The sequence below is a fragment of the Bos taurus genome, chromosome 7 (assembly GCF_002263795.3).
Source record: "Bos taurus isolate L1 Dominette 01449 registration number 42190680 breed Hereford chromosome 7, ARS-UCD2.0, whole genome shotgun sequence".
Lineage (NCBI taxonomy): Eukaryota > Metazoa > Chordata > Mammalia > Artiodactyla > Bovidae > Bos > Bos taurus.
In genome coordinates this window covers 66383840-66455928 of record NC_037334.1, presented here as the reverse complement: position 1 = coordinate 66455928, position 72089 = coordinate 66383840, and the positions used below count along the sequence as shown (strand labels likewise).

Here is a 72089-nt window from a genome sequence, read left to right as displayed (position 1 = left end):
GGGAAACTCCTCAAAAAAAAAGGCAGGGTCTACACTAAAACAGGCCTTAACTCAGGCACCTGCCTTGAGGTTGCCAGACCCACAAAAAGCATTCCAACTTTATGTCCATAAAAGAGAGGAAATAGCCTGGGGGGTGTTAACTCAGAGGTTGGGATCTGAGCCCCAGCCTGTAGCTTACTTATCCAAGAGGCTCGATCCAACCACCTGAGGCTGGCCCCACTGCCTTCAAAATCTTACAGCTATTGCAATCATGATAGAAGATGCTTTAAAACTCTCCTTTGGGGACAAACTAACTATTTTTACCAGCCACCAAGTAAAACAACTCCTAAATGGGAGAGGCCATTTATAGATGTCTGATCAAAAAATCCTCAGATATCAAGTAATGCTGATGGAAAATCCAGGCCTCACTATATCCCCTTGTGAGGTTCTTAACCCAGCCACCCTCCTGCCTATCCTTGAGGGCTCTCTCCCCTTTCACTCTTGTCTAGAAGAGTGGACCACTGGACAAAACCCCGAGAGGGATTGTCAAAATATCCTTTGACCAATCCTGAGGAAATCTGGTACACTGATGGAAACAGCTTTGTCTTGGATGGAAAAAGAAGAGCCAGGTATATAGTAGTCTCCAATTTTGAGACCATAGAGGCTAAGCCTCTGCCACCAGGTACTTCAACCCAATTAGCTGAACTCATAGCCCTGACTTGAGCTTTAGAGCTGAAAAAAGGAAAAAAAAAAAAAAAGCCATTTACACTGACTCCAAGTATGCCTTTCTGGTGCTACATACACATGTGGCTATTTGAAAAAAGGGGGGCCACTTGACCACCCGAGAGTCCCCAATCAAATATGGTGATCAGATTCTTAGACTCTTGGAGACAGTCCATCTGCCCACTGAGGTTTCAGTCTCCCACTGTAAAGGACACCAAAAAGGGAACACAGAAGTGACATGAGGAAACCAAACAGCTGATCAGACAGCTAAGAGAACAATATTACAAAACCATGACCTAATAGGGGTTGCCACCTTAGTTCCACAGACTAATTTACCAAAAACTCCTTCATGTACTAAAGGTGAGACTCTTAAAGCTAAAAGCGAGGGCTTTCAAGAAGATCATATGGGGTGGTTCCAAAAAGAGGGACTCCTTTTTCTGCCTGGAAACCTCCAATAGAAGTTGGTTAACTCCTTACATGCCACTACTCATTTAGGAGAAAACGCCCTCCACAGATTACTAGAAAGGTCCTTCAGAGGAACAGGCTTCCAAACAACTATAAGACAGGTGGTCTCCTCTTGTCTCACTTGCCAATTAAATAACTCCCAAAGAGCTCAAAGACCCCAGCTGGCCCAGCCCATCCAACGACGTGGGGCCTACCCAGGAGAGGACTGGCAGATGGACTTCACCCAGATGCCAGTTTCTCAAGGGTATAAATACTTATTAGTCATGATAGATACAATCACAGGATAGATTAAAGGCTTTCCCATCCAGACTGAAAAGGCTGAGGAGGTGGTAAAAAAACTGCTCCATAAAATCATTCCAAGATTTGGTCTGCCCAGGTCATTACAAAGTGACAATGGGACATCATTTACTTCTAAGGTCACCCAAGGGGTCTCAAGAACATTGGACATTACTTATTATCTCCATTGTGCCTGGAGGCCTCAATCTTCAGAAAAAGTAAAAAGAGTCAATCAATTCTTAAAATCAGCAATAAAAAAGATAACCCAAGAGACCTCCCTGGGATAAAAAGAGACTTTACCAATAACTCTCCTCCACACCTATATTATCCCTAAAGAACAGGTTGGTCTTAGTCCTTATGAGATGCTATATGGGAGACCTTTTGTTTATGTCAATGACCTCTTCCTAGATCCAGAGGTTCAGACCCTCCAGTCTTATACTATGGCCACTGGGCAATTCCAACAGGATATATGCTTGTGGGGTATAAACCAGGACCCAAATGATTCTAAAGAGTCACCACTATATGCTCCAGGGACTCAAGTCCTCATTAAAGTCTAAAAAGATGGGTCCCCAAAGGCTCAAATCCAGCCCGCATAAAAGGGCCCCTACCCTGTAATACTTTCTACCCCCACAGCAGTCAAGGTACCAAGACATGACTCCTAGATTCACTACTCACAAGTCAAGCCATAAGAAAAAACAGAAAAAGACACTCAATACACCTGTGAGCCCCTGGGAGCTCTCAGATACCTATTCGGGACTACAAATGAGTGCCATTCTAACGAACACCCCCAAAATCTGGTTTCTGGAGATAAGGTTTCTCAAGATAGCTCTAAAGAGCCAACACAGCTTGACAGAGATTATACTCCAAAATAGACAGGAGATAGAGCTGATCCCTAAACAAAGAGGGACTTGAGCCATCCTGGGGTTGTAAATTTAAAATTGACTAATGCCCCTGCTAATCCTTGTTATGCTATATTGATGATGCTTATGATTATTCCATGTACTGTCAATTGTCTAACCTGTTTTGTCTCTGCCCAGGTCAACAAGCTATACAGTGCCAGTTCAACAAAGATATAAAACTACAGCCGACCACAAAAAAATATCACACACCCTTAGATAGACACTGCTATAAAGACTCTGAGGCTTGAGACTAACAAGAGGGAGAGGCCCAATACCCCTCACTGTCCCAGTTTAGCAGGAAATAGCCAGAAAGACCTCGACACTCCTATTCCCAAAGAATTGGGCCTCCCATCTCTTGAGGGGGGAATGTTAGGTAGGTAGAATAGGGAAAAGGAGTCCAAAATGGCGGTGGCTAAAAGACAAAGAAAGGGAAAAGCCTGGGAAAATAGAACAAAAGAAGGTCCGAGGACCTCAGGTAAAACAAACAACACTCCTGGCTGGCCCAATTTACATAGGACAGGCCCAGGGAGAGATAAACATATAAAAAGAGGAGCCAAAGCTAGCGCGCGCTCTCTCTCTCTCCCCCACGCGCTGGGGCGCTCTTCTCTTCACATCTTTGGATCGACGTTCCCTCAAGCCTCAGAGATGGATTTTCCTGCTATTTTCTAAATAAAATAGAGCTGTAACACTGAGCTGTAACACTGATTTGTCTAAAAGCTATAACATGGTCCTTTCGAGACCTGAGAGCTATAACACAGTCTATCCAAGACCTGAGAGCTGTGACACGCCGAGGGGGCTTTAATGTCCATCACTCCAAATCTTTGTTGTGATGAGACAAAGAACCGAGAAACATACACTCGCGTGACAGATATAAACTACTATGTATAAGACAGATAAGCAACCAGGTCCTACTATATAGCATAGGGAACTATATTTAATACCTTATAACAAACCATAACAAAAAATGTGGAGAAGAAGATATTATATATATGTACAACTGAACCCCTTTGCTGTACACCAGAAACTAACACAACACTGTAACTCAACTATACTTCATTTGAAAAAAATTAACATTAAAAAAAAATGGTAACAGGACTGTGACAGAGCGTGTGGGAAGAAACAAGAACCCTGAATAATGAAGACTAATGTCATGTACTCTGCCCAAGAGTAGCAGGACAACTGCTTTAAGATCACTACTCTGGCGAGGAGAAGCAGCTTCCAGATGGGTAAATGAGACCTCCCCCATGCTGAGTCAAAGTGTCTGCAGGCCTGAAGCATCTCAGGTTTGCCTGAGGTAGACAAATGTTCCCATCTTATCAGTGGATTTCTTTTCTAATTAAAATGCATGAACTCCTGTAAGCTCCAGGTGCCCAGAGGAAGTGAGGCAGGATGGGAGGAGGTAAGCAGTGAGCCACAAAACCGTCTCCCTTGTTTAAAATCCAACCAGCAAAATGATCATTGCCTAACAGTATGAGCAAAGATCCTGAATAAGAGAGCAGGAGAGATCTCTATTAGGAGGGAAGAAGGCAGGTAAGAATGGATGTCCCAGAGGTGCTTCCTCCAGGAGGTGGAGGTGCACTGTCTGGGGCAGCTGGCACCCAATTTCTGTCTGTCTCAGATGGTATTTTCCACAGGATAACCTGATTGGGAGCCAAGGAGAAATGCCCATGAAATAGTAATAGACGTTTACTGTGTGCTTCCTTGGTGTTAGCAATTTGCATTCATCATCTCATTTATCTCTTGTTGTTGTTTGCTATTTAGTTGCTAAGTCGTGTCCGACTCTTTTTTGACCCAGTAGACTGTAACCCACCAGGCTCCTCTGTCCATGGAATTTCCCAGGCAAGAATTCTGGAGTGTATTGACATTTCCTTCTCCAGGGGATCTACCTGACCCAAGAATCAGACTCACATCTCCTGCATTGGCAGGTGGATTCTATACCACTGAGCCATCAGGAAAGTCCCATTTATCTCTTACAAAATCTTTTACTTTGACATTATTATTATCCCTGTTTCATGGGTGAGGAACCTGAGGCCTCAAGGTTACTTTTCCAGGTCTTATAGGTAATAGATGGTGAAGATGGAATTCAAATCCTAGTAGCTCAATAATAATCATTAATATTCATTGAGCACTTACCAAACATTAAACACTGTGCTAAACCCTTAACCACACTATTTATTTTATCCCTTTGACAACCCTAAGCGGTGGCCACTGTCAAGACACTCATCTTATAGATGAGTAAACAGAGGTTCAGAAAAGTTGGGTGACTCACTCAAGGTTATCCAGCTAGTAAGTAGAGGAAACAGGATACAAATCCAAATCTACCCTGTCAAAAACTGTGCTCTTCACACTACACTGACCAAATTGCTGAGCACAAAGAGAACACAGGGTGTTATAACCTGGATATCATGTGCTCTGGAATGGGACCCTGGAAACTGCATTTCTGACAAGTTCCCAGGAGATACAGATGCTGCTGGTCAGAGATCAGACCTTTGAGAACATTTGACCCAGAAAGAGTTGCCTGAAGGATGAACGTGGAGTGGGTGGAAGATGAAACACGTTGGAGAAAAACAGAAAAGGATGGGATGCTGAGAGACCAGCTGCCATGTAGCACACACTCCCTAAGACATTCTACAAGGCAGATGGACGCTCTGACCATCACCCTTTGATTAGGTGAAGCACTTTGTGACCCAGCACCTGTCCTCTGACCTTCCATCCTGTGGGATCCCAGGTTGGAGGTCATGAGTTCTAGGAACCTTCTTCCCCAACTCCTCCTCAACACTGAGTTAGATGTACTCTGAAAAGTATTCGATCTCTACTGAATCAGCATTACTCTCCATTGCAAAGGCATGTTTCAAGCGTCTCTCTTCCACCATGAAGTGGTTGTTGTTCAGTCACTCGGTCATGTCCAACTCTTTGTGACCCCATGGACTGCAGCACATCAGGCTTCCCTGTCCTTCATCATCTCCCAGAGTGTGCTCAAACTCATGTCCATTGAGTCAGTGATGCCATCCAACCATCTCATCCTCAGCCACCCCTTTCTCCTCCTACTTTCAATCTTTCCCAGCATCAGGGTCTTTTCCAATGAGTCGGGTCTTCACATCAGGGGGCCAAAGTATTGGAGCTTCAGCTTCAGCACCAGTCCTTCCAATGAATATTCAAGGTTGATTTCCTTTAGGATTAACTGGTTTGATCTCCTTATTGTCCAAGGGACTATCAAGAGTCTTATCCAGCACCACAGTTGGAAGGCATCAGTTCTTCTGCACTCAGCCTTTTTTATTGTCCAACTCTCACATCTATACATGACTACTGGAAAAACCATAGCTTTGACTACATGGACCTTTGTAGGCAAAGTAATGCCTCTGCTTTTTAATACGCTGTCTAGCTTTGTCATTGCTTTTCTTCCAAGGAGCAAGCATCTTTTCGTTTCATGGTGGTCACCATCCACAGTGATTTTGGAGCCCAAGAAAATAGTCTGTCACTTACCACCATGAGGAGTAAGGCCTAAAATTAAGATCTAATACAACATGCTGTCTTGACATCTGAAACAGGGAGGGCTCCAGATGGCTTACTCACAAGTCCCCCTCCCAATTCTGCTTCCATGGATAATGGCCCCCTTGATAAGACAGTTCCTGCTCATCTCTGAGAAGCAGGTTTTGTTTCTCTGCCAGTGCATGGAATTACTCAAACAAGCCAATCATACCCTTCCATGGCACCAAGGGGTCACCTCACCATCTTGATACTACAGAGCTTGCCTCCTACAGCAGCTGGTTGTTTGCTCCGTTCTAGTTGCAATTCTCATGTGACCTGTGCAGTGTCCTCTTCCCCTTTGCTGTGAGCACACACAACTAATGAACTGCAGGCCATCTCACTCATCCAATGTCGGGTGTCATGTATTCAGCTGCCCCCATGACCTTCACTTGAATCCGTCCCTCATCAGCAGAGTGAAGAGAAGGAACTTAAAACATACTAGATGCCAAGTTCCTTGAGAGGAGACACTTCTCATCTTACCATTGTCCCTTCCACAGCCTTGAATGGGACCAGGGCAATGAAAGACAGATGGGATTGAAATGTTTAAAACCTCATAAATCTTAGAAGCCCATCTCTTTTTGACAAATACAGAAGCTAAGTCTTGAGCATTAATGTGACCACCAGGCATGCGCCCTGCCAACCCACAGCAGAGGACATAGATCTGCCCTTATTGGTAAGCAGATACATGGGGACAGACTCATCCATTCTGTGGGCCATCTGCTGGATCAATCAGGGCCCAGCTCAGGGGCTCAGAGACTGCAGGGAGCTGCCCTGAACAATTTCAAGTCTCTTTCCTTTTCTGTCTGTGAAAGTATGAGAAGTTGGGCTTGATGCACTAGCATGAGCCACTCTTAGAAGCCCCGTTCAGGGCACATGGCCTTTGTGTGTATTCCAGTTGATCAGAAGTAATACAGTTTGTCCTAAGAGGGCCAACTGATGTACAAAAGCATCAGAATGGGAGTGCTTTGAATCGGAGGCACCTGACTGTGTACCAGAGGTGATGTGGGGGAATTAGAGGTCCACTCAGCTCTTACAAAACTCTTGTCATAAAAATAACACAACCACAACTCTCACATCCTGCAGCAGGCTTGTCATGTACCATTGTTGCTGTTCAGTCACTAAGTCATGTCCAACTCCTTACAACCCCATGGACTGTAGTGTGCCAGGCTTCCCTGTCCTTCACTATATCCCACAGTTTGCTCAAACTCATGTCCATTGAGTCAGTGATGCCACCCAACCATCTCATCCTCTGTCACCTGCTTCTCCTCGTGCCCTCAATCTTTCCCAGCATAATGGTCTTTTCCAATGAGCTGGCTCTTTGCATCAAGTGGCCAAAGTATTGGAGCTTCAGCATCAGTCCTTCCAATGAATATTCAAGGTTGATTTCCTTTAGGATGACTGGTTTGATCTCCACACAGTCCAAGGGACTCTCCAGAGTCTTCTCCAGGACCACAATTAGAAAGCATCAATTCTTCAGCACTCGGCCTTCTTTATGGTCCAACTCTCACATCCATACATGACTACTGGGAAAATCATAGCTTTGATATATGGACCTTTGTCAGCCAAGTGATGTCTCTGCTTTTTAATACGCTGTCGGGGTTTGTCATAGCTTTTCTTCCAAGGAGCAAGTGTCTTTTAATTTCATGGGTTCAGTCACTGTCCACAGTGATTTTGGAGCCCAGGAAAATCTGTCACTGTTTCCACCTTTTCCCCATCTACTTTCCATGAAGTGATGGGACCGGATGCCATGATCTTAGTTTTTTGAACGCTGCTATTTAAGCCAGATTCTTCACTTGCTCTTTCACCCTCATCAAGAGGCTTTTTCATTCCTCTTCACTTTCTGCCATAAAAGTGGTGTCATAGTCCTCATGGAAGAGCTGAGAACAGGGCACTTTTGCTCCCATGTCACAGATAAGTACAGTAAGGCCAGGAGGCCACAGAGCACCGTGGGTGGCAGAGCCCAGGTCTGAGCCCCAGACCTCGTGGCTCCAAAATCTCTGCTACTAATGTTGCCTCCACATCCTGGGTGTGATGGAGAAGGAACAAAAATGAAAGATGGCACAGTTCTTGTCCTCTGAGAACGTACAACGTACTTGGGGAAGAGAATGTACACAAGGAAAAAGAACTTAAGAGCTTTTATAAAGCAACATATGAAGAGATCTGGCTTGATAGCATCGATAGCATCAAAGGTGGGCTGGAAGTTACCATTCCCACTCTGGAAATGCCACATAACCTCAGGCCAGGTGACTTCTCTTGGAGAGAAAAATAGTATGAGACTTAAAGGCTCATTTAAAATAACATTAAGAGCAGCTAACATATAAGTAGAGTTTTTCCTATATATCCCATACTATTGTTTATACATAACGTTGAAGATCCATTTGGAATAACGTTTTCTTCCATTTATCAACTGCTCTATTATGTACCAGGAATTGTCCAAAAGACTTACCTATAAGATTTTATGTATGTTGTCAAAGTGGTGTTGAGATCCTGATAGTATTTGTTCCTTTTCACGGATGAGAGAGCTGAGGCACAGAGAGGTTAAGTCTGGATTTTCAAATGGGTTTGTGATCCCTAGTGTGAAGTTAATTTTATAGGTCATGACAAACTTTGTATTAAATGAACAGAAAAAAAAAGAGGGGAGAGGAGGGAGGAGAAGACATGGAACAGAAGATATCAGAATGTAAATTGTGTGGTATTATTTCATTATTTTTCTTTCAGTATGTGTGTTTGTGTGTGTACAACAAAAAGTACCATAAAACATGATTTTACATGAGGATTTTTACAATGAGAATATCGAAATGGGTCTCTGTGGAAGGTTTGGAAGCCACTGGGTTAAGTGACTTTCCTGAGGTCATACAGCTATGATTTGTGGAGCCACAGTTCAAATCCACATATCTTGTGTCTCCAGGGCCCACACTCTTGACCTCTAAACTGTGCTATCCAATAGAAATATAGTCAACCACACATGTAATTCAAATTTTTCTAGTAGCTACATTTAAAAATAGAAAAAAAAAAACACTGAAAAGTTATTAAAATTAATATAATACATTTTATGCAACCCAATATATCAAAAAATTAACATTTCAACATGTAAAAGTTGGTTTCAAAATTCAATCAATTATTGAGGCTTGTGTCATTTGGGGATTTTTTTTTTTAACTTTTTTGGTACTAACTCCAGGAAATCTGGTGTCTATGTTACACTTCCAGCCCATCTCAGTTAAGACTAGCTTGACTTCAAGAGCTCAAAACAACATGGGCAGTGGCTGCCTGAGGAAACGGCACAGCCCTGAACAATACCACCTCCAAAACGCCTTGGGACAGCAGGCCTTCATTCTCAAACTTCACCACAAAAGAGAAATTCTCGTCATGCTGCGTCACCACTTTTACCTTTCCATGGGTCCCTTCACACTGTTTCCAGAACACCTAAACCCAACCCCACATCTGTGGCTGTTTGTGCCTCTTCACCTTATCTTCTTTTAGATCTCACATCCTTGCTAGGCCTTGGGGGAGAAGAACTGGCAGGAAAAAGACTCTGCGGCTGAGACAAGCTAAAGCAGGGTGAGGACCAAAGCCCTGGACAAGAGGAACCCGTGTGGACGGTGACCCAAGCAGACTGCATGCAAAGCGGCAGGCTCACTGGCGGCTGAGCTGTAGCTTCAGAAGCATATCCCATTCGGTTTTGCAGAGATGCACTGAATCTCTCACACTCAGCCCTGACAGAAGTCAGCTGACCCCATTTCCATGTCTTTGCCAAAATAAGCAGACCGTGGAACTGCAGAAAGATGGGTGTCTAGAGAGCTGTTAGAAGACAAGACAACTGCTATTTTGTGACTTCAGAGTGACTTCAGAGCTGCCCATTAAATAATCTGATAAATACTACACATAAATATTCTGTAACCATGGCTGGTAGGCTGGGAGCCCCAGGTAGCCATTACAGCAGCTGTGCTCTGGGCTCCTGTAAGCTGAAAGGGAGGTTTCCACACGGACAAAAGGGAAGGCAAGGCTCACTGCCCAGCAGCAGACAGGCCCAGGAAGCTGGAGGAGACAGGCTCCTGCTCCCAGCTCCTTGCATCATCCCCAGGACCCCATTTGCCTGGGTACTCAGGAAGAGTACCTTTCAGTCCATCGATTTGGTTTCCAAAGTACTGAGAGTGCTGACCAGGGAAGGGAACTTACTGTGGGGGTCACAGAAAAATAAAGAGAAAACCATCAGGCACTTTTTCCTGGATGACGTGTCAGCACTCCTAAGACTAAGGAATGGAATTGTAAGTCTGCAGAATGTTTGTTCATGGCAGCAGAAAAGATTAAGAGCCCTTCCATTATGTACTGGCTTCTTATTAAATGAGCAACTGCCACGTGCCAGTCACCCCAGCTGGGTCCTGGGTACTCAGAAAGGCATTGCCTGCCCACCTTACGTCTGGGAGCATGCATGCCAGCCAACAGACTAGACTACAGAGAACACAGCCCTGTAGGGGCTATAATAGAGGTGTAAGCAAAAGATGGTGGGGACCTGGAGAAAGGGATCGTTCTGTGCCTGCTCTGGCCCCCACATCAGAGTCTGTCTCACAGCCTCAGCCCAGGAGGGCAGCTGCCCGATGACCAAACCTATCCAAGTCCCTTCTCTCAGAACTTGGAAATAATACCAAATACTTGTTTTACTCTCCATGGGCTACCTGGACTCAGAGGTTATGTAGGGTCACCAGAGAGTTATTTCCCCACACGTTCATAGAGAAGCAAAATTCAATAGTCTATTCATAAGAGCAAAACGACCTCAACGGGGAGGAAACAAACCAAATGTCCATCAGTTGATAAACAGATAAACAAAACATGGTGTATGTGTGATGTATATAGACATATCTGTATATATCAGCTATATTACATACAACGGAATATCAGTCAGCCATGAGAAGGAGTGAAGTACTGATACCCGGTGCAACATGACTGAGCCTTGAAAACATTATGCCAAACAGAGTAAGCCAAACACAAAAGCCATATACTCCATGAGTCCACTTATATGAAATGCCCAGAAAAGGTAAATCCGATAGACACAAAAGTAGATTCGTGGTTACCTGGGGCTGAGGAGAGGAAAGAATAAGAAATGACTACTTTGTGAGCAAGGCATTTGGAGATGGGGGTGATGAAAAAACTTGATATTGGTGACAGCTGAAAAATTCTGTGGATGTACTGGAAGCCACTGAATTATATACTTTGAAATCATTGAAATGGTGAATTTTATATTATTAGAATTTTACCTCAGGAAAAGAGAAAGGTCTATGTTGGGCTTCCCCAGTGGCTCGGTGGTAAAGAATCCACCTGCCAATGCAGGAGACTCGAGTTGGATCCCTGGCTAAGGAAGATCCCCTGGAGAAGAAAATGGCAACCCATTCTAGTATTCCTGCCTGGGAAATCTCATGGACCAGAGGAGCCCTGCTGACAACAATCCACGGGGTCGCAAAAGAATCGGACATGACTTAGTGACTAAACAACAACATATGCTACCCTTTTGAAAGGAATATGTTTCAGTATGTCTGTGTCCATCACAACTGAAAATCACTGGCTCCAACTGCAGTGCCTGTGCTGCGTGTCTTGTCCACAGCATACAACTCTCGGATGCCAGGAGTTACACTCAGCCTGTTCTGTTCAACTGCTGACCTAGCTCCTCCTCCTCCACACTGTGCCCTCAATTAATATGGAGAAGAAAAAGGCTTTTGCATCTCTTCAACAGACAGCTGGCCACTTCCCCAAAACTGACAATAGGTGGTGAGCATCCATCCAAGTGTATTTATTTGGGTTCTGTCAGCAGAAACCAGGCTTTATTAAGAGGATGTTAACAAACCTCTTTGCTTCCCTGCTTTTGGGAGAATTCTTAATGGCTCCAATGCTCAGGTGTCATTTCTCAGCAAAATCTAATATTTATGTCATTTCCAGACAAGGAACATTGAGGCTCTCGTAATGTATCACTCTTCGTTTTGCTCCACAGCACAGGCTGGACAAATCACTCAGCCATTTGTCACCACATCCTTCCTCAGCCACATCCCAGGTGCAGGGTTTTCAGTTCAGTCACTCAGTCGTGTCCGACTCTTTGTGACCCCATGGACTGCAGCACGCCAGGCTTCCCTGTCCATTACCAACCCCAGAGTTTGTTCAAACTCATGTCCATTGAGTCAGTAATGCCATCCAACCGTCTCATCCTTTGTCGTCCCCTTCTCCTCCCGCCTTCAATCTTTCCCAGCATCAGGGTCTTTAGGTGGCCAAAGTATTTGGAGTTTCAGCTTCAGCATCAGTCCTTCCAATGAATATGCAGCACTGATTTCCTTTAGGATCGACTGGTTGGATCTCCTTGCAATCCAAGGGACTCTCAAGAGTCTTCTCCAACATTGCAGTTCAAAAGCATCAATTCCTCGGTACTCAGCTTTCCTAATAGTCCAACTCTCACACCCATACATGACTACTGGAAAAATTATAGCTTTGACTAGACGGACCTTTGTCGGCAAAGTAATGTCTCTGCTTTTTAGTATGCTATCTAGGTTTGTCATAGCTTTTCTTCCAAGGAGCAAGCGTCTTTTACTTGCATAGATGCAGTCACCATCTGCAGTGATTTTGGAGCCCAAGAAAATAAAGTCTGTCACTGTTTCCATTGTTTCCCCATCTATTTGCCATGAAGTGATGGGACTGGATGCCATGATCTTAGTTTTTTGAATGTTGAGTTTTAAGCCAACTTTTTCACTCTCCTCTTCTACCTTCATCAAGAGGCTCTTTAGCTCTTCTTCACTTTCTGCCATAAGGGTGGTGTCATCTGCATATCTGAGGTTATTGATATTTCTCCTGGCAATCTTGATTCCAGCTTGTGCTTCATCCAGCCCGGCATTTCTCATGATGTAATCTGCATATAAGCTAAATAAGCAGAGTGACAATATACAGCCTTGACATACTTCTTTCCCAGTTTGGAACCAGTCTGTTGTTCCATGTCAAATTCTAAACTGTTGCTTCTTGACCTGCATAGAGGTTTCTCAGGAGACAGGTAAGATAGTCTGGTATTCCCATCTCTTTAAGAATTTTCTACAGTTTGTTGTGCAGGGTTAGGTACAGCATTAGCAGAGGCAGGAAGGGGAGTGAGGTGCCAGGACAAAAACTTAAACCAAAGAAGCAGAAACTTTACATGGTTGTGTCTGCTAGAATTTCTGGTCTAGAAAAGACCTTGACACACTAAAATGTCACAGAACTTTTGTCTTAAAAAGAAAACACAAAGCTTTGATTTCTCTATGAAGTTTGAATACTCTGTTTCTTTACAAGCCAGTGATTCTTGTAGTACGGGTTAAATAATAATATAAACAAACTCCAAGGAAGCAAAGATGGCAGGGTGGGTATGCATTCCTTACTTTCAAATTGTTTATAAGAAGATACAGTGCATGTGCCAGTATGTGACACTTACTTGGTTCACATTTCACATGCATGATCTTGAGTTGCGGGCACTTTTGCACTCCCTTACAGATGAAGGAACTGATGCTCAGAAGTCTCTCTGATCTTCATCAGGTTCACAAGTGAACATTAAATTAGTGGTAAAGGCAGGTTTGAACTCAGTCGCCTTATTCTAAACCACCATGTTATACCAGAATGATTACATAATCATGAATATTTTAGAGTCACATATTGCGTGGAAGACAGTGCTTTGCAGCACTTTATAGTATTCAAAAATGTTTCACAGTCGGTGCCTTACTGGACAGAGGGTGATAGCATTTCTCAGAGCAGGAAGATGTTAAAAGTGCAGATTCCATAGATGCAGTAGGCTTTGAAGGATAAAGTTGTGTTTTAATAATTAACAAGAAAATGAGGAGATCAACATGAGGTGAGAAGAGCAAAGGAAAAAGTCTGGGAGGGTGATAAATAGCTGGCTGGGGTGAATTCCCAGTATGGAATGCAGTCGCTGATTAAGCATCACACAGGAACTTGCTTTAGGGTTCCTTGCTGGTGGACAAACAGTAACAGCAACAGTGCAGCAGTTAACATCTACTAGGCAGGTTGTAGAACAGCCACTCGCAGTGCTAACCATTATCGGTGACTAACTGCCTTTGGTAACCAACCACAATCCCCCTCTGGGTAATTACACGCACACATTTTCAGGCCATATGGTTCTTTCAGCTCTCAGGTAAGCCATGAAACCCAGGCCTACAGCAACTGAAACATCATGTGTGAATCAAGATTGACCTCAGTACTGGTTCAGAGGTGGACATGATGACCAGTCGGAGTCAATGATAAGACTTTCTCTGTGAAATGGTATAAAGGGTGAAAATACTGTTAGTCATCTTGCTGAAGAGATGTAATGTTCTGATGATACTGTGGGTCCTGGATCCAGTCTTGCTCCTGGACTTCTGTGTCGGTGAGCAATAAACTGCCTTCTGGCTCTGGCTTTGGGTCAACTTTTGGTCACTTTCAGTGGAAGAAGCCCTAATTAACATAAGCACATAAATGCAACTCACTGAACTTCACAACACCACACGAGGTGTGCATTTTGAACAGGGACTGCTCCTCCCTTTTTGAGATAAGGAATGGAGGCACCGAGACTCCAAGTCCCCTGGCAGGTGGTAGGAGCAGGATTTGAACCCAGACGGTGTAGTTCTAGAGCCAGCACCCACCCCCCAACCACCATACCAGCTGGCTGGTGTCTAGCTCTACTCTTATGGAACAGGACTCTCCACAAGCCTAAAATAAGTCTTTTCTCTCAAAATAGCTCCAAAAGCTTAAAATACCTTAGAGGGTGTAAATTTTCTCAAGCTCCTTTAGGTTTGCAATGATCCCTTTTTGGCTTCAGTTGTCTCCCTGAAAAGAATCATTTAAGCAATAAAAAATGTCTCTCCCCAAGTCATCTTTCAACTGCTGATACTTCACTTTCCCAAAAATTATAGATAAAAATAACAATGCACAGAAGCGAAGAATACACAGCTTCTAAAATGGAGAAGAGAGAAAGAAGGAAGGAGGAGATCTTGACCAAATGTTTTGTGTAGTGGCATGCAAGAAGTTCTGATCATCATTTGGTAATTTTAGAAGTTTATTTCTTAATTACAGGTGCTTTTGTCCACCACACAAAGTCTTTGACTGGTGGCGTATGGAACTATAGCCGCTACTTCCTACATGCTGTGGAAATTTAAAAATAAAGTTAAATACACACCAGCAAAGAGGACAGTTCTGATGTCTATACCTCATCTGGACAATTTTCTCTTGTTGTTCAGTTTCCTAGAAATTTGTCAAAGACTTAGGGACCCCATGATGAAGGAAGAGTAACTATCTTGAAATGAAGTGAAAGCCAGGAGGCTGCACCAGGCTGTAACCGTGGCCTCAAAGAACTAAAAGACCTATTGGTATTCCCAGGGGGCATCCAAGGCAACTCCAGCCATAAGTGCTGCTGGGCTTAATCAGCATAATGGAGGCAACGGGTCGGGTACTGGGAGCCGGGAGCAGGAGAGTGGAGTCTAGCTCAGACTCCCAATAACTCTGAGCCTTATGTGACCAAATAAAAAATGACAAATTAGACTCTGGTTTTTCTTTTTGTTGTTGGATTCCATTAAGTGGTAAAGTGTCTGTACAGCATAAGGAATGAAAGAGCTTTGAAATGAGTTGGATCCCACCTCAACACTTCAAGACAGTTCTTGATCTGCAAAATGAAAGAAATGCTGCCTACTGCTTGAGGCTACTGCAAGGATTAAATGATCAAATACTCTCAGCACACTTCCTCACTCAGCATCAAGAAGAAAAAATAACAACAAAAGATTAACCATCACTCTCTTATTAGCACTGTTAATGTTAAGTTTACAATTCTATAGAACTACAAGAGTAACCATGCCCTTTCTACCCAAAAGTATACCTGAACACTTCTGGGCAAATGTTGACAACATAAAGATTTGGTCGTGAGCAGCAATAGGTTTCTAGTTTTTGTTTTATGTTATTACCATTCTTACCAAAATGCAGAGGTGAGAATATATCTGAATAACTCAAAGCAGACGTTATGACAGTACAAAGGCTTGGCCTTGATTTGGCTAATGTGAAACTCTGAGTGCCAGTAGCAGGGCAGGTTCGACTGAAACTCCTGCATGGCATCTAAGCCTGGTCATTCTCCCGCACAGCCTGCATCACTGCCTTTAAGGTGATCTTTTGAGAAACTAACACTTTTGTCACACACATTAATTCATGGCTGTTCTCTCTCAAAGATCATCTACTATCATTTGGATTCTGTCCAAATGATTAGGAGAAAACATGTCTTATCATCCATAGGTCTGCAGTTTAAGAGTAATTCCAGCAAACCTCGGAACTTAACAGCATCTGCTTGGCCAGAAATCTGGGTTTTGGACCAGACAGTATGAAACTCCTGAGGTAGGGAGACTGGCATGGGATGTGACACTATCAGAGAAGTCAAGCAAAGTGAATAACTATATCTGTAGGTATTCTCACTCCATTTTTACTTGGTTTGTCTGCCTCCAGGCAGCATCCTCAAAAGGAGTCTGTACTTGGTTGCAATAATCCACATAGATTACTCAAATCTGTGAATCTCAGCAGCTCTCAGTGTCTACAGCAGGCAATGAATGCATAATGATATCTCATCTGGTGGTAGTCAGAATTGTGAGTGTCCAGGTAGAGAGGAAAGAAGACCAGACCAGGAACCAAGATGCCAGGTTCCAGCCCCGGTTCTGTCACCAATGCTCACATGGCCATCGGCGTGTACAGCAGCTGTGGAGGTTCCATTTGGATCCCTCTTCAAGAAGGGACTTGGCATTCAGCTGCAGAAGCCAAAGTGTCTGACAGCCTGGAGCTGTGGCACCTGTAAAATCTGCCTCGAGCTTCTGATGCTTTTCCCAGGCAATGTGTCAGAGGCCAATCAAGGGTATGAGGGCCCAGTCATTTCTGCTCAACATGGAACTTCTCTAACAAGCAATCTGTGCCCTGCAGCTCCCTGCTTTTATCAGATATGCACTGTGGTTTGACGCTTTCACTCCCCTAAACCTCCCTTCCTCCCCCTCTTCCTTTCACAGAGGGATACCATGATCTGAAGTGTTCTCTAATCAATCTGTTTGTCTCTTCTATGAGGATTACCAGCTCCTTGTTCTCTGAGCTCTGTCAACTCTGTCCTGGGACACCCAACTAACACAAGATTAACTTCTCTAAACCTAGGTTGATTTTTCCTTTAAAGAAGGTATAATCATAGCAATCAAGTGGAGAGGGGAAGGAGCGAGGAGAAAGTTTTGCAGGAATCATATCTTGAGGTATGGACTTCCCAGATGGTGCTAGTGGTAAAGACATTGACATTGACATTGAAGTTGCTCAGTCGTGTCCGACTCTTTGTGACCCCATGGACTGTAGCCTACCAGGCTCCTCTGTCCATGGAATTTTCCAGGCAAGAGTACTAGAGTGGGTTTCCATTTCCTTCTCCAGGAGATCTTCCCAACCCAGGGATCGAACCCTGGTCTCCCGCATTGTAGGGAGACGCTTTACCGTCTGAGCCACCAGGGAAGTCCCCACCCATCCGCAAATGCAAGAGACATTAGAGACACAGATTTGATCCCTGGGTTGGGAAGATCCCCTGGAGAAGGGCATGACAACCCACTCCAGTATTCTTGCCTGGAGAATCCCATGGACAGAGGAGACTGGCGGGCTACAGTCCATAGGGTCACAAAAAGTCGGACACACCTGAAGCAACTTAGCACGCATGCACTTCTTGCGGTACAGAGAGTTCCTTCCCCCGGTATCTCCACACCTTCTGAGCATCAGGCCACACCAACATTTACTCCAAGGAATTCTTTGCATCAGGAGATGGCTCATAAGGCAGGAAAAACAGAGAAACTGTTGGAATTCCTAAGGCACACCTTTAAGTCATAAAGAGCCAGGTTTTTTGATGTTAAAACATCTAAGGCCTGAAGCACTAGGGACAAACCTTGTGTCCTTAAAAAACATCTGAAAGAGAAATTACTAGACCTATTGATCCCCTAAATAAGGACTGAGTAGACTGAGGAAAGAAGAAAGGAGGAGGGGAGCAGGGGGCAGGGGAGGTCAGTGGAGCTTGGCATTAAAGGAAATGAACCTGGAAGGGCCATGTGATGGTGATCAGCATCATCCCCTGCACTACGATGGACCTTGGAGCTTCCCTTGAAAAAGGCATCCACCTCCTCCCATCCCTTAGGGCATTAACCCACTGACCACCCAGTCTCATCTGGGTGAGCCCCTACACAGCCAATGCCATGGGAATTCCATACACTGTCCTTGTTTTAGGGAACCTCCACTGACCCCAGCCACTAGGAGGGTCAACTCTCTGGACCCTGAGACTTTACTCTGTCTCCACCCAACTTCCCTCACAAAGACAATCTCTTTCTCAACAGCTTGGAGGTGCTCATCATGGGACTACAGATGAGAGAAAGGGCAAACCACAAATACCTCAAGGAATGGTGCTCATGTGGTGGGGAAGAAAAGCAACCTACATCCCAACTTAAGACACTGGTTGAATGGAAATAGTAATTTTATATAGTTCAACATTTATTAACCTGAATACAGTGAATATATACCTGGCTCTGTGAGTTGTTCTTTCCAGACATAACTGTGAGTTCTCACAACATCTCCATGAGGAAGGTAAGAACACTGTATCTATTTTACAGAAAATGAAACTGAGGCTCAAACTCACTTAGCTGTAAGTGAACTTGCAGGGCTCCACTTAATTTAGGTCCCTGCAAATCTATATCATCTACATCCCTGAAGATAAGAAGTGTCTTAGGCTCTACTGTCCCCTTCCTCTCTCATGGAACACTTAACCTAGTGCTAGGCAGCTAGAAGATTCTCCAACATTTTATGCTTTGACCAATTAACTTAGATATTTCCCCCTCAGAACTGGAAAAAAAAAAAAAAAAAAACTGCTTGAAAAGTGTATCTCCATCTTCTCCATGCCGGTAGAGCTGCCAGGAAGGAGGTGGGAGGCAGCGAATGCACATCCACAGAAGAGATCATATTTCAGTCTTTTCATTTCACTTGACAGGAGAAATACAGATTAAAATCAGCTGCACATGTCACGAAAGGGTAACTGGGTTCTTCATTTTTTTCTTCGCAGAAGCAGCCCCAACTGTACTCCAGGAGATAACTCTTCATGCATAAAATTGCTAATAGACACCATCTATCTGATGAATGTCTTATCCTTAATAATTTATATCACTTGATCTATTTTCAAAGGTTAGTCTTACATTAAAATTACAATTCTGAATAGGTCAGCCTGTTATTTAAGGATAAATTATTTCACCCCTTCATGTTAGTGTTGTGTTTAGTTAATGATGAGGTTTTTATTTTAGCCCCCAATGAAACCACGAAAGAAATCACTTGTTTGACCTAGCCTCTCTCACCCTGAATCTTATTCCTTAATTCATGCTGACTCACTGTTAGTAACCAGCCTGCACGTTTCAAGATACTAGTTTCCCACTCTTGACCTCATGTTATTTTTCTATACTTTCCTCCTCTCTTTATCTGGTCATCACTTCCCACTCGCCCTTCCATTCCCATTACCCCCCCTTCCTAATCAAAGAACAACCCATTTCTGGGTCCTCTCACTGGACACACAGCCCTACATTGTCCCATCACTGGTCCATTTCATTCCGAAGGGGTAATACCAATAAAGATATTCCGCATAGCTTTCCCCAGGCTCTGACATATCACTCATTCAGCAAATAAGGATGGAGAGGTCTTGCAGTCAGTGGAAAGAAGACTAGAAAGAAGCTGGGTTGAGTCCTGTGAGATCCAGTTCAGTTGGTGAAACAGTTCCAGTCCCTGTTTTCTCAGTGATGGAAAAGAACACAGTTTTGCAGTCTGATAGGCCCAGGTTCAAACCCAACATCTCTTATTACTTAGCAGCCTGGCCTAGTAAAACATGAGAGTCAATTTCTTCTTTTATGAAATGAGGGTGGTCATGCTTTACTCAGGATTTTTTTTTAGAGTTGACAAGTTAAAACAAGAAAAATATGCCATATAATGCAAACACAATGGGAGGCAATTTAAAAATGTTTGTTAAAAGAATTATGGATGGGTGGATTTGATTAATAAATGACTATTATCAGACAAATCATTTTTAATGAAAAGTGTATTTGGTCAAGATGACTAAAGAATGGCAGGTTGAAGGATGGCAAGTTGCTTGTGTTGAATTGTGGTTAAGAGCAAGGTTCCTTCAGATCCCGCTCCATACCCTGACCCACCATTTACCAGCTACACTACCTTTGACAGGTTGCTTAGCCCCCATTTTTCTAATCTGTAAACGTGACCAACACTTACTTCCTTGGGTTCACTGTAGCTTAAATGACCAAGTGCCTGGAAAAGCCTTGGCACAGTGCCCAATGTAGAATTAAGCTGTTTATACACAGAAGGTGTCACTACTAAGATGAATAAAAGTAAAACAAAATGGAAGGTCTCAGCGGCCTCTACCTCATGGCACAATTACAAACATTGAGAAAATGTTTTGTACCCAGAAGTATGTAAACACATGAGGGATTTTTTATTACAATTATTATTAGGAAGAATAATGAACTGAATAGACGACTGTTACTGGAACTAGCACAAACGCCACGAGGCATTTCTTCAATTGGGATGTGTATCTGCACACAAGTGCTTGAGAAAGGTATGCTGCTGCTGCTAAGTCGCTTCAGTCGTGTCCGACTCTGTGTGACCCCATAGACGGCAGCCCACCAGGCTCCCCCGTCCCTGGGATTCTCCAGGCAAGAACACTGGAGTGGGTTGCCATTTCCTTCTCCAATGCATGAAAGTGAAAAGTGAAAGTGAAGCCGCTCAGTCGTGTCCGACTCTAGTGACCCCATGGACCGCAGCCCACCAGGCTCCTCCATCCATGGGATTTTCCAGGCAAGAGTACTAGAGTGGGGTGCCATTGCCTTCTCCATGAGAAAGGTATAGGCTGGCTTAATTAAAGGATAATTTCTGTTGTTGCTCTGAGTGTAGAAAGTCAGAGAGAGGATGTTTAAAAGAGAGGCTAAAGTAATGTGTGGAGAATTTAATTGATACTCTAAAGCCGTTGATTGTAAATATGCTCAGGAGGTAGATAAGTTCACACTGTTTTATGGCAGGAGGGTTTTTTATTGGTAATTTCATGCAATTGTGAAATTGGAAGGAGCACCGGGCCAGAGGTTTTCTATGTATTCAGCAGAGAGGGTTTCCCACTTCTCAATCTTGAGGAGTGACTCCCTCTGGGAGCCACTGGCCGTGACCTTCCATTTTCTGGGTGAAGTTTTCTCTGAAGGGGACAAGAGAAGGAAACAAAGTTCTTCAGGAGAGAGGGCCTGTGGGCTGTTTTCCCAAGCTTGTTCCCACATTCCCAAGGGTGGGCATGCCTATAAGCCTGTGTTTCTTAGGGTTCTTTCAGATACTGACATCAGACATCCCCAGAGTAGCCACGCTGGGGGAAAAGGTAATCTTCCTGTGGTGAGTCACCATGAACTGACAAGACCCAAAACAGAGCACTTCAGCATCAAAGGTGCTGGCCTCGTCCTCTTCATGCACAGGCTCCATTCCCACTTGCGCTCCGTCGCCCTCTCCCACGGGTTTCCCAGCCTCTCTACTCATTTCCTTATGCAGCTGTTGCATTGTCTCCCAGGAGACCAGCTCCTCCGCTCCTTCACAAAGGTGGCCAAGATAACTGCATCCAGCTCCTAAGCTCAAGTTCAACTCCGTAAAAACAACAAGAATGCTGGAACTTTCCAGGGAATTTTCACAGAAGAGTCATAGGATGAGTACATATTCTAGTAGGTATCTACAGCACTGAAGTATGGAAGATAAGGTATTTTTAATTTCTAGAGATAGGGGCCAACTACTGGCTAAATGTTAACAAATATACAGAATACTTACCCGTGGCTTCCTCCTTTCTCAACCTCAATGGTGCCAAGAGATATGTGTTGCTCCCAATCCGAAGACCATTTCCACGTGCATCAGAGCAGACAAGGCGGCACAGCTGGAACTGACCCCCCAAGTTCTCCTCTACTAATGACTCAGTGTGGCCTCCCTCCTTTTCATGTTGAATTAAAGGGGGACCTTGCAGAGTGCACCTTAAAGTGAAGATGAAAAGACTCATATGATGTCGTCATGAGCTGGTTATTTCTGCTTTGTTCTAAAGCCGAAGACAGAAACTGAGGATCTTACCATGGCAAAGTATAGTCATCCCATGCAAAATAAATTGGATTAAATGCCAACTGTGTTGTTAATGGATTTTTATAATGACCCCTCCCTTCAGTGGCCTCACAGGCCAAAGGCTGTCTTCCCATGCTATAGCTAGCAACTGAGGCTCAGAGGATGGCGTGGTTTCCCAAAGCCAAGCAATAAGTAAATGGCAGAGCTGATAACAAAATTCACAGCTTCTCATTGATAATTCCGTTGTCCTTTAGCTCTATTCTTTTGCTTCCCCATAGGCAAGCTATTTGTTATTTTTCCCTTTGCCTCTCCAGAGTGCCCTCTACCCTTCTCCATCCTGCTTTGTGTCCTGAGAGGATGCCTTTACTGATTAATAAAGTGAGTTAATGAGAGATGCCAGCAAGAAATCAGAGAGTAAGATCAGAGTTTATTTTCTGAATTCCTTACTATATTTCTTCCTCCAAACTCCTGTAGTTCTTTTCTTCCCTTGACCTTTCAAAGCTAAGAGTGGTACCATTTTTTTGAACTCAGGTGCTGCATCATCCTTGTTGGTTTCCCTCAGCCCTTGCCTCTATTTAACTCCCTTAGCCTTTTGGTGCATCCCATCCTCTTCCTGCCTATGATTCATCAGCAAAGTAATAGTGTACCTTAATCTCCCCCACTGCTGTGTCACTGACGATTATGGAGATTTTTTTTTAAATTAATCTATTTATTTTAATTGGAGGCTAATTACTTTACAGTATTGTAGTGATTTTTGCCATACATTGACATGAATCAGCCATGGGTGTACATGTGCTCCCCATCCTGAACCCCTTTCCCACCTCCCTCCCCATCCCATCCCTCTGGGTCATCCCAGTGCACCAGCCCTGAGCACCCTGTCTCATGCATCGAACCTGGACCGGAGATGTTTCACATATGATAAAATACATGTTTCAATGCTATTCTCTCAAATCATCCCACCCTCGCCTTCTCCCACAGAGTCCAAAAGACTGTTCTATACATCTGTGTCTCTTTTGCTGTCTGACATATAGGGTCATCATTACCATCTTTCCAAATTCCATATAGATGCATGATGCTTTTGAACTGTAGTGTTGGAGAAGACTCTTGAGAGTCCCTGGGACTGCAAGGAGATCCAACCAGTCCATCCTAAAGGAGACCAGTCCTGGTGTTCATTGGAAGGACTGATGCTGAGGCTGAAACTCCAATACTTTGGCCACCTCATGCAAAGAGTTGACTCATTGGAAAAGACTCTGATGCTAGGAGGGATTAGGGGCAGGAGGAAAAGGGGACGACAGAGGATGAGATGGCTGGATGGCATCACCAACTTGATGCACATGAGTTCAGGTGAATTTGGGGAGCTGGTGATGGATAGGGAGGCCTGGTGTGCTGCAATTCATGGGGTTGCAAAGAGTCAGACATGACTGAGCGACTGAACTGAACTGAACTGAAACTGTATTGGTGTTTTTCTTTCTGACTTACTTCACTCTGTATAATAGGCTCCAGTTTCATCCACCTCATTAGAACTGATTCACACGCATTCTTTTTAATGGCTGAGTAATATTCCATTGTGTACATGTACCACAGCTTTCTTATCCATTCATTGGCCACTGGACATCTAGGCTACTTCCATGTCCTGGCTATTGTAAACAGTGCTGCAATGAACACTGGGGTACACGTGTCTCTTTCAATTCTGGTTTCCTCAGTGTGTATGCCTAGCAGTGGGATTGCTGGGTCATATGGCAGTTCTGTTTCCAGTTTTTTAAGGAATCTCCACACTGTTCTCCATAGTGGCTGTACTAGTTTGCATTCCCACCAACAGTGTAAGAGGGTTCCCTTTTCTCTGCACCCTCTCCAGCATTTATTGTTTGTAGATTTTTTGATAGCAGCCATTCTGACCAGCGTGAGATGGTACCTCATTGTGGTTTTGATTTGCATTTCTCTGATAATGAGTGATGTTGAGCATCTTTTCATGTGTTTGTTATCCATCTGTATGTCTTCTTTGGAGAAATGTCTGTTTAGCTCTTTGGCCCATTTTTTGATTGGGTCGTTTATTTTTCTGGAATTGAGCTTCAGGAATTGCTTGTATATTTTTGAGATTAATTCTTTGTCAGTTGCTTCATTTGCTATTATTTCCTCCCATTCTGAAGGCTGTCTTTTCATCTTGCTTATAGTTTCCTTCGTTGTACAAAAGCTTTTAAGTTTAATTAGGTCCCATTTGTTTATTTTTGCTTTTACTTCCATTATTCTGGGAGGTGGGTCATAGAGGACCCTGCTGTGATGTATGTCAGAGAGTGTTTTGCCTATGTTTTCCTCTAGGAGTTTTATAGTTTCTGGTCTTACGTTTAGATCTTTAATCCATTTTGAGTTTATTTTTGTGTATGGTGTTAGAAAGTGTTCTAGTTTCATTCTTTTACAAGTGGTTGACTAATTTTCCCAGCACCACTTGTTAAAGAGATTGTTTTTTCTCCATTGTATATTCTTGCCTCCTTTGTCAAAGATAAGGTATCCATAGGTGCGTGGATTTATCTCTGGGCTTTCTGTTTTGTTCCATTGATCAATATTTCTGTCTTTGTGCCAGTACCATACTGTTTTGATGACTGTAGCCTTAAAAATATGGAATGCTTCACGAATTTGCATGTCATCCTTGCGCAGGGGCCATGCTAATCTCTGTGTCGTTCCAATTTTAGTATATGTGCTGCCGGAGTGAGCACGGAGATACTGTTTTATTGTCTAAATAATAACCTTTGAGAGGAATAGATTTTACTTGCAACTCACTGTCCACAAATACTATTTGGATCTTAGTCAAACGGTACAAGTGTTTTTCCATACTGTATTCTGGTTTCTCTCCATCCTACCAAAGGCAATGTCCTTTATTGGTCTGAGTCTCAACTGGCAATCTGGCAGCTGGAACTCAGTGCCAGTTTCCGTCTTTTCCATGTGGGATCACCCCTATTTCTTCACACAGGCAGCTCAAAAGAAGACTTGATATTGAAAGGGGGCCATATATTGGCGGACATATGGGTAAAAAACTGGGATTGAGAGAAACATAATGAAGAAACAGAAATGAAGAGACCTCAGTAAACAGTACATAGAACTATAAACCACATAGCCACAAGAGATGGTCCTTTCTATACTTCCAGTGGATAGGTAGGAATTGTTTCTGAACTTCAGCAGGCTGTTTATTTTCCTATCTATTTTATTCTGCAGGCAGCTAAATACAGAGAGTGGTTTATTTAAAAGTTGAGTATTTTGAAACACCGATGTAAAGAACTTTTAAATGGGTCACCATATTCCTCTCTCTTCACCCATATATACATACATAATAAGTTAACATTCCCCATGCAAATGACTCTATATTGCTATTTTGGTGTTTACTGATCCCTGTCAGCCAACTGTGCCCAAAACACTAGCAACACTCATTCCCCAAATGACAAATTCACTCCATCAGAGCAGCTTTTCTATGTCCCCTGACAGCCCCAGGATCTAGCACAGGGCCCAGCACACAGCAGGCATTCAAGGAAATGTTTTGAGATAAAATTGAAAGACTGCAGGATTTTGGAAAGTGCTAGAACAGTAGCATTGTGTCAGAGACAGAAGAGGAGAAAGATGGAGGCGGTTCTGAGAGAACGGCAATGCAGGATCCTGCCATCAGACTGAGGCTTCTATCTTGTCTTGCTTTCCTGCTCTTCACACACTCCGGGAAGAGCTGTTTCCTCAGAATCTGCCACGCTCTCCCAGAGCTGGCCAAACGTGGCTGCTTTCCTAAATCTAACTGTAAATGAGCATGAGCACAGGCAGTTCAGCTCGAGTTGTGTCTGCCCGCACCGAGAAACGCCTCACAATCAAAGAAGGTAGGCTTCTAATTTTTCTCAGAGGAGGGCATGATGTGGAACAGGCTGAGAGGGTGGCTCCCACTGGAATCCATTCCTTCACAGCAACAAGTCTCACACCTGAAGGGCTGTAATAAAAGACACCTCAGCCCTTCTTGCCAGTTAGCACCTTACTGCTTCCTGGGTGACTGAGAGACCCAAAAATATTAATAGTTTCTAGTCACTGTTTCGAGTTTCCACAAGGAATTCAGAATGTTGCTGAAGGTAAAATATTCAGCTCTCCAAAAAGCCAGGCAGCAAGGTGAATTCTCTTCTGCTGCAGTACCGTGTCTTATTTTATTCTCTCAGGCACAGCCTATGGACAGCACCACCCCAATCACACACTGCCAACTCCCCCACTACACCCTCTGGTAGAAATTTTAGGCACAGTCACACCACAGAATCCTTCTTTATACCTGACACTTCTTAATCCTCTAAATCTGGAGATTTTACCTCAAGCAAATTCAAAACACATTTTCTGAGTTCAAGAGCTAAGACCTAGAGAAAATGTTAAACAGAATTGGTTGTGTTGGGTCTCAGAGGGGGCTGCCCCCAAATTTGCCTAAATAGCATATTGGTTTTTTTGAGTTAAAATTACTTAAGAAAAAGTCAATGTAAGAGGACACTCTGACCATCCTCTCTGTCTCCCTGAAGCAGCAAATTAATCTCCCCTGTGAAATGTGCCCTCTTTGCAGCTGGAGGTAAAAGGAAACCCTTATCACCAGAGATACGGAGTTCTAGCCTACCAGCATATAAGCAAATCTAGTTAACTTCTTTCATTCACTACCCCAAGTCCATATTCTGCTTGGATTCCTCACTAATTGAGCTGCTGCTAAGTCGCTTCAGTCATGTCTGACTCTGTGCTACCCCAGAGATGACAGCCCACCAGGCTCCCCCATCCCTGGGATTCTCCAGGCAAGAACAATGGAGTGGGTTGCCATTTCCTTCTCCAATGCATGAAAGTGAAAAGTGAAAGTGAAGTCTCTCAGTCGTGTCTGACTCTTAGCGACCACATGGACTGCAGCCTACCAGGCTCCTCCGTCCATGGGATTTTCCAGGCAAGAGTACTGGAGTGGGGTGCCACTAATTGAGCACTCAAAACCTAAATCACTTTGTTTTCCCCAAAAAGCATGAAGCCTGCCTGCTTTGGCCACTTCTTAGGTCCCATTTCTATAAGACCTACCTGTACACAAGTTAAAACGTGCTTCTTTTTCTCCTGTCAATCTGTCTTGTTTCCATTTTATTATTATTCATACCACAAGAATTCAAGAGGGGTAGAAGCAACAATTTTCCCTTCCTGTCAGTCCTTATCCTCCAGGAACTAACAATCTAGCATTTGACCTTCATTTATTTTCCCTTCTAAAAAGGATTGAGGTGGCTTACAAAATCATAAATGCTACAATAAGGGAAAATAAAGCTTAGAATAAGTTGGTGAAGAAATCAGGAGAGAAATTAAGACAAGAAGCATAAGTGAAGCTAGAAATGAAGTCAGCACCCACATATCAGGCTATAAGATCCTGAACACTTGCTAGGTGTGATCCCCAATGTGACTGCAAGATTTCTAGCAGACAGGATACACAGTCTAATCAAGGAGACAAGCCAGGTCTCAAAGTAACTATGAAGATAAAAGTTGTGAGCTCTGGGGCCAGGTCTCCTGGATTCTAAATCCCAGCTTCCAGGTATGTGATCTAAGGCTGGGTCCCCAACCTCCAGGATCTAATTCCTGATGATCTGAGCTGGAGCTGATGTAATAATAACAGAAATAAAGTGCACAATAAACATAATGTGCTTGAATCATTCCAAAACCATCCCCCCCGCCCCCGCCCCCAGTCCATGGGAAAATTGTCTTCCATGAAACCAGTCCTTGGTGACAAAAAGGTTGGGGACTGCTGATCTAAGGGAAATCATTCAACTTCTCTAAATTGCAATCTATGTGTCATCTGGGAATAACAGTACCAACTCCAGAGGGTTATATGAGGGATCAAAGAATTTATGTCCGTAGGAATGTAAAGCATTCCATTATACAGCAAGTGCTCCACAAGCCTTGGTTAGTACAAGACAGAGTATGACAAGTACTGCAACAGAAGTTCAAGTTCACTGTTACAATGGCATAGAAGGAAAAGATTGATTTGGGTTGAAGATAGGGAAGGGCATAGATTGGGTATCGCTTTGTCGTGGTGACAGTAACAAAATGGAATGAAAGAAAGACTTTGGCTAGTCAAAGGAAGGAAATGGCAAAGTTTAAGTACAAGGACCAGTACACGTGTTAAAATGGGAAAGGACAGCAGGTGTTCAAGGACCAGTGTGTGTCAGAGAATCTAGAAATCAATTAGTTTTCTATCATCCCTGTATTAGTCCAGAAACATATGACAGCAAGTGATGGAAACCCATACAAACCAGCTCAAGGCAACCAAAATATGGGTTGTATTATTTCTAACACTCGGAACTCAGGGGCAGCTTCAGACACAACTGGATCCAGGACCTCGAAAAGCATATTATCAGAATTCATCTCAGCTCCACTTTCCTCTATGTTGAATTTCTTCTCAGGCAGGAAAACTATCCAGATAGTCCAAGTGTCCATCTACCCAATCTCAGGCCCATGGAAATGTCCATATAACCATCATTTAGGAAGTAAGTGAGGGTCTGGGGAGTACTTTAGAAAGTGCTCCTGTTCTCCTTCTGGGTACCAGGCAGGATTCTTCTTCCATAGCTCCCTTTGAAATAAAAGGCTGCCACAAGACTGACAATAGACAAAGAAATAAGAGTGGATGTGGCCTTTCCACATGCAGGTGGGATCTTTAAGAGGCAGCCATGTCCCCTCCCCTTGCCATGATGACTATGGTCCTTCCAGTCAAAGAGGACTGTCACTGTGGGTCACGAATGAGAACTGAGCTCACCTTCTGTGAACACACAACTAAAGTGAGGAGCATTTTTGCTGTATTAAATCACTGGGTTTTAGAACTTGTTGGCTACCACAGTATAGCCTATCCTATCCTAATAAAGAAAGAATCCCTAGTGGGATCTGTATTGGTGTTCTGCAGAGAAATAGAACTGTGGGGGAAGGGAGAGAGAGACAGAGATTTTAAGGAACTGGTTCACACAACGGCAGAGACTGTCAAGTCCAAAATCTTCAGGGTGAGCCTGGACCCAGGAGAGCCAAAGGTGTAAGGTCCAAAGTCTGTATGCCCACAGGATTCCTTTTTGCTCAGCAGATATCAGTTGTTTTATGAAGGCCTTCAACTGACTGGATGAAGTCCATCCACTTGTGGAAGAATTTACCCAGAGTCCACTGATTCCAATGTCAACCATGTTCAAAAAACACCCTTACAGAAATATCCAAGCTTATGTTTGACCAAACATCTCGGTTCCATGTCCCAGTCAAGTTAACACATGAAATTAACCATCACAGGATCACCTCCACCCAGTTGGAGTGACCAAGTGCTGTTAAGGCCTTTGCAGGAACTTGGTCAGAATTTCCCTTCTGAGGGAAATTATAAAGGAACTCATGATATAAGCCTTAAAGAAAAGCTTCCTGTCTCCTCTCTCAGATCATCCCACTGATTCTTTCTAGAGAAAAAGCTTGTGCATCTCACTTTCAGCACTGTTTTACTTGGCAACTGAGACATCAGATTCTGTTTGTCCCATCCTGGTTTAAGCCTGTGTGCCTTCCCTCAAGCCACATCTCCTAAAAAAACCCTAGTCTCCTTCAATACTCCTTTCTTCCACAGATCCATAAGGTCTAGCCAAAATAAAGGGCAAGAAATAGTGACTTGAACCCTGGGGCCAGATAGAGTCACACAAATCCCCAGGAACTGGTTACCCTGAACCTATATGACAAAATTTCTTTTAAACTATGAGTCATTGGCAGGTTTGGTTCTTCAGAGCTCCTCATGAGCTCATGAATCACCTTTTAATCTCTGTTATATAACAGAGGCAAATTTTCAGAACTTTCATGGCTTTAACCAGGAAATAGCTTCAAGGTGTTTGTAAAAATGAACTGGTATGAGGCACGGGCCAAGTGTAAAACATACAGATAGACCAGTACAAGGGAGTTGTCAGTATTTCCGGCCCAGCAGGGAGGAAAAAAAAAACTCTTACCAAAATTATAAAAGTAGGCAACATTACCTTTGCTGGCCCAAAGCCTCAACTTTCTGAGCTCCTCCATTCTCTGCAGGCACTATCTCCCTTACCTCTGATACTATCTGACAAGTCAAAAACTTCACACAGGTCACCTTCTTGCTGTTTTTCAAGGCACCCACTCATCACCTCGTGCCATTCTCCCAGGTGGCTAGCAAAGAATTGCGTGGTTTGACCAATTCATTCCTATCACAATATTCAGTTCAGTTCAGTTCAGTTCAGTCGCTCAGTCGTGTCCAACTCTTTGTGACCCCATGAATCGCAGCACTCCAGGCCTCCCTGTCCATCACCAACTCCCGGAGTTCACTCAAATTCATGTCCATCGAGTCGGTGATGCCATCCAGCCATCTCATCCTCTGTCGTCCCCTTCTCTTCCTGCCCCCAATCCCTCCCATCATCAGAGTCTTTTCCAATGAGTCAACTCTTCGCATGAGGTGGCCAAAGTACTGGAGTTTCAGCTTTAGCATCATTCCTTCCAAAGAAATCCCAGGGCTGATATCCTTCAAAATGGACTGATTGGATCTCCTTGCAGTCCAAGGGACTCTCAAGAGTCTTCTCCAAAACCACAGTTCAAAAGCATCAATTCTTTGGCGCTCAGCTTTCTTCACAGTCCATCTCTCACATCCATACATGACCACTGTAAAAACCATAGCCTTGACTAGACAGACCTTTGTTGGCAAAGTAATGTCTCTGCTTTATATTAGTTACTGATAAAAGCCTGACTGTACAGACAGGAAGACAAACACTGTATAATATAACTTATGTGGAATTTAAAAAATACAACTAGTTAATAAAACAAAAAAGAAGCAGGCTCACAGATGTGGAGAACTGACTAGTGGGCACCAGTTCAGAGAGAGAAGGAAGGAGGGGAAATACAGGGTAGGGGTTTAAGAGTACAACATTTTAGGCATAAAATAAGCTACAATCATATATAGTACAACATGGGGAATATAGACAAAATTCTATAACTATAAATGAAATATAATCTTTTAAAATTGTAAATCACTATTGGTAGCTCTGATCGTAAAGAATCCTTCTGCAACACTGGAGACCTGGATTCAATCCCTGGGTCAGAAAGATCCCTAGAGAATAAAATGGCTACCCACTGCAGTATTCTTACCTGGAGAATTCCATGGACAGAGGAGCCTGATGGGCTACAGTCCGTGAGGTTGCAAAGAGTTAAACATGACTGAGCAACTAACACTTTCACACACATATTGTACACTTATAACAATATTGTACACAACTATACTTCAACTGAAAAAATTAATTACAATAAAACAAAAACTCTGCTCAAGAGAAAAATAGGAGTTTCTCTATAAACTTTCTCAAAGGTATTTGAAAGTTAAAAGAGGTTTCTTTCAGGTATCAGTCCTTATCAAAATAAGCTCAAAACTGTGACATGCTTTTCATTTCCTCTGTCACCATTAACAAAGCCCTGGATTCTCCATGATTTTCTAGGCCAAATCTTATACAGATGCATGAATACAGCTTTGTGCTTTTAGACAATTACCACTCAAGAGAACCTGACATTCCCCACTACTCTTCTATGCAGCCTGTGTCTTCGTGCTAAAAAAATGGGACATCCTCTTCCACCATCATCTGTTCTTCCCTACCCTCACCTTGAGGGGTGGAGTGGACCTGGAAACAAAAATTGCAATGTCACATGGTGAGGACAATAAAAATGATGGGAATGAAGCACTGGAGACAGAGGCAGGAGAACTACCTCGGCCCAAATGGCACTGTCCCCACAAAACTCTTACATTTACTTTAAATGCAAATTAGTCTACAGCAAATTATTACTATTCAAAAAAGAAGTCATTCAACAAGAATCCAGGCTGCCATACTGCACAAATCCAAAGGACATCACTCACAATTATCCAAGTGAATGGTACCCCGTAGAGTTGTGCAACAGAGCAATGCTGTCAGGAGGATACATACTCCCTGACATGTCTCAACTTTGGATACACTTATGCATGCTACATGCTAAGTTGCCTCTGTTGTATCTGACTCTTTGTGACCCTATGGACTGTAGCCCTCCAGGCTCTTCTGTCCATGGGATTCTCCAGGCAAGAATATTGGAGTGGGTTGCCATGTCCTCCTCCAAGGGATCGTCCCAACTCAGGGATCGATCCTGGGTCTCTTACCTCTCCTGCATTTGCAGGCAGGTTCTTTACCACTAGCATCACCTGTGAAGCCCCAACTAGATACTTGGATACCCTTAGTGCCTCCTATGAATCATGTCCATCTCAGTAAAGGAACTGAGTGGCTCTATGACATCAGTCCCTTAATGTTAACCAATATCCTATGACAAAGATTTTGGTTGGAAAACACTATTCACATGTGATTCACCACCTATACCCCAGAAGTTTCTACAATTCTTTTTTACATTTACAATTTCTCAGCAATTGTTTTAAATTCATTGTTTTCCCTATGTGAAAGAGCTTTAACACCCAACTTTCCAGTTTGTGTTCCTGGCACCATTTTCATAATGTATCCAGTCATACTAGCCAAGCCTTCTGTTCTATCTTTTCCCATCAACCTGTCAAGTTGTCAATTCTGTCTCTGCAAGTTCACTATCATCTGTTTCCACTTCCACACCTCTAGGCATCACCTCTCTTACCTGATTATCTATACTGCAAACTCTCCCTTCTGCAATCCTTTCAAAGCACTGTTTCTTTCTTGTAATAAAACCTCAACTCTACTCCTCTATTCAAATACCCTCAATGGCAATTAAATACAACCCTTCAGCATCATTTGCTTTATCATCTATCATCCCTTTCAGCTACTGTTTTTCAAAATTTGATCCATGGACCATTGATGAGTCCCCAAAATCCCCCAGTGGACCATAAACTGATCTGAAAATCTCACGAGCTAATTTTGATCAATTCCATAGATAACTGTTTTAGCTATGACTTAACGAAGGAGCTTTGTGGGCTACAGTCCACAGGTTGCAAAGAGTCGGACACAACTGAGCGACTTCACTTTCACTTAACATCTTTACAGGAATCTACTAAGCAGGTAAGGGGACCAAAATAAGCTATAATTAACACCACTAAAGAGATTCTGAAGGACACTGATTCAGTATTCCATAAGCTGCTTAGCTTCCATGCAACACTGAAAGCAACTACGCATGTGTACATGTGGATTGATGGAGTCCCTTCGAATAGGTGTGGGTGGGTGGAATAGACTGAGGTCCACTGCTAAACAGGACCTTTTTTTTTTTAGTATATGAAACACTATTCTAGGAAGAGTCTAAATTCTAATCAAACTAATATACTATTCTCTAAATAAGCCTGTTTGTTCTCATGACTCTTCACCTTTGTTAACTTAATTCTCTCTGCTTAGGATATCCTTCCTGTATCTGACTGTGTAAATATACCCCTTTTTGTATATTTCATTTCAAAACTCCCATTTCAAAAACTCCCTGCCCCATCAGATATGAGGCTAAAGTCTCTTACAAAGCCCAGGTGGTCCTGGCAAAGCTTCTACTAAACAACTCACCCTATCCTGCATTACTGTTATTCATCTTCTAATAATGCTTCAACTAGAACACAGTCTCCTTGAAGGTAGGTACTGTGCCTAACATTTGCCTCAACAAGAATCTTGCACAGCCTTACGCATAATGACCACTACGTTTTCTCTCTCTCTCTCTCTGTCTCACACACACACACACACACACACACACACACACAGAGCACTAGTCACAAAGATACAGTCTGTAATAAGTTTTCCTCGGGGTAATAAAAGCTTTATATAGTTGAAGAGTTTTGGAATATAAATGGAACTGTGGAACTGTTCAATGCTCAAAGGTAGTTATCACATATATAATTCCATTATAAAATTAGCAGTGGACAGGATGAAACATTTTAGGAAGGAAATGGTAAAGATATTCAAGCCTGGGGCCTACTGAGAATTATAGTACCAAAAAAAACTTTTACTTCATTTTCCTGAACCTGAAAACTTCTCTGCACAATTGATCCTCGACACCTACCCAGAAGCAATCACACACACGAGTTGCTGCATGGCCAGTTTAGGGAGTCCTCTAAATGTTTTCTCATTATTTGCCTGGGCCTTTAAAATGTCTTACAGAATTAAAACACAAGAATTACACGTTCGTAGTGGACCACCGTCTAAAACTATATTCTGAGTCCGAGAAGACAGCTGGGGCATAATAAAAATAATTCTGGTCATAGAATCTCATTGCCAGGGTTTCAAGGTCCAGCCCTGCCCCTTTTCTAGTGGCCTACCTTGGAAAATCATCCTCTCTGAATCTCACCATCCTCATCCTCATGTGAGTGTGTGCTCAATCGTGTCGGACTCTTTGTGACCCCACGGACTGTAGCCAGCCAGGTTTCTCTATCCATGGGATTTCTCATGCAAGAATACTGGAGTGGGTTTCCATTTCCTACTCCAGGGGATTTTCCCAACCCAGGGATGGAACCCACATCTCCTGCAATGGCAGACTTAAGATGGAGATAAAAAGAGCTTACTAACTGAAACACAAGTTTGTGTGACCAGTGCCCATGAAGCCAAACAATACCAAAACACCAGAGTTTGGAACGGTTTATTGAGGGCCATGCAAGGAGATGGGTGACTCATGCCTTAGAAATCCCAAACTCCACAAAAGCTTTTGGCAAACCCCTTGTCTAGGAAAGGTGAGGGAGAGGCATGATTACTTATTGTGAACTTTTTGGTGTCAGATCCTTTGTTCTTAACGTCAGATCATGGTCAGGTAACAATGCTCCTGTAAATCTCCACCAAACAAGTGCTATTCACGGTTACGAGGAAGGGAATGTCACAAGGCACAACTTTCACTCTCCGAGGTCCCAGTCCTGGCTGAGAGGAGGCAGAGATCAGTTGGCAGCGCCCTCAGCACTAGGTCCTCAGACCCTGCCCAGCTGTCATCACTGAAGGAGCCAGGTGCCCAGGATCCAGCTGGCCCTCAGGCTCCTCAGGCCACCCATACAGCGGGGGCAGGTCCTTCAGACTATGTCTCAGGAAGACGGCCACTGCCATTAGGTTACAGAGGCAGGGACTGGGGAGAGATTCACCGCCACCTCAAGGCCTGAGCCAAGGCCAGAGAGTAGCCCTGGTGAGGGTTATGGAGCCCTGCAGGACACAGCCCCCAGCCGGGCCCCCCATTTCACCCACTGATCCATGGCCCCCAGAGAGAAGGCCAGGATTCACCTCTTAGCTCATTCTCAGTCTGACAACCACCACTCTGCCAACTGTTTGCTGAATGGACCACTAACAGTCGCTCATTGACAGTTGGTCACTTAGAGGAGGATCCCACTGCAACGCCAACCAATGGCTGAGGAGGACCACTGCCAAGTCGCTTCAGTCGTGTCCGGCTCTGCGAGACCCCACAGACGGCAGCCCACCAGGCTCCCCCATCCCTGGGATTCTCCAGGCAAGAACACTGGAGTGGGTTGCCATTTCCTTCTCCAATGCATGAAAAGTGAAAGTGAAGTCGCTCAGTCGTGTCCGACTCTTCACGACCCCATGGACTGCAGCCTACCAGGCTCCTCCATCCATGGGATTTTCCAGGCAAGAGTACTGGAGTGGGGTGCCATCGCCTTCTCCCGAAGGACCACTAACTGGTCACTAGTTGACAGTTGGTCGCTTGGGGGAGGGGCCCACTACAATGCCAACTAGTGGCTGAACATGACTACTAACAGTCCCCTGGTAACCACTGGCTGGTCAGAGAAACCTGGCTGGCTACAGTCCGTGGGGTCACAAAGAGTCCGACACGATTGAGCACACACTCACATGTGGATGAGGACGGTGAGATTCAGAGAGGATGATTTTCCAAGGTAGGCCACTAGAAAAAGGGCAGGGCTGGACCCTGAAACACGGGCAATGAGATTCTATGACCAGAATTATTTTTATTATGCCCCAGCTGTCTTCTCGAACTCAGAATATAGTTTTAGATGGTGGTCCACTATGAATGTGTAATTCTTGTGTTTTAATTCTGTAAGACATTTTAAAGGCACAGGCAAATAATGAGAAACATTTAGAGGACTCCCTAAACTGGCCAAACTGCTGAGGTAATGGCACACAGCAATGGCCACATCTAAGTGTTGTGCTGGGCTGCGACCTGTTACAAGATCACTATGGGTGCTTCAGAGTTTTTCTAAGAATTTATCACAATAATGGATATGGGATGTCTATGTAAGTCAGCAGTCCCCGACCTTTTTGTCATTAGGGACCAGTTTCATGGAAGACAATTTTTCCAGGATCAGGAGAGCAGGGGGGATAGTTTCAGGATGATTCAAACACATTACATTTACTGTGCACTCTTTTCTATTATTACATTGTGAGATATAATAAAGTAACTAAACAACTCACCATAATGCAGAATCAGTGGAAGCCCTGAATTTGTTTTCCAGCCACTAGACCGTCTCATCTAGGGGTGATGGGTGAGTGATGGGGAGGGGATGAAGCTTTTGCTCGCTCATCCAGCTCACTCGTCCACCACTCACCTCCATCTGTGCAGCCTGGTTCCTAACATAGTACCAGTCTGTGGCCCAGAGGGTGGGGACCCCTGCTGTAAGTGATCAGGTGCACAGGAATTATTTTCTGCTCTGTTACTTAAGAGAAGTTAACCATTTCATCTGATTTTCATACAAGGGCAAAATATGTCTAGTTTTAGTTTGTAATGTGACTTCAGACTGTCTGCAAGGCAGCATGGCTGAGAGTCTGACTAAAAATTTGATCAGTGAACAGGAGAAAAACAAGCAGGGAAAGGGAAAAAGAATTTACACCTTCAAGTGTACAAGGACACACTTTTGGTTCTGACAGTTAGACACAGCTGCCTTGGTGACTTGTTCGCCCGTCACGTGCACAGGGGCTGCCAAGGTTCCAGCTGAGAACAGAGTCCCCCTGCCCGCCCCTGGATTCATAGCCCCCTCACACAAGCTTCTGCCCGCAGGGAATTCAGCCCCTGTCTCCTAGAAAGCAGTCAGAGATCTCCCAAGGCGTTTCTGCCAGCATTGCTACTCACCAAGCAGCAGATGAGGAGTACAATGGCCAGCGTTTCCCCAGCTCAAGAATCAGTGCAGCTAAAACAGCTATTAAATAGTCCCGGCCAGTTTGCCAGGCTGTAAGTTCTTCAGGCCTGGAGGCCTGACTCTGCCCTATAGAATGTGATGTCAATGTATATCCCGTCCTAAATAAGGTGATCGTTTTCTCCCAAAAAGGAAGAGTCTGGTCTAAGGGGACAGATATTGTATGTCTATTACCCTCAGTCACCTAAAACCAAAATATGGCTGGGGACATAGAAGCCATTCATTCACTTATTCATTCAACAAATACTTATTAAGCCCTAACTATGTGCTATGCGGGGCTTCCAGGTGGTGCTAGTGGTAAAGAACCTACCTGTCAATGCAGGAGACGTAAGAGACGTGGGTTCGATCGCTGGGTCAGGAAGATCTCCTGGAGGAGGGCATAGCAACCCACTCCAGTATTCTTGCCTGGAGAATCCCATGGACAAAGGAGCCTGTCAGGCTATATACTCCATAGGATCACAGAGAGTCAGACACGATGGCAGCAACTTAGCATGTATGCATGTGCTATGTATTATTTCAGGTAGCAGAAACAAAAAGGAAAAGAACACTACAGCATTTTCTTTCTAGTGTGGGGTGGGGAGCATGTGGGAGACAGAAAGGAGATGAATCAATGCAGGAATAAAATAAGGTCATTCCAGATAATGATAAGGGTCATTAAAAATAATACAGGGCAGCCAGACTTGTCCTCTGTGATGGCCCACACTCTGTCTGTGGAGTGTGCTTCTCTTTGAATCTGAATAAAGCCACTTCATAGCTATCAAAAAAAAAAAATGATATGGGGTAATAGAATAGAGATTGCAGAGTGGATGGGGGAATGTTTTTGGTTTGGGGAAAAAGGAAAGGCTCTCAGAATAGGTGACATCAGAGCTAAGCAGCACCAGGATTCAATTGTGCTAATTTATTTTTTGGCCTCACTATGTGGCATGTGGGATCTTAGTTCCCCAACCAGGGATCAAACCTAGGCTCCAGCAGTGAAAGTACCAGGTCTTAACCATTGGACCAGCAGGGAATTCCCTCAACTGGGAGGGGAAGAGCATTCTGAACAGAATGGGGGACACGCCCCTGTGTGAGACTCCAGCCCATCCATTTGAAGGGCATATTTCACTCATAATGCTTCCATGATGGAGTTTCAATACATCCAGAATCATGGTACCAGTATTCCGCTAATCCTCTGGAACCCAGAAGCAATTCTGTGGTAGATCGACAACTGAGCTGGATAGTTATTTTGCTTCTTCAACATGGGATGTACCTTTTTCATTCTCTTTTCACAAAAGAAGCTCTTCTCACTCTGTCTTAGAAGAGTGAGAAAATACAGTATGTGTGTCTATATATATGTGTTTTACACATACGTGTCTATGTGTATAGATATACAGATACCCAAACACAGTTCAGTAAGTCCCCTACATAAGAACCTTCAAGTTGCAAACTTCCAAAGATGTGAATGTATGTGCCAGCCCCTGAATGCCAGCTGTTGTACTATAATGCTGTACTTCTCAAAGCACTGTACTATAAGATTAAAAATATTTCATTTTGTGTGTTTATTTTTATGTACATATTAACTGTGTAAAAAGTATTATAAACCTATTACCACACAGTATTATATGGCCGATTGTATTAACTAGGTATCTAGGCTAACATTTTTCAACTTAAGAATGTGCTCTTCAGATTTGAACTCATTTGTACCTAGGGAATTTACTGTAATTTAGGCCCAGCTTCTAGGCATGCCTGTGAAAGTTAGGATTGCCCATAAAAATTGTGTGTGGGGAAACCCAGAGGAAAAAGCTTGGGAAATGGAGTATGATGTCTCTTGATGATCTTGATACCCTTGAGCCTATACACAACCTCATACCCAACCCCCAGGCTTGGACAAGGACTTGGGTCTGAGCAGCCTGGAGCAGACAGAAGCATGAAAAGGGGGTTTAAGAGGTATATGTGACTGAACAGTGAAGAAGCTGGCTTAAAACCCAACACTCAAAAACAGATCATGGCATCCAGCCCCATGACTTCATGAAAAATAGATGGGGAAACAATGGAAACAGTGAGAGACTTTACTTTCTTGGGCTCCCAAATCACTGCAGATGGTGACTGCAGCCATGAAATTAAAAGATGATTGCTCCTTGGAAGAAAAGCTATGACCAACCTAGACAGCATATTAAAAAGAGACATTACTTTAACAACAAAGGTCTGGATAGTCAAAGCTATGGTTTTTCCAGTGGTCACATATGGATGTGAGAGTTGGACCATAAAGAAAGCTGAGAGCCAAAGAATTGATGCTTTTGAACTACGCTGTTGGAGAAGACTCTTGAGAGTCCCTTAGACAGCAAGGTGATCAAACCAGTCAATCCTAAAGGAAATCAACCCCGAATATTCATTGGAAGGACTGATGCTGAAGCTGAAACTCCAATACTTTGGCCACCTGATGCTAAGAACTAACTCATTGGAAAAAACTCTGATGCTGGTAAAGATTGAAGGCAGGAGGAGAAGGGGACCACAGAGGATGGGATGGTTGGATGGCATCACTGACTCAACAGACATGAGTTTGAGTAAGCTCCAGGAGTTGGTGATGGACAGGAAGCCTGGCGTGCTGCAGTCCATGGGGTCACAAAGAGTCGGACACAACTAAGTGACTGAACTGAACTGAACCATATGCAGCTTAGCAAGGGAACAGGACATTTCAGGCAGAGAACACACTCCTGCTTATGTACAGTGAGGGTTTGCACATTTCAGGACCTCAACAGAAAGCCTCTTCCTCAGCAATCTGTATCATGTGTGTCCCCCCCACCCCAACCCCCACTCACTGGAAAGTTCCTAAGGCCAGGGCTTCTGGATGTTAGTATACTGCATGGAATATAATAGATTCATGATAAACTTTTGTTGAATTTGCTCCATTCTTACTAAGGTCACAATCAGTAATGGCAAAAGATGGACATCAGTGAGGACTGTGAAGACAAGCATACACACGAGGGTTTATTTACAAGCACTTCAGGCACTTCTTCTTACCTTCAGACCTCAAAATACACAGGAGCAAATTATGCGAGTTAGGAGAGTGTCAAGAGGCAACACAATGTAGGCAATTACTACTAACTGCCTCCCCTTGGATCGCAGCTGAAGCAGCCTACAGATGCAAACAACCCAATTTCAGGAGGCATTTTAGGTGCTTGGGAAGGCCATCGCGATTTCTATGGTCGAATTAACAGATCATTTGAAGCTGTTAAGGAAATCATTTTGTTTGAGGATATATTCTAAACTTAGTCCCAGGTGGATGCTGTATTCAAAACCAAAACCAGGCTAAGAACCTGGCTCTGTCTACCCTAATTTCCTCAACAGTTACTGCTGGGCTCACCACCCTACTTGGAAATTTAAGAAATATTAATACCCATGTTCTACTCAATAACTCCAACGCCTCGAGCTGTAGCTCTGAGGTCCCTGCTGAGAAGATAAAACTATTTTTTGAACAAAGCAAATTCACTACTGCAATTGGCTTTGCATAGGCAGTCTCCTAGGTACTCCTGAGATGTACTCAGGAGATCTTCTGGAGGAATTTGACCTTGGTCACTATGTGGAACCAACAGTTTTTCTTCCGTCTACAGTGTGATTTTCTTAATTTACTTGCAACCCACTGAGTGCATAACCAGACAAAGATGAGCCCTCCTGAGGTTGGCATACCAACTCACATTGGCAGGTGCCAACCGCAACTGAGAGTGTTCAAATTCAACAAGGACTTCAAAGTTTTAACAATGGTTTCTAAAAGTTACTGTTAAAAACAAGAGCTTTATTAAAAAGAAATAAAAGTTCTTGTCATTGGGGGAAAAATGAGCTTTGATAGGGAGTTTGGGATGGACATGTACACACTGCTATATTTAAAATGGTAACCAATAAGGACCTACTGGACAACACAGGGAACTCTGCTCAGAGTTATGTGGCAGCCTGGATGGAAGGGGAGGTTGGGGGAGAATGAATACATGTATATATATGACTGAGTCCCTTCACTGTTCACCTGAAACTGTAACAACATTGCTAATTGGCTATACCCAAATACAAAATAAAAACTTAAAGGTAAAAATAAAAAATGCAAGCTTTAGGCATAGAGCATGGGTACAGGCCCCCACTGAGAAAGGAAGAGGCAAACGTTCAATACTTCCACTGATGATGCGATCCTTCCATCAATCCATGAAGCTGGTGCCCATGTGTGCTGTCTTTCCATCTCACACACACTTACACAATTAATTTTAATAAAATGGAGCTAACAGTATGATCTTCCCTCTAGGTTCAAATTGTGGCTCTACCACTGGTTGTCTACTTGGCCAAGTTTCGTGATTCTGCCAAGCCTCGGTTTCTTCACCAGGAAATGAGCATAAGGATGCTTGCCCAACCAGAGTAGGTGAACAGATCATTAAATGAGAAAATGTAAAATCCTTAGCTGTACCTGGCATTCCGTAAAGACTCTGCAAATGTTCACAGCTTAAGAGGGACCAAACAGAACCCTATAAAATTCCTTCCCATGGCCTGAGTAAAGTTGACTTGGGTAGCTGGTGATGGGCCACGTATAAAACACCTGGTGATTCCAAGAAACAGCTGGGTGGGGTTTGTGGATGAGAGTCGGAGCCAGTGATGCACTGGTTGTCGCTATGGAGATGACCTCACAAGAGCCATAGGCTGACGAGTCTGAGAATGTACACCCACCCAGTAGGTACCAGTACATCTGAGCCCAGTGACTGCACCACATATCCTCGAGCTAGTCCTGCAGCAGTTTTCTCCTGTGACACTGCCAGTTACAAAAGAAAGGACTAAGAACCTGCCCTGTCCTCAAGAACTCCTCCAGGAAGATTTCTGATTCCCTTCTTTCCAAAGATACTGCCACCACCTCCTGATCATCCAGGTTCCTGGCATGTCCAGCTCACAGTCAACACAGAAAGGAGCACAGTGGTTACAGCCACCAGCTCTGGAGAACACATGCCCAGCTCAAGTCCCAGTTGTGCTGCCTTCTGGCTGAAGGACCCTGGGCAAGACAACTTTCCTGTACCTTGAGTCCTCATCTATCTGTTAACAAGGAGAGAATGGCTAGTGTTTACTTCCTAAGGTGCTGCAAGGATTAAGCAAGATCAAGAACAGAAGACCTTTAACTTTCTACTGAGATGAGCAATCGTCACCGTGGTTACTGCTTGTTGATCCCATCAGTGCCAGGGTGCAGGGGAAGGGGCCCAGGTTCACCCACCCTTAGCGGCCAAATCGGTCAGTGTGAATGGACAGGGCACAACCTTCAAAGGCGCCCTTCCTGCAGCTTCAGCAAGACAAACAGGGAAAGGCCCTTGTGCCTGCCAAAACTTTGCCTGGTAAATAATTGATGTCCCGCCGTGTGTTCTTTTATTCAGAAACACCTTTGAAGTTCGCCCTCGCCCTTGCCGCAGGGAGACTGGGGGAGGCGGGCCAGGGGGATGGAAGGGAAGGAGCCACAGAAGGGGAATGGGCAGTGTGCGATCCAGAAGACAGAAAAACTAAAGCCATTTTTGGTATCTGTTAAGGTGTGGAGTCATTAACTATAACTTTTTATCAAGAGAAGATTCCCAGCAGCCAAGCACCAAAAAGGGAAGATAGGGATTATACAAACACAATTCTTAAGAACACCTGTGAGTGCTGGTCCACCAGCTCACTCCTGGGGAGGTGACAGTTGGCAAAAACAATCAACAGCAGGCAGGAGTTTACCTGGGCAAGAGCAGCCAGCCCAGCCTCACAGGGACTAATTATGAAAATATGATTACAATGGATTAGTAATCTTGTCAATCAGAGCCACATGCCAGGGAGTACCTGGCAGAGGCTTGAAATGCCACAGTACAAATGCCAGAGGATTTCGTGGTGTGGGCATTTTTTGTGGGGTATGGGGGTACAAAATGTTCCTCCCTGGGAGGGAGGGCCTTAGGGTCCCGGGGATGAACAAGTCCAGAGAAGGCACTAAGAGGCCCATGGAGAGGAGTGGTCAGGATGCACTACCAGATACCTCCAGCGTGCCCCAGCTGGGAACTCTGCACAGCATCCTCTTACTGCCACCCCTTAGAACTGGCCGAAAACTGGTTCCTTGTTTTGCATAAGCCTGAAAGACAGTATTGTCTTCCTGCAGCAGTCAAGGGAAGGCAAATAGAGGTTAAGAAATGATATGGGTAGAAATACTAACGACAGCTACTCTTCCCTGACACATAGAAATAGGTCTTGTCAGGTTTCCAGCAGTTTTGTCTTCACCTCATTTAATCCTTACAAAAGCCTGTGAGATAAGAATTACTTCCTTACCAAAAAAGTAGAAGCTCATAGATGTTGTCTATGACTTGGCCCATGTCATATCACAAGAAAAACAGATCATCTGAACTCCAGGGTTTATTTTCATAATTGCCAATGTCTACTGTTGATTGCCAAGTGGAACTCCAAACCAACGTTCCTCAGTCATCTTTCCTGCAGTTACAGAAGCATCCTCCACACCACAGTGCAATCAAGGAATCAGGGAGGTAGCAGTGTCTGGAGTACAAGATACTGAACTGTGCATCAGAAGACTTACGTTTCTCAACACCATTAAGTGAAAGTAAAGTCACTCAGTCATGTCCGACTCTTTGCAACCCCGTGGACTATAGCCTACCACGCTCCTCTGTCCATGGGATTTTCCAGGTGAGAGTACTGGAATGGGTTGTCATTTCCTTCTCCAGAGGATCATCCTGACCCAGGGATTGAACCCCGGTCTCCCGCATTATAGACTGACACTTTACCATCTGAGCCACCAGGGAAGTCCTTATGTTTCCCAACACAATTACAAGCTACTTTTAAAGGTTCATTTGCCAATGCAGGAAGATGCAGGAGATGCAGGTTCGATCCCTGGGTTGGAAAGATCCCTGGAAGAGGAAAAGGCAACCCACTCCAGTAGTCTTGCCTGGAGAATCCCATGGACAGAGGAGCCTGGCAGACTACAGTCCATGGGGCTGCAGAGAGTTGGACACGACTGAGAACACACTTTTAAAAGAGTCTTTACCATGTCTGTCACTGTATTAAATGCTTTGGTTACTTTTGGCATTGAAACTTCAAAGTAAAGGTACAAACTTAGTATTATTCTATTTTATAGATGAGAAAATGGAATCTCAGTAAAGGTAGATAACTGCCCATATGCTATAGAAGTGGTAAGAGTCAAGAGCAGTAATTCCAAACCAGGTTGTTCTGATCCCCAGCCTTGGCTTCTTATGACCACTCTCTGTGTGAGAGGCATGTGAGTGTTTTAAATCCTCATCAACCTTGGTCATGACCCTGCATGCAGAGCACAAGGCTAGAGACTAATCCATCTGTACTTTGCTTCCCCTGCTGGACACAATAACATTTGTCAAGTGTCTGTACTGAGTCATCACCAGGAAAAGTGACCTGAGGTGGGAGGAGATTAAATTCTGTCCAGATTCATAGGATTATTATTACCAAGGAAAATTCTAGAGTGACCTAAATTTCATTCATACTGTCAATATGAAACAGAGTAAAGGAAACATCTGTTTTCCAGCTTAGGATATGAAGAAATGAAGGCATGCTCAGATAAATTTACCAGAAAAGGGGAATGTTTTACAATGTATCCTGTCATTGTCATGAATAAAAATGTGGGCTAATAAAAAGAAAAAAATGAAAGGTGTTTTTGTAACCCTGTGATAGAAAAAAAAAAAAGGCATGGGAATTAGGCTGCCACATTCACTATGCTCTACTCTGTCAGAGCTCTTGCTGTCCACTGCTATTTTTATTTGGATGGTTCACAGTTTTCCACCACTCATCTGTGAGTGAGGGCTCAATTTCTAACTGACGTCTTGTGTTCTTCTCCATCCCCAGCATCAAGCAGAGAGCTGATGTGGTGCTGAGCAGATCCTCAGCCCAGTTTTGTTTTATGGATCCCCTCTAGCTAATCCTGGTGGCAGCAGAGAGATAAACTGAAAGATCACTTCGCTTCCTTTTAAGGCTTATCATTCCACAGTTCTGGGGAAAATGGATATAAGTGATGGATAGGAGGCATTCAGGCTTCCCAGGGGGCTTAGTGGTAAAAGAATCTGCCTGTCAATGCAGGAGACACAGGAGATTCCAGTTCAGTTCCTAGGTTGGGAAGATCCCCTGGAGGAGGAAATGGCAACCCACTCCAGTATTCCTGCCTGGAGAATCCCATGGACAGAGGAGCCTGGTGGGCTACAGTCCATGGGATCACAAAGAGTTAGACACAACTGACCACACATGCACAGGAGGCATTCACTCCTCCAACTTATATTCACACTCACTGACCAGAAAGAAACAAGTCTCTAAAAAGCTTTTTTAATTAGTACAACATGCTATGTGCACGTAAGTCTTTTGCGGGGGGGAGGTGTATGACAATGTCAGGAACTGATGGGTAGCATGAGCCATCCTGAGAAAGCATCCACACATGAAATACACAAAGGCATGGAAGCATATTCCTAAGCCACTGACAGATTCCCCCGTTTCAATGATACCATCCCCCAGCGCACTGCAAACCGCCAAGACTGAAGGAGAGCTTCTATAAAGAGGGCTGAGGAATGCAAAACCAGCACTGTGTATGTCAAGCATGTGAATCCCAGGAACTACATGTGGAGTTTGCTGACAAGCTCTGGAGAGGCACAAAGACGTCCATCTCTCAAAAACAGCCTTGAGCATCCACGTCTTCACCATGAAGAGCAGCTGATAGGCCTTGAATATATGATTCATATTATGAGCCTCACTATTTATACACCTCCTCCTAAGCCTGCAGGGTAAAACCAGTGTCTAGGGGGAGGGAAGGGGAACAAGAAAATCCTTACGAGAGCTGAATCATCCTTTTGAAATATGCTGGTCACTCCTTATTCAGACAGCACCTTCAAGAACAAGGCCATTTTGAGAGAGAACCCTCTTCCAGTTCTGATGAGATGAAAGCCACACTGTACTTTTAGGTCAGAGGAAACTGCTAAGGAGTTTTCCTACTGGTGCTCACAGCGCTTGACAGTTCCCTCCAGGAGAAGGCCTCTGAGGTCTCCCTCCGCACAATGACTTCAAGTCTCTGCCTAACAACATCCCCACCGACTAGGCAAGGATGTTCCCCTCATTGTCCTCACAATGGGAAAGTCATCCTCTTTCTTGTCTCCCAAGAATGCCAGGTGTGGTCAGGCCATCGTGCCTCAGTTCAGGCCTTTAGTATCCCCTGGACTTCTCTCTCCAATCCAGGAAAAGCTCAGTTCTCCCTCGAAACTGTATCAAGCACTTCCTCCTCCAAGAAATCTTTCCCAAATGTCTCAATCTATACACTCTCTTTCCTCTCCAAGTTATTCTCTAGGACCTAAATCTAATGGGCTTCCCTTTGCTAACAGTTTCCTATGTCCATGTATTTGATCAATCCAAAGAAATAAGAAAATCAGTAATTATTGAGCACTTACCACATTTTGAGACATTAAGCTAAACCCTTTATAAATACTTATCATATTTAATCCTTAAAGCCAAGCCCTGTGTAGCACCTACTATTATGCCCCATGTTGTGGATGAGGAAAACTGAGGCACATTTGAATGAAATCTTGCTCAGTATCACGCCACCAGACATGAATCCAGGTATATTTGACTACAGATCCTGTGATTTTAACCCTCAAAGTAGCCATAGCCTGAAAAATCTCCTGGATCTCACAGACCCTTATACTGATGTATATTTCATTCATTTTCAGTGAAAGAAATTGTAGTGACAAAAATTTGACTTATGACTTCTCAGTGTTATTCACTTACTGAGAATTTATCATTTGCCAAGCACAGTGTTCTTGCCTGGAGAATCCCAGGGACGGGGAGCCTGGTGGGCTGCCGTCTGTGGGGTCGCACAGAGTGGGACATGACGAAGCGACTTAGCAGCAGCAGTGCTAGGTGCTAGGGATAAAATGATGAACAGACATATCCCCTGCTTAAGAAGCTCAGAATAACTTTTGGGATTAAATTACCACAAACACAAGCCAATGACTGGTAGCTTCAACCAGGTATGCGTGAAATGGTCACTCTGCTCAAAGAAGTATTAAATTGTGAAGAGAATACTGGACTGATACATAAGGGCCCTGAGGTTTCCCCAGGCTGCCAATAATTTGCTATATGTCATCTAGCGAGCAATATTTCATCAATCTGTTCATAAATAAAATTGAGAGCCTGAGCCACATCTGTGAATACACAACTTGGCCCATCACCAGAATCACCTGCTCAGTGATTTTCATTCTACTGCCAAACAAGTACCTGGTGAACATGAAATGGAGCAGGACCCTGTGGGGCTCTCCCAGGTACAAATCCTGTCTAGGTCCCCCATATACTGTTCATAGGAAATAGGCTGCATTCAGCTTCCTTGACCTTCCCTAAGTTCCAAAGGGCAGATTCAAACAGTTGCTTATCAGGAAAGGAAAGGAATGCAGAAGCAAAGGTTTCCATATGAACTAAATGAAGTAATGTATATGAAAGACTTGGCACCATGCCCCCAGATTGTAAGCCACAGCTATGAGGAAGGGACAGTGTGAACTCGAACAGGATGGGGCAGGAGGACCATTGTCTCTGGAGGCTTAATCCTAGGCAGAGCCTCTCAGATCATGGAAGTATATTCCCAGCAGACCCCAATTGCCTCCTCCCCATTGCAGCCTTTGGTTTTCTGAGGCTCATATCTGGATCAATTGTTATCAGAAGGCAACATTCAAGAACATGAAATTTGGAATCACATATCTGACTCAAACGTTGACTAGCTGTGTGATCTACTGCAAGTTAGTCAACCCTCCAAACCTCAGTGTCCTCAACCCCTCAGAGCCTCAGTGTCCTCATCTGGAGTAGAAAGACAGTATCTGCCTTGAAATTCTCATTTAATCTTCATAAGAGTTTATTGGTCAAGGTACTCTGAGGAGCAGATGGCAAGTCATAATTAAATGAGTAAGGAATTTATTCAAATGGAGAATACTGCTCAATGGGCAAAGAGTCTCTGTTCTGGGTGATGAAAAAAATTGGAAATGGACAGTGGTGGTTGTACAACATGGTGAGTATAACTAATGCCACTGAATTGTGCACTTTAACTGTTTAAATGGCAAATTTTATATTATGCTATGTATTTTATCACAATTTGTAAGAAATGGGCTTATAGAGGAAACATGTGTGAGACAAAATAGGGAGGGACTTATGAGAGGCTGGGAGAGCCAGCAGACTGGGATGCAGATACTGACCCCAAGTGAAGAAAAGAAAAGGAAGAAAGGTTGGGTAGAAGGGTCATAGACAAGAGTGCACATCTAAGAAAATTTTAGCAAGGCCATCAAGGAGTCCACTGTCTCCCACTGATTCCTAAGTACCCCTCCAACTCTTTAGCTGGCTTGGAGTAGCCTAAGGGAAGCATGCAGTTGGCAAGAAGTCACTGGATTTCAGAACATAGCAGCTGGGACCATCAGTCAATTATGTCCTCAGTAACTAGACATCTGAAAGGCAAATTTTCATGGCTGAGTTCCCCCAGGGATCCTATGGGTTAAGGCACTTATCACAAAAAGACAATAGAAAGTAAAAGTAGTGGTAATTTCTATACCAACTATCAACATCATTGTCAATTATCATCATCAATATCTTTATCTCTGTAAACTGTTCAAAGTAACATATAGCCAATTCAAATTAAACAGTTTCAATACTTGGTGCTAGTTGTAATTAGTAATTGATTATAATACTCATGTGAACATCTTAAACTCCATTATAAACATTAGAATTGCTAAAGCTCTATTTTTTATAGGTGCAGGGGGACAATAAGGTATGACTCAAAAATAACACAAGAATTGTGAATGAAATTTAGGCAGAGCCTTCAAAACCTGCAGTCTTCAATCACTTTAAAGGATAGTATTGGCCTCCACTGTCTTGTCACATTACTCATCTATCATCTGCCAAAATCACTCCATCACCTACAAACCAAGTAACCAGGCAAGAGAGAGGTCAGCGTGAACTTTCCCACATCAAAAGTGAATCAGCAAGCAGTTTCAAAGTAAGCAATCCCATCCTGTTATTCACGGCAGCAAGATTTGAACCCCACAACTTCCCCACAACATTTAGACACCTGGGGTGATTCCTTTGCCCTGCAGATTAATACATGTTTCATTACAGGGTTCCCTTAAAAAAGAAGAATATGACACTCAATTGGATATAGCGGGAAGAAATCATTCCTCTGTCTTCTCATAAGGAGAAGCTAGTCAATTTTGTAAAAAATCAGAGTGGGTGACAGAGAAAGAAAGGTATTCAGAAAAACATAGGTTTAGACAGCAATTCCACTTTGGCCATTATTACCATTCTCTAGTCATTTAATTTGGCAAAATCCTGTGTCTTTAACCTGTTCCTTTAGCAGAGAAATGTAGGGGAATGGTAAAATCTTAAACATAGACGTCCCTTTCAATCATCATGTTTCCCACCAAGGTTTCTGGTCTTCACTTCATGATTCCATCGACTTTTCTGTGAAACACCTCTCTGTCTAACCAAAGAGATTAGGCACGTGATCCTTGACTGGCCCACGCCGGAGTCATGTGCCTCAAGCAAGCCAGTGAGGGTCTTCCCTAATGTGTTTACTACATCAGGGAAGAGGGTGGGACCCGATGGCTTCTTTCTTTCCTCCATGGTAACTAACCTTGGACAATTTAAGTCTGAACTTTCCTTTATCACATGATGAAAAAAACGTAGGAGTAGAGAATCAAATGAACAAAGAGAAGCAAACAGAAAATAAAAGAGAGGTCAGTCTGATGATACTTCAAACTTTTGGTTCAGTTTGTTCTGAAGCCACCTCTACTGCATTCCCGCTTTTCTAACACTAGCGGATGGGTTGTACCACATAATATGTCAAGAACCCACTAGAAAAAGCAGCTAGAAGAGGCCTGAAACAAAGCTCCTGAATTAGGTAATAGAGTTACATGAACAGAACATGTGTTTTAATATCTCCTAATAATTTCTCCTTTGCTTACAATAGCAGTTGTGTTGATACAGTAACTGAGGTACTCCCCTACTGTGGAAGACACAGCCCTCTTGAGGATAAAAAACTATCTAAAATTCAGTCAGTATTTATTCCTTTGAGATGCAATATCACCCAGTCCCTTGGATCAAGGAGGCATAACAAAAACAATTAAGTTTCTCAACGATTCTGTAAATTATATGGTGCTGAGGGAGATCATAGTTATTAAGAGAGCCCATGATCAACACGATGGGCTTCCCTGGTGGCGCAAATGGTAAAGAACCTGCCTGCAATATAGGAGACCCAGGTTCGATCCATGGATCAGGAAGATGCCCTGGAGAAGGTGATGGCTATCCACTCCAGTGTTCTTGCCAGGAGAATTCCATGGACAGAAGAGCCTGGTGGGCTACAGTCCATGGGGTTGCAAAGCGTTGGACATGGCTGAGCAACTAACATTTTCACTTTCACTTTCATGATCAACACGACAAGGGTAAATACAGGGTGTTATGGGATCCACATATGTGATCACATCAAGTCCTGGTGGGGGTCAAGATTTCCTGGAGGAAATACATCTAAGTTGAGTCCTTTAGGAGAAGTGAGAGTTATCCAAATGAAGCAGAGAAACAGAGGCCCAGATTTTAGCACAGAGAATGGTGTGCTCAATGAACTGATGGGGTTCAATATAGCTGAACAGTGGACTCGAAGAGGTGCTGGAGCAATGAGAGAAAAGGCTAGAAAAGGAAACAGATCCACTCATAAAGAGGCTTGTGGACCACATGCAAGGGCCAGGACTTGATCCCGGGACAGTAGGGAGCCACTGAAGAATTGTAGAGCCATACATGATGCTTTTTGCAAATGGCAAAACATTTCTGTGAATTAAGTCAAGCTGTTGTAATAATGAAGATGAAAGATAAAGGTGGCCCCCACTGATACAGTTCCATGGTGATACAAAGAGTAGTTCAGCATGATCAGCCACTGATTAGGTGAAGGTGGAGAGTGAATGTCAAGGGTGATTGTGAGGCTTCTGGCTTGGACAAAAATTTGAATGGGAGTACCACTTACCACAAATGGGGGGATTAGAGTAGAAGCAGTGTAGAACGAGTTGCACGTGAAATACCTGTGAGTGTTTCAAGGCATGATGTCCAATTAGTTATAGTTAGGTAAATAGGTCTAAGTTGAAGAAAATTAAATGGACTTAAGTTTTCAATTTGGGTATCATCACCAATAGATTAATGGTAACTGAGGCACTGTAAAGAGATTAAATCAACCCAGAAAAAATATATAGCAAGAGGCAGGGAAAGCCCATGATGAATACAAATAGTTAAAAGATACACAGGATACGCAGGGAAAAGGTGTCAGAGAGAAGACATGGAAGAAGCCTAAGACGTAGAAGGAACACTCAGAGTTCAAGAAAAGCCTGCTGAGAAGTCAAGTAAAACAAGGGCAGACAATCAGATCCTTTGGATTTAAGCACAAAGAGGTCACAGATAACCATGGAGAAGGTGTTTTTCATGGATTGGTGGCATCAGATCCCAGTTATGCTATAATGACACCTATGATACACATCTCAGCATAAGTCAGTCTGTGGGCCTGCTAACACTCCTTCAAGACCTCAGCTCTGACCTAGAAGCTATAGGATCTCCATCTGTGACCTTATACAGCACTTCATATGCAACAAGGCTTTCAATAAAAACTTGTAAATAATAAAATGCTCATTGGTGTTTCCACTTTTTAAAACCTCATTTGGAAGCACAGTGAAGTGACTTATGAAGAGATGAAAAGATGTTCACAGCTGCTCACTGACCTTGGGTGGCACTGGTCTGTCTCCCCCTCATTTCCAGGCATTAAATTAATCATGCCCTCTCTTCCCACCTCTACTCCTGGGTCAATGACTAAGGTATTTCTGGTCTAATTAGACTCCTAAATGAGCTCTAGAGGCTAAAGGCAGGGCCTGGACCAAGGAATTCACTGTGTCCTCCCATCTTCTATTAATAACTAGCTGTATTTCGTTGATGCTGCAGGAGAGGGGTATGGGGGTGGGGCAGCAGGGGAACTAGGTTGATTTTTGCTTCCAACTATTTCTACCTGGCCTCTTTTGTGACCTCTGTCAGAGGGTGACCACTCATCACTCAGAGGACACAGAGGAGAGCCACATCAGGAACAGGCCAAGTAGCCACCAGTTATTAAGCACTTTCCACAAGCCAAGTATGGTGCTGACCTTCTGTCAGAATTTCTTCAACCACATCACAATTCCACCCAAAATCCTCATTGGCTCCACATTGTCCAAAGAATAAACTTAATTTGCTTCTCCTTTCCATTTAATGCCTTTAATTCATTCCAAACAATGCAAAACAGAAGCCCATACAAAAAGATGCATTAGGTTAAAAGGCTATTATCAGATTACAAAAATACTTGTGAGCTGGAGCATCCTATTGTTTGTACCTCTAACAAAGACCATCCTAAAGGAATGTTCTAACTAAGTAATACAGCCAACAAGTTCTCTTTTTCTGGTGTAATAAGTTTATTATTGTGGCACTACCCATATTTTGTTACTATGGGGGCTCATTCTAGTGAGGGATTACACAGTCTACAATACCTATTAGCTCATAAAGAGAAGTAATTATAAGCTTAAACACAAAAGGGAAAAGCAAGTATTTAGTAGGGAGTGCTAAGCATTAGTTACTACCGTGGATTACTCAAGGAGACCTCATCCCAGGGTGTTTTTATTGCATTTCATTTGCAAAATCACTCCTCATTACCCATTCTGTGAAAACTAAGTTGGAGCCTTTGTGTTCATTTCCTAGTTGGCATGTTGTCACACTTTGTCAGCAGAGGGAGCTGATGAGACATTTGAGCAGGAAGGGGGTTTTCTGCTTGGCATGCTCACTGGGCAGGCTTCTGCAGCTGGGGTGGCTTCCCCGTGCTCAGCTCCTGCTCCAGCCTCTGACTTGCACAGCATGCACAGATTCTCCCATCTCCAGCTGACTGCCGAGCATCAGCTTCCCCAGCTCCTGCAGTACAGGCAGCTTCCTGAATTCTAGCCAACTGTAGCCCACAGTGGTCAGCAGCACTTGAGAAGTCCTGCAGCAGAGTGCCTCCAGGGAGATACCTTGCTGTGACAGCTCTCTCCAGCTCCAGGAAGGGGACACTGCCTACCCATGCCAGAGGCTGATTTCTAGCAAGTTTTGCCAGCACAGCACCACAGCAACACCTCGCCATTCACTGAGTCACAGCCGTGTCCTCACCAGCAGGTCTGGCTCTGTCAGGAGGTGCAGGGGGGCTCTTACTCAAACACCAGCTCAGCCCCAGGGTAGCGGTTGTTCCTCGTATCTAATGTTCCTACCTTCTTCAGGGTTCCCTTTACTCCTACTAAGCAATCTCTCATTCCCCTGAAAGTGAAAATGAAAGTGAAAGTCACTCAGTCATGTCTGACTCTTTGCGACCCCAGTCCATGGAATTCTCCAGGCCAGAATACTGGAGAAGGTACCTTTCCCTTCTCCAGGGGATCTTCCCAAACCAGGGATCGAATCCAGGTCTCCCACATTTGCAGGCAGATTCTTTACCAGCTGAGCCACAAGGGAAGCCCCTTAACCTCCCACAATAGCTGGTAATTCCTCATGATAAACTTTCTTTGTTCAAATTACCATGGGAATGCTGTCTTCTGAATCAATATTTGACTGATACAGCACTAAATAACCACGCACATGCACACAATGGTTCTTAAGTTGTGAAAGTGGGTTTAAGGTTCTCCAGAAAAAAAAAAAAATCAACAACAAAAAACTTTTGCTAGGCTAGGGATGACTACATTTTTATCCTCACAATAGCCCCATAAGACGAATGCTCTGTCCCCATCTTATAGATGGGGAATTGACCTGCAGAATGGTAAAAAGCCATACACAATGCTATCAATAATTAATAATAGCATCAAGAAGACAGCTGTGACAAAACTGGGTGAGTTATTTGCCAAAATTAAGATTACTCTTTTTTTCCCTCTGAGCTTCTATCATAAAAGGCAGGAGTTAAACCCATTTAAACACATGGACATCACCAGATGTTCAGTACTGAAACAAGTTTGATTATATTCTTTGCAGCTGAAGATGGAGAAGCTCTATACAGTCAGCAAAAACAAGACCGGAAGCTGACTATGGCTCAGATCATCAGCTCCTCATTGCAAAATTCAGGCTCAAATTGAAGAAAGTAGGGAAAACCACTAGGCCTTTCAGTTATGACCTAAATCCCTTATGATAATACAGCAGAGGTAATGAACAGATTCAAGGGACTAGATCTGGTAGACAGAGTGCCTAAAGAACTATGGATGGAGGCTTGTAACACTGTACAGGAAGTGATGACCAAAACCATCCCCAAGAAAAAGAAATGCAAGAAGGCAAAGTGGTTGTTTGAGGAGGGCTTACAAACGGCTGAGGGGAAAAAAAAGAGAGAAAGGAGAAAGGGAAAGATAAACCCAAATGAATGCAGAGTTTCAGAGAATAGCAAGGAGAGATAAGAAAGCCTTCTTAAGTGACCAGTGCAAAGAAATAGAGAAAAGCAATAGAATGGGAAAGACTAGAGATCTAAATTAAGAAAATTGGAGCTACCAAGGGAACATTTCATGCAAAGATAGGCACAGTAAAGGACAAAAACGGCAAGGACCTAGCAAGCAGAAGAGGTTAAGAAGAGGTGGCAAGAATACACAGAAGAATGGCACTTAAAAGATCTTAATGACCCAGATATCCACGATGGTGTAATCACTCATCTAAAGCCAGACAGCCTAGAGTGTGAAGTCAAGTGGGCCTTAGGAAGCATCACTACAAACAAAGCTAGTGGAGGTGATGGAATTCCAGCTGAGCTATTTCAAATCTTAAAAGATGGTGCTGTTAAAGTGTTGCACTCATTATGCCAGCAAATTTGGAAAACTCAGCAGTGGCCACAGGACTGGAAAAGGTGTTTTCATTCCAATCCCAAAGAAAACCATGTCAAAGAGTGTTCAAATTACCATACAATTGCACTCATTTCATACACCAGCAAGATTTGCACAAAATCCTTCAAGCTAGGCTTCAGCAGTACTTGAACCTGAGAATTTTCAGATGTACAAGCTGGATTTAGAAAAGGTAGAGGAACCAGAAATCAAATTGCCAACATCCACTGGATCATTGAAAAGAAAGGGAATTAAAAAAAAAAAAAAATCTACTTCTGCTTCACTGACTATGCTAAAGCCTTTGTGTGGATCATGACAAACTGTGTAACATTCTTAAAGAGATGGGAATACCAGACCAGCTTACCTGCCTCTGAGAAACCTGTATACAGGACAAGAAGCAACAGTTAGAACCAGACATGGAACAACAGACTGGTTCCAAACTGGGAAAGGAGTACGTCAAGGCTGTATATTGTCACCCTGCTTATTTAACTTATATGCAGAGTACATCATGAGAAAAACTGGGCTAGATGAATCACAACCTGGAATCAAGATTGCCTGGACGGATATCAAGGCTTGTGTTGGCCTTCTGGGAAATAAGCACCTCCTAAAAGTCTTCAGTTCACTTGCACTTCCAGAGTGTTGCACAGCCAGAGAGTGGGGACAGGAGAACTGGTGTCAGTCAAGCAGTTTCTGTGTTCAGGTTAATACCCAATGTCCCAATGAGAAGCCAGCATTTTTTAATATAGGAGACAATTAGTAGCCTCAAGACTGTGTCTCCCCAAAACTGGGAAGATATTTACGTAGTTTAAGGGTCATTTTTTTTTGCTCCTAGTCTCATTCTTTAAAAAAAAAAAAAACACCGGAACATTCAAAGCATTCATTGGAGAATTTTTAATAAACTTCTTAAATACAAATCATTACCAAGAAAAGATTTTATATCTGCAAAGGCTTAAAAATGGCGATCCATTCTCTTCTCTCTAGAATTCACATTAACCTCCCAAAGAGTGATGTCAACAGATAAATGAGGAAACATCAAACAAAAAAAAAAGAACATTTTGAAGCAAAAGACTTCCTTGGAAGAACAGCTACACTTTTTTTTTTTCTCAGATAAGTCTTGGCTTAGAACTCTGTTTTGCTTGAATCCAAGACTGAAATGGGCTGCCAACAAGGACTCCATGGTACCCACTGGAGAGAGTTCAACCCCACTGGCTTTAGAAAATGGCCTTGCCTTATTAGCATAGTGGCATCTTCTCCATGTCCAGGCCTAAAGACTCAGCAGTGTAGCTCATCCCATTGTTAAGACACTGCAACACACTTGTGCAGGTAAATGGCCCCTTTCCTCAAATCTCTTCCTCCTCAACCCTCCCACCATCTAGCAACCAAGAAGTTAAATGCCTGACACAACCAGAAGACCGCCAGGACCTATTCCAGGCCTCCTCCAACATAAATTGATTCATTCATCAGGGTTCCTGCCAATCAGTACCCCCAAACTCGTGGATTTTGTGTGGCCTTTGCCAAGGCAGTTGAAAACACTTGCAGGAAAAAAGGGCATCTCTGACAGAGGCACCTACTACTGAATCCTGGTAGGCCAATAGCTATGACCATTCACCACCAGCCTACTCTCCCTGGGCGCTGATATTTTGTAGCTACTGGTGGTAACTGCGGCCTCTAGGAGACTTCAGTAGTAAGAGATTCTAGGTTCAATGGGGAGAGATAGAAGAGCAGGCAGGCTGGCAGCAATGGCCAAGCACTGGCCAAGCACAGTGGGTTCTACCAGGCGAGTGGGTTCTACTCAGGACTCCAGAAACAGGAAGGAGGCCACAGATAGCAGACACAACCCGAGGGAGGAGGTTTAGGTTAGGTAGCTTGCTGAGTGCAGGAACCCCTTTACACTGTCCCCATTGAATTTCACCTCCATTTAATGGGTTCAGTTCAGTTCAATTCAGTCACTCAGTCGTGTCTGACTCTTTGGGACCCCATGAATCGCAGCACACCAGGTCTCCCTGTCCATCAGCAGCTCCCGGAGTTCACTCAAACTCATGTCCATCGAGTTGGTGATGCCATCCAGCCATCTCATCCTCTGTCGTCCCCTTCTCCTCCTGCCCCCAATCCCTCCCAGCATCACAGTCTTTTCCAATGAGTCAACTCTTCGCATGAGGTGGCCAAAGTACTGGAGTTTCAGCTTTAGCATCATTCCTTCTAAAGAAATCCCAGGACTGATCTCCTTTAGAATGGACTGGTTGGATCTCCTTGCAGTCCAAGGGACTCTCAAGAGTCTTCTCCAACACCATAGTTCAAAAGCATTAATTCTTCGGCACTCAGCTTTCTTCACAGTCCAACTCTCACATCCATATGTGACTACTGGAAAAACCATAGCCTTGACTAGATGAACCTTTGTTGGCAAAGTAATGTCTCTGCTTTTGAATATGCTATCTAGGTTGGTCATAACTTTCCTTCCAAGGAGTAAGTGTCTTTTAATTTCATGGCTGCAGTCACCATCTGTAGTGATTTTGGAGCCCAAAAAAATAAAGTCTGACACTGTTTCCACTGTTTCCCCACCTATTTCCCATGAAGTGATGGGACCGGATGCCATGATCTTCGTTTTCTGAATGTTGGGCTTTAAGCCAACTTTTTCACTCTCCACTTTCACTTTCATCAAGAGGCTTTTGAGTTCCTCTTCACTTTCTGCCATAAGGGTGGTGTCATCTGCATATCTGAGGTTATTGATATTTCTCCCGGCAATCTTGATTCCAGCTTGTGCTTCTTCCAGCCCAGCGTTTCTCATGATGTACTCTGAATATAAGCTAAATAAGCAGGGTGACAATATACAGACTTGACGTACTCCTTCTGAGTTCTCACTCACTGTGAGCACTAACAGTTTATCCATAATAGAATGATCACATACAGAGCATGAACCATGCTAACCGCATTATTAACTTATTTGAATGCTATAAACATCCTTTATCATACCCCCATTTTAAGGAGAAATAAACTCATGCACAGAAAGTTTATTTAAACTTTAGATTTAAACAAGGCATTCCATCAACAGAGCTGTGTTTCCCCTCTTCTGGCCTGAAAGATTAAGTTTGACCTAATCAAATATGGCATTCCAATAAACTTTTTGTGACATGTTTGATAAAGATATTGATTACCTTCAAACTTCAGACAATATTGTAAGAGCTGAGAACTCTTGAATGTAATTGGTGTAAGTTCAGCCGAAGCTGAAATGATTTAATACCTTGAGCACTAATGGGAAAGTCATTGGAAGGATTTGATGCAATTTTATGTATCAAATCATGACTCAGGGCCATTGTTTAGCTAGTGCTAGATCAAATTAAAGATCCCAACAACTTCTCTTATTAAAAGATGGTATGGAAATTATCAGTATATCATGTGTGATTTTTTATGTAAACCATCAGTTGGCAAGCAGTTTTAAACAAATAGTTTAGTTACATTAGAGAATAAAGGGAATAGAGATTACTAACTTATGTTAATGTTTTACCACATCAATACTCATTTTATTTACTTTTTAATCAAATTAAAGAGTCTTTAAATTCTATAGTCCTTAACAATTTTCAAGTTTCACACACAGGATTTCATACAATCCCATGATGGCCCTTTTCTCCCACCCTTATAATGTCCCTCATTTCCCCATCTCCCTCACCCCACTGGTGGCCACTAGTTTGTTCTCTGTATCTGTGAGTTTGCTTCTTCTATTTTATTCACAGGTTTGTTCTATTTTTTAGATTCCCCACATAAGTGATATCGTATACTATTTGTCTCTCGTTTATTTCACTTAGCTTAATGCCCTCCAAGTTCATTCATGTAGTTACAAACAGCAAAAGTTCATTCTTTATGGGCTGAGTAGTAGTCCATTGTGTGTGTGTGTGTGTGTGTGTGTGTGTGTGTGTGTGTATATGTGTGATATATACACCATGTCTTCTGGACACTGAGGTTGCTTCCATATCTTAGCAATTGTAAACAATGCTGCTATGAACATTAAGAGGCATGTATCTTTTTGAATTAGTGGGCTTTTTTCAGATATATACCCAAGAGTATGTATATATATATATATATATAATTTTTTTTCAGATATATACCCAGCAATTCTACCCAGCAGTGGAATCGCTGGGTCATATGGTATTTCAGTTTTTAGTTTTTTGAGAAACTTCCATACTGTTTTCCACAGTAGCTGCTGCACTGATTTACTTTCCCACCAAACAGCATATAAGGGTTTCCTTTTCTCCACATCCTCGCCCATGTTTGTTATTTGTGTTCTTTTTATGATGGCCATTCTGACCTGTGTGAGTGATCTCTCATTTCCCTGATGATTAGTGATATTGAGCATCTTTTCATGTGTCTCTTGGCCATCTGTATTTCCTCTTTAGAAAATGTCTGTCCAGTTCTTCTGCCTGTTTTTTTAATAGAGTTATATGAGCTGTTTATATATGCTGATCAATACCCATGTTTTAATTTCAACCAAGTCCACACCCCAGCATCATGATCCCCTCTGAACTTGCCTATGCTTGTTCACTAGCCTTCACTCCTACAGCGACCTCACCATTTGATTATTTAACTCATTTCAACCACTCAGATCACTCCTAAAGCTTTTCCCTCAAGTTCCACTTAACCTAACTCTCTTTACCTTAACTGCCTGTAGTAGTTTGAAGAGTGTTCCCCAAAATTCATGTCGACCTGGAACCTCAGAATGGGATCTTATTTGTGAATAGGATCTATGCAGATGTAATTAGTTAAGGTCACACCGGAGAAACGTGGGCACTAAATCCAATAACTAGTGTCCTTGTAAGAAAAGGGCATAAAAAAGACACAAGAGCAGCCACATGACGGCAGAGTCAGAGACTGTAGTGGTACAGGTACAAGCCAAGGAATGCCAAGGACTGCTGGGAGCCACCAGAAGCTTAGAAAGACACATCAGACCCGTTTCTTTCTCAGAAACTCCAGAGGGAGCCAAATGCACCAACACCATAATTTCAGACTTCTGGCCTCCTGAATGTGAAAGAATAGACTTAGTTTTAAGCCACCCAGTTCGTGGCAGTTTTTAGGGAGGCCCTGGAAACTAATGCACTGCCCTTAACGCCTATGGTTCACCAGTAGTTCCCATTTATAGTATTTTAGAATCACCTGAAAAGCCTGTTAAAACAGTAGTGGAAACAAATAACGAAGGGTTAATCTCCAAAATACATAAGCAGTTCATATAGTTCAACATCAGGAAAACAAACAGCCCAATCGAAAAAATGGGCAGAAGATCTAAACAGACATTTCTCCAAAGAAGACACCAAAAGGCTCATAAACACATAAGATGCTCAACATTGCTCATTATTAGAGAACTGTAAATCAAAACTACAATGAGGTATCACCTCACACCAGTCAGAATGGCCATCATCAGAAAAATCTATGAACAGTAAATGCTGGAAAGAGTGTGGAGGAAAGGGAACCCTCTTGCATTGTTTGTGGGAATATAAATTGATACAGCCACTATGGAGAACAGTATGAAGATTCCTTAAAAACCTAGAAATAGAGTTACTGTATGATCCAACAATCCCACTACTGGGCATACACTCTGAGAAAACCATAATTGAAAGAGATACATATACCCCAATGTTAATTGTAACACTATTTATTAATACAATAGCTAGAACATGGAAGCAACCTAGATGTCCATCAACAGATGAATGGATAAAGAAGTTGTGATGCAAACATACAATGGAGTATTACTCAGCCATGAAAAAGAATGCATTTGAGTCAGTCCTAAAGAGGTGGATGAACCTAGAACCTATTAAATAGAGTGAAGTAAGTAAAAAAGAAAAACAAATATTGTATATTAACACATATATAAGGAATCTATAAAAATTGTACTGATGAACCTATTTGCAGGGCAGCAATGGAGATACAGACATAGAGAAAGACTTGTGGACACAGTAGGGGAAGGAGAGGGAGGGATGAATTGAGAGAGCAGCATGGAAACATACATATTACCATATGTAAAATAGCTAGCTAGTGAGAATTAGCTATAGGATGCAAGGAGCTCAACCCAGTACTCTGTGACAACCTAGAGGCATGGGATGGGGTGAGAGATGGGAGGGAGGTTCAGAAGGGAGGGGACATATATATACCTATAGCTGATTCATTTTGACATATGGCAGAAACCAACACAATGCTGTAAAGCAATTATCCTCCAATTAAAGATAAATTAAAAAAAAAAAAAGAAGCAGTGGACCCCAGCCTGAGTTTACGATTTAGCTGGCCTAGAGTAAGGTCTGAGATTTCGCTCATCTAACAAACTGCCAGGTTGTTGGTCTGGGGACCACAGTGAGAACCACTAGGTCGACACCAGGCATCTTAGCACTTGATTTCATTCAGTTTAGAACTTCATTACATCATGTCTTACATCATGTTTATCATCAGCTCATAAATACAGGTCTGCCCTCCCAGTGATCCTGTGAGTGCCACAAAATCCATGTTTTAACCTACTTTTGTTTATCCACAGGACATAACGGTGGCTGGCACACTGCTAAATTGAATAATCCAAGCATGACTGTTGAAAGCAACAACTTCACGCTCTTAAATCTCATTTCTTCTTGTAACATGGGGTTAGTGGTGTTTAAAAGGAATTTCTGTGAAGAATGAATAGCTAACTCACATAAAATGACTATGATATTATTGCCAGGCTTCTAAAATGGGCACAATAGATGTTAAGCATTAATACTATTATTTATGAATGTTGTTTATTAATGCAAAAAGTTAGTTACTTCCATTTAGACAGAATCACCTGAAACAACAGAGTTTCCAAAGTTGAAACCTGGAGTTTGTTAAATCTCTAAACTGAGAGGTTATGGACTTTGTTCACATGATGCAGTCAGAGGGATTGCGCTTCGTGGGTTACATTAGATGCTCACCTCCATTCTGATTCTGGGATGGCAAGGCATTGATGCTTTGAAAAGGTTATGTACAGCTATAGTAAACCTCAGAACTCCATTTATAATATTAAGAAGGACTCAGAGTTTGAGAGAAATATGGTTACGTCAGAATGTTCCCCTACCAAGACTAGAAATGCTGAACCTCTCCTGCTAAGTGCTCAACAACTTTGATTAAGGGGTGGAAGGTAATTTTAAAAATCAAGAACAGAATGTATAGCACAAAGTTCAGAGGTCATGAAAAAAATGGGTGGCACAGACAGAATGTGAGTTCAACAGAAATGTGCCAGGCAGTGTGCTAAATTTGGACAATGCAGAGGTGAAAAATAACATCAAGAAGCAGGGCTTGAGTGAACATCAGAGTTACTGACCAACCCAGAGACAGGAATGAGGATTCAAATAATCCAATTACTAGGCTGGCTATTCCTAGCCCCCTGAGTTGACAGCAATGCCAGCCTCAAGGAGGAAAGTCCACTGGTATATTGGTGAATGGTGGAAATTCCCAGACATATTCTCCAGCTAAGCATCAAGTCATCTGTTGGTCACATGCTGACCTTCATCTTTGATCCAGTTACCCAGCTCTTTGCCAGTTCCTTCATGACAAACCTTTCTTTATATCACAGTTTCAGAATCTCAGCTCCTGATTATTTTCTCTTCCCTTGCTTCATCTGAGTGTGGGGTTTCTTCCTCCAAATCCAGTTCTTTCCAGGTCTGTATTCCCACTATTTTGTCCCATTCCCTGGAGCTGAGTCATCAGTACCTCCCAGAAGCTAAATGTCCAACTCACCCAATTTCTGTCTCCTACAGATTAGAAACCTCCCTCGTGCACCTACAGCACAGACCTCTCCCACTTCCATGACCATCCCATCTGGCCAACTATCTTCTCTAAGCCGTGTTATGAAGAGGCCAATGTTCAGGATTTCAGTCCAACTGGAAAAGAAATAAGAAACAGAGTCCAATAGAGACTAAATGCAGAGTCTCAAGCCCACCACGAACACAAAGCACACTGGCTGTAGTAGTTTGAATGGTATTCAGACTGCCCATAGTAATCTGAACAGTGTTCCCCAAAATTCACTGAGAAACAAAGGGCAAAAGGAGAATAAGAGACTAGTAAGAGAGATGGACCCCATCGATAACCATGACGTTAGACTCTAGCAAAGCTCATCTCATAGTCACCAAATGTCCAAGCTTCCAGTGTCATTGAGTAAGAAAGTCTTTCTTAATCATAAAACTTCTTTGTATTCTCTCTCTACTCCCAAAGACAATAATGGGAAATAGTGCCAAAGCAAATGGAGAATTTTCTGCTGTTTTTTCATCAAGTGCCACTGAAAGATAAGATTCATGTTGCAAGGTACATGTTGTAGGTAATCCTCTGAACCAAACTGCATGTTCACTTTCAGAGCCAACTGCTGCTCTTGAACTAGGATGATACAGTGGGACCCCTACATTCATGGATGCAGAACCCACAGATAGGGAACCTACCGATATGGAAGGCCAATTGTATCATGGACGTCTTGAGCATGCTCAGATTTTATTGTCCATAGGAGGTCCTGGAACCAATTCCCCTACATATACCGAGGGGCCACTATTCAAAAAGGCACAGAGGAGAATTCTACGGCAGATATGAAAATGAGATCAGGAGTCTGCTTTGCTCAGCTTTTCCCTTAAGGCCAGCAATAAGAAGGGAAGGCATATTTTCACAAACTTTTTCCTGGTGCCTTTCCTGTATCATCCTGACCCAACTCTCTCGTTCCTTCCTCCAGGCTCACTAAACACCACAGCAGTCTGAGTGAGCTCCTACTCCATGCCAGCAGCCACAGAGCCAAGTGCTGAATACTCAGCAGGGATAGGACATACGTAGCCCCTGCTTTCAGGAAAGCAGATTGGTAAAATGAACAAAAATTTTGCACTAATTAATGAACCTGGTAACATGCTGAGGAGGAAGACAGGAAGAAGAAGGTCAGCGTGTGTTTGACACAGCCTGACTCTTAGCCAGAGAGAAAACTGCTGAAATCTCTCCCCAAGTCAGCTGCTGATATATATCCTGTATCAACATGGGGTGTTATTTATGTCTCCATGAATTTAATTAACCAATGACTTCCACTGGTTCACTTCCTTTGTTTTCCAGTTGAGCAACTTAACAGACTATTAGGATCTTCCACAGCTTGCAAGGAAAGGGGACTGGCCTTTCCTTTTAGTTGAGCCTAAGGGTTTCTCCAGACTTAAGATTCTGTTTCAGGAAATGCCTGAAGCATCAAACTTAAAACCAAAACCAGAAAGGGAGAAGATTGTAAGAAATAGATGGAGTCCTAGTTTCAACTATGAAAAGAAAACATTGCTCAGTTCAAAAAAAAATGGAAGAATAAGCCTTAGATTTAATATAGATTATAATGTCACCCTGTGATACGGTTTTCACTTTACCTTGGTTTTCCAAGAAGTAACTTCAGTTTATTAATTTCATTCATATCTGGGTAGAAGCTGACTCTATAATAAAAACAATCTTTTGTAGAAATGTTTCTTTTTACATCAGAGATCCCATCTACCTGTGCAATGTTTAAAGCCACTTTGCAGACAGGACCATGGACGTATTCTGGTCACCATCATTCACAAAAAGATCTATCAAATAGCCAGTTAAACAGAGATGCTAATTCTTACCCACAAGTTATATAACCTTGTATAGCCCACCTTTATTTCTACATCCTCCAGTTAGTCAGCAAGTCCATGAAATTTATTGGGCACCCACCAAACTTACTGTGAAAAATGTTCAAAACGAATGGAGATGTGGTTCCTTCATTCATTTATGGTCTAGATTCTTACGTACAGTTCAAAAGTCCTTAATACGTAGAAATGAAAACACTACAAATGAGTTGAATAGACTCAGGTGGGCTCGTACACATGGTACATAAAGTCACTCAAAAAAGACTAATGAAAAACATGAATCAGTCCAATCAAGTCTCATTTATTTCCAGTCTCATAGTTTAGTATTCTCTTTCCAGATCAAAGTGGAAAATAGCCAGTGCAAAACAGAGTGAATGCATGGGTATAAAGAACAAAGTAGTGGCTGCCAGAGGGAGGGGGTTGAGGCGAGACAATATGAGTGCAGGGGCTCAATAGGTACAAACTTCCAGTTATAAAGTAATTGGAATAAATAGGAACATACATTCCCATTTATATACATATAAATATGAATATAATGTACAATGTGTGGCTATGGTTAATAATACTGTATTTTATATTTAAAAGTTGTTAAGAGACTAGATTTTAAATGTTCCCATCACAAGGAAAACAATTCCATAATGATGTATGGTGATAAATGTTAGCTAGATATATTGTGTCAATCTTTTTCCAATATGTATAAATATCAAATGATTATATTGTAAAAAAAAATAATAATAGTGAGTGAAGGTGGAATCTACAACGTGATTGCTTCTGGCATGCAGTGAGTAGGTAGTAAAATTCAGGGAAATGTTACAAAAAGTGCCAACCTCCAAAATGTCTATTACCTACCTGTAAGTAGATGTCTTTAGGTCAGAAGGAACTTCAATGCACTGCTTTCTTCATGGAGAGTTTTGCCCCCACCCCATAGAACTTGTCATCTGACCTAATGACAGTTGATTTGCATGCTTAGATGTCTAGGGTCCCAACGTTTTTGGCACCAGGGACCACCTTTGTGGAAGACAAACTTGGATGGTTTCAGGATGATTGACGCACATTACATTTATCGTGCACTTTATTTCTAATCTCTGCCACTGCTGATCTGACAGGAAGCACGGGTGCACGGCCTAGAGGCTGGGGGCCCTTGTCCCTATGTCGTCAAGGATGGGCAACAGTTTAGAGACTCCAGCCTGTTCTAAAACCGCACTTTGAGTAGTGCTGTTTTAAAAAGTAAGAGCTCGGACACTGGAGAACCTGGACTTGAATCACATTATTACTTCTCAATATGTGACTCTGGGCAAGTAATTTTCCCTGCCTCAGTCTACTCATTTGTAACATGAGTATAACTACCCACTTCACTGGGTCATTGTATGACATGAGAGAGTGTCTGAAACATTTGACATGATAGATGGCATATGGTCAATATTAGGGAATCGTTACTCAACCTTCTGATATGGGTCCTTAATATTCCCCTTCTCCATATAGTAGAAAGGTAGAAAGAAATGCAGAGGTAACAATATCAGACCTGGTTCAAAATGAATTCTTTCTCCTAATGACTTTTACTCCTTGCTGCACAGAACAAATATACAATGAGGTATAGAGAAATGATGACTAAATTAAAGGTAAGAAACCCTAGGCTGTAGATCTGACTTACTACAGAGACCCCTTAGAAAAGACCCTGATGCTGGGAAAGATTGAAAGCAGGAGGAAAAGGTGATGACAGAGGACGAGATGTTTGGATAGCATCACTGACTCAATGGACATGAGCTTAAGCAAACTCCGGGAGATGGTGAAGGACAGGGAAGCCTTGGTGTGCTGCAGTCTACGGGGTCACAAAGAGTTGGACACGACTGAGCAACTGAACAACGACAGAGACCCCTGGGGCAATTCCTTTAGTTGCCTGAGCTGCAATTTCCTCGTCTTTTAAACTAAGAAAGTAAAACAGGGGATAGTGCTTCAATAAGAATATTACCTTGGCTGCATACATCACAGTCATTGCATCAGATAAAACCATGACCCTGACAGCATTTGTTGTTAGCCACAGATCATGAATACAAATGTAGCTGGTCAAGGAGGATGCCCAGCTTGAGCACTTCAGATAGCTCATGGGGCAACCGTGCCTCTCTGGTCCAGAGTCACCCATTCTCAAGTTCCTTCAGCTACTTGCCACACAGTCTTCTCCTGGATGACTTCCTCTGCAACTTCCCTCTTTATTTCTGAGCCAAACAGGGAAAGAGCTGTGAAAGCAGTTTCCAGGCTGTGTCATTGTCGATCAGCTCTCCCAGCTGCCTCCGGAAACCTGCTCTGTGAGTTAACTAATCATTGTGAGAAGACCATTTATCCTCAGATTCCTGTGCACAGAGCCCTCTCAGGTTGATGCCCTCTTGTTTTTCGAAACTTGTTGCTTCTAACTGGTTGTGACGTCCACCTTCTCTGTATGCTACCGAATATTCTCCCCTACTCTTTTCTTCCTGGATTTCCATACATTAAAAAAAAATTAATTCTGGGGTATGGAGAATGCTTATGGACTTCAGACATAATAGAGATCTTAAAACATGAGCTAGTGGGCCTCCCTGGTGGCTCAGTGGTAAAGAATCCGCCTGCCAAGGCAGGAGACATGGGTTCGATCCTTGATCTGGGAAGATTCACGAGCTGTGAAGCAACTAAATCCAAGCCCCACAACCACTGAACCTGTGCTATAGAGCCCAGGAGCCACAACTACTGGAGCCGGTGCACTCTACAGCCTGTGCTCCACAATAAGAGAAGCCACTGCAACGAGAAGCCCACACGCCACAGTGAGAGAGTAGCCCCTGCTCTGCACTCCTAGAGAAAAGCCCATGCAGCAGTGAAGACCCGGCACAGCCAAGAATAAATAAATTTTTTAAACTCAGCTGGTAAGAGAGAAACAGACAGGCAGACAGACAGATGGATTCGTCCGCAAAGACTTAACATACTGACTTAACATTTACCCTCCTACTTGAATGGTACTGATAAACCTATTTGGGCAGCAACCGAGATGCAGACATAGAAAACAGATTTGTAGACACAGTAGGGGAAGGAGAGGGTGGTACAAATTGATAGAGTAGCATTGAAACATCAGTTCAGGCCAGTTCAGTCTCTCAGTCACGTCCGACTCTTTGCGACCCCATGAATCGCAGCACGCCAGGCCTCCCTGTCCATCATATTATCATATGTAAAATAGATAGCTATTAGGAATTTGCTGTATGACTCAGGGAGCTCAACCCCAGTTCTCTGTGACAATCTAGAGGGGTGGGGAATGGGAGGCAGTTTCAAGAGGGAGGGGACATGTGTATACCTATGCTGATTCATGGTGATGTATGGCAGAAACCAACACAATATTGTAAAGCAGTTATCCTCCAATAAAAATTAAAATTAAAAAAAAAAACGCAAATTGGAACCCTGTTTCTGCCCCAGATGGAGAAACAGAATGGATTTACTTTCCTACTTGAAGTAAATAAAAGATAAAACAATGGTTTTGAAGACATTGAGCATCAGGCAACGAAAGAGTGATCCCTGGGAGATGAGACAACAGATGAAGGCAGCCCTGGGATTTCCCCAGCAAACTGTCTGCAGACGCTTTCCAGGCAGCAGCACAGGGAGAGGGGTGCAGGCAGAACCCAATGGACTCTCTGAGTGGAGACAGAGACGAGAGTCTGGGGAGACTGAGCAGTGACAGGACAGAGAGAGGGGCGAGGGCTGCACAGACAGAAAGCTTGGACTGAGGCCCACAATCTATTCTGAGCTCTCAGCAGGGTACTGAACAGTGAATATGCAGGAGAAAACTACCTGTGCCCAGGAGGGGAAAAAAATCCATCCCAAAGGATGAGGTAAGAGTTCCCTGTGGTCATCACCTGAAAACACACACTCACACCAGGCATATAAAATCTGAAACTCCAGGGGTAGCAGGCAGAGGTCTGTGTTTTAACCAACATTCCAGGTAATATTCTGATGCACACCCAACTGGGAGAACCACTGTCCTAAGACCGTGGTCCTCAACCCTGGCTGAATTTAGAATCATCTGGGAAATGTAACAAAATTCTGATGCCAAATCTCCACCTAGAGGACAGTTAAATCAATGTGATTCACTAGCCCTGAGTGTGGCCTGAGAGTCTGCATTCCTAGCGTGCTTCTTGGTGGCCTGAAAACCACTCTTTGAGAACCACCCGTAAAGGAGCTGAGGAGGGGTGAGGCCTAACATTGGGAGCCATGTAACTCTAATAGGGGGGAGAAGACAGCGCAGCTAGGAAATGAAGCAGAATTTATAGGCACCTTCAAACCCCTCTAAACAATGAGAAATCACTACATTCCAAAATATCCTATCTGGGGACAAATCTAATTATTAAGCATTTCTCACATCATCAGCCAAAATTTTGCCCTCTATCACCTTCCAGTTGTTCATTTTTATTAAGGCCTTCACCTTTTTCTGACTTCATTTTTTTTTCCCCACTGAAGGGATTAAACCACAGTGGTTACAAAGCTGCAGTTAGTTTTCCCCAGTAAAATTCTGCTATACGAGTATTTTGTCAGTCTCTTAATAGCTTAGACCCATTAGACCCGTCATGCTCAGATATCAGTGTACATGGGAACTTGGTTAGAGACGCAGACACTTTGGCCCCCACTCCAGAGCTTCTGACTTTAGCTTGGGATGGCATTTTGTAAATACCAAGAGTATGTCTGATGCTTCAGGCCACATACTGAGACCTACAACCCTAGGATCTTGCTCTCAAGTTCAGTATCCAGTGAAGCATTTTCAGAATAATTTTTTTTTTACACCAAGACACAGCCTCCCACCTGAACACTGAATATTCTGCTAAAATCACTGTTGTGCCAGTAAGGGTCCCTGCTGTTTCCAGGTGGCCTGGGTATCAGGATGACTGCTGGGGTTTCTATACACAGAAGGTCTCCCACCACCAGAGAAGGTCAGGCTCCCTCCTGCTGCACCACAGGCTAACAGCTGAACGACCCACTGGCCTTGATGATGGATAGAAATCATATTCATTTCCTCTCGCCTTTTTCTTAATGTTTTCTCCCTTTTCTCTCCTCCTCAGGTCCTACCCCTCTTCTTTGTCTCCTCTAATAACAATAATAGCTACTGTTTATGGAGCCTCTGTTTTCATAGCTGGCACCATGCTAAGAATGCTACAGATTACATTAAATTTAGTCTCCACAGTCACCTAGGAGTTCAGCCTTACTTTACATATAAGGGGAAATGTCAACCTGCACAAGGTCACACGGCTAGGGGCTGGCAGCCCTGACCCTGATCTGTAAGTTCCCAACCCCACAGCGTCTGCTTTTATTCCCTCTCTTCTTCTTTCCTTTCAAACCTTTCTCTGCTCTTTTTCCATCACCTTGTTGTGCTTTCTCTACCTGCTCTCCACTTGTCTTGGAATGAAATTAACCACTTGGAATTCCAACAGCAAGAGCCCAGAGCTCAGACCTACAGAGTATTTCAAACTCACATGCATGAGACACATGCCACCCCAGATTCTGTGTGAGTGTCTGCATCAGGGACCAAGGGTGGGGGTCTGTGTCCTAGGGACATTTGGGGCCACAGATCAGAGACAAGGGCTTTCCTGGTGGCTCAGACAGTAAAGTATCCACTGGCAATGCAAGAGCTGCAGGAGACATGGGTTCCATCCCTGTGTCGGGGAGATCCCCTAGAGGAAGGCATGGCAACTCACTCCAGTATTCTTGCCTGGAAAATCCCAAGGGCAGTGGAGTTTGGTGGGCTACAGTCCATGGGGTCGCAAAGAGTCAGACATGATGGAAACGACTTAGTATGCACACACGCATCAGAGACAAGTCAAAAGCCAATGGTCAGAAATCTTGAGGCTTTGACTGGATCTTGTCTGATACTCTTGTCCTTCGGAAATCACAGGTCCAACTGTAGCAGCTGCCCTAGAAGCCCATTGCCTGCTCACTAACCCGCAGCATCCTTGGCCTCCCGGCAGGGATCCATCTGCAAATGGTACAGTTATTTGTCACCAAAGAGAGCAGCCTGGGTAACAAGAGTCAGCAACAGGAGTTCAGGGGCTAAATCCTCCAGACAGCTCGCCTGGCCCAATTGAGGGCACCATACAGAGACATTTGGCAGAAGAATGTTCCATGGGCTTCTGTGCCAAGAAGTCAAAGCTGCAGTGAGCAGAGTATTCCTCAGCTCTCACTATAGCTTTTCAGGTTCCTTCAAGCATCATTTCATGGTTAACAACTCATCCAGCTTACTCAGGGTGGTCAGAGGCCAGCCTCAGATGCATTTAGCTACAATGCTAGCAATCACTGCCCCAGAGGAGATTAAGTCCTCTTGGCTACAAGTGGAGCTCTCAGGCCTTCGAAGAATTCCTTTTTTTCTGGGAAGCCCTAGGAGCTAGGATGAGAGACATTTTTTACAGAAATCATTCAGAATGTGTGAAACCACATAATTTTTCCTTTCAAGGAGCAAGTGTTAGCATTTCATGCTGCTGCTGCTGCTACTGCTAAGTCACTTCAGTCGTGTCCGACTCTGAGCGACCCCATAGACAGCAGCCCATCAGGCTCCCCCGTCCCTGGGATTCTCCAGGCAAGAACACTGGAGTGGGTTGCCATTTCCTTCTCCAAGTGTGTTTCCCTAGTGTTTCATAGGGAAGGGAAAATATCCACTAAATGCAAAGATTTCTCTGTGAACTCAAATCATACTTTCAATAGCTATAGTGCAGCATTGCTAGGAACAGGGTGAAGTCATAGGCATTTTAAGACTTTAACCTGGAAAGTGATTTTACAGAGTCTCAGTTAACTAAGAGTAGTACTTCTACTACCAACTAAGAGAGTACTTCTCAATTATGTTGACGAAGCACTCAGTGTTGATGTACCACAAGGATGATTTCATATTCAAGACTGACCTATATCCTGGGTCAAGTCATTAATTTCCCTAATCCATGTTTCCAGGTTTCTATAGAAAGGATGATAACCCCATCCGACAAATCTCAAAGCTTCTTACAACCACAGGAAAATGTAAATAATTTGAGTGTACACAGTGAATGCCACTTAGAGTTTGACAATACGTGTGTGCTCAGTCGTGTCTGACTCTTTGTGACCCTATGGACTATATAGCCTGCCAGGCTTCTCTGTCCATGGGATTTCCCAGGAAAGAATACCAGAGTGGGTTGCCATTCCCTTCTCCAGGGGATCTTCCTGATGCAAGAATCGAACCAGCATCTTTTGCATCTCCAGCATTGCAGGTGAATTCTTTACCACCGCACCACCTAGGAAGTTCCAGAATTTGACAATATATATTTCTTAATTAACCCATAATGGGGTGTAGTCATGCTCTCCAGAGAAACAGGACCGATAGAAGATACCTAGATATATAGAGAGATTTGTTACAGGAATTGACTCAAGTAGTTATGGAGGCTATGAAATCCCATAATTTGCCATCCGCAAGCTGAAGAACCAGGAAAGCAGGTGGTGTAATTCAGTCTGAGTCTGAAGCCTGAGAATCACTGGCTGAAGGTCTAAGTCTCAGTGTGAGTCTGAAAGCCCAAGAACC

General features: G+C 43.3%; 1 long non-coding RNA gene and 1 other non-coding gene across 2 annotated transcripts; one reads left to right on the top strand and one right to left on the bottom strand.

Moving 5' to 3' along the window:
* Positions 1–24623: 24623 nt before the first annotated feature.
* Positions 24624–24727, bottom strand: LOC112447665 (U6 spliceosomal RNA). Its single transcript, XR_003035843.1, has one exon. It is a non-coding gene; the product is annotated as a U6 spliceosomal RNA (small nuclear RNA).
* Positions 24728–35250: 10523 nt separating this feature from the next.
* LOC132345779 (uncharacterized) lies at positions 35251–44200 on the top strand. The gene is made up of 2 exons (XR_009495329.1): positions 35251–35838; positions 41360–44200. It is a non-coding gene; the product is annotated as an uncharacterized lncRNA (long non-coding RNA).
* The last annotated feature ends 27889 nt before the right edge of the window (positions 44201–72089 follow it).